Raw genomic sequence first — 72,089 nt, 5'->3', positions numbered from 1 at the left:
GGAGGAAATCTTGGACATCCCTTCCCCACCTCGCCAAAAGGCATTAGATTTAAACTTTTAGAGGAAGTTGTTAAATGACCACCTAAAAATATTTAATTCTCATGAATTTTTAGGGAGGGGGATATTTCAGTGTATTGAAATTGGAAAGGATACATAAGGGTAGCATGGATGGATAGAAGTGAAAGGTTAAAACATGTTATATTGAGGTCTATAATACTAGAATTAGTGAATGAGACGGGGTCGTAGGACTTCATGGTATAGGGGCTAGGGAACCTAAAGGGAAGGCAATGAGAGCAATTGATAGGGGAACCCCCAATAGTTTTGATCAGAGGATTAAGTGCCCCATTCTCATAACCCATAACCGCTATATACCTTATCCACTTAACCCTAAAGCAATAATCCCTTGACCTGTAAACTCATTACTCATAACTCATCAACTCCATTTTCCATTAAACCCTAAGCCATTAGCCCTATAACCCTTAATCCCTAACTTAGAATCCTTGGACCCCCTAAGCCCTAACCCTTATCATCTTCAAACCCTTAGCCTTAACCCCTAACCTATAAACCCCCTAACCCCTTAACCCACTGACACCTAAATCCCATAACTCTTAAGCACTTAACCCCTAAATCCACTGATAGCTAAACCCTTCCTGCTTAACCCTTAACCCTTGAATTCCTTAACAACTAAACCACTAACCTCTAACCCCTAAAACTCCTACACCTCAACTCCTTGTCACTTAACCCCCTAACCCATAACCCTTTACCTTTTGCCATTAACCCCTTAACTCCTAGAACCCCCAAGCCTTTCTCCTAAATCATAGGTGCTCTGACACTAATATTCCTAGTCATATTACATTTTTCTCCACTAAACGCTCCAAATACATCCTCCAAGCACTACTAGGGTCCAAGGAAAAGAGCCACAAGGTCCCCAAATGTGATCTTAGGATTTTCAAGGGTCCATTTCTATTATCTTAGAACAATACCCATCTCCATGTGTGCCAAAATACAGTTCAAGGTTTAGAGGTATGCTTCAACTAAAATCTAATAACAATCCGTATATCACTAAGAAATTATAAAAACCCTATGAAAGCCTTCATTTTTTCATTTGAAGCAATTTTAGATTTTCATCCTAAGGAAATTTTGGAAAAGGTCAAAATAAGGTTTCGAAATGTTTTAAAGTATGTCACAAATAAAGACCATACTTCAAAGGGCCAAGCATCTTAGAATTCAATAACATAATTCAACCTACCTCAAATACTAAATTCACAAATATGAAGGAAAATCACGGAAAATTACTTCAAAGGATCAAAGGTAGATGTTTATCTAGGTCAAAAACATAGTCATCATCTCAAGAAGAAGTTAGAAGGAAATCTGAAGTACAAAGTTTGTCGAAAGTCTAGTAGAATGTTAAAGTATCAAAGGCACTTGTTATTTCACATATTGATGATAATGTTGGAAGTTCAAGTTGTTCCTCAATATTGAAGTTCTATAGTTTGAACTGGAATTGTTCAAGCACAAGTCTCCTTCTTCCTAAACAACATCCATGAATTGAAATTATGACACAAGGCTTGGATCTATTGCTCATATGAATATCTTGTGAATATTTATATTACCTTCTTATGTGGAGATCTATGGCATTGAGTCATGTAAATGACAATGACACCTACACAAAGGATGATGTTTATTCCATAGAAAGAGTTAGTTACAAACTTCTTATGAACAAAATTGAAAGGAATTCTTATGAACGAGATTAAAGAGTTGACTTGAGCCACCATGATAAGAAGTATGAATTTATTGTGTGCATATCTCCTTACAGTAGCCCAAGGAAGTTATATTATGGTATACTAAAAGGAGAAATGGAGAAGATGTAAGGTTCGATAGGAAAGATTGAAAAGGTATGTATAATCTCTTGCTATCATATCTCAAGAGCTAGGCATATATTCAAGTCCATTCTATTTATCTTGCAATTAGTGACTATTAAGTTCAGCTAAATCTTATAAGTGTATTTTGCATGTTAAAATGCATGAGTCTTTGCTCTTGAGGAAAAAGACATAATCAATATGTCAAGTGTTATGTAAGCTAAAGTTTTGATAAACTCCATCTCATACATTGAAGGCCTTCTATGGTATTTCTCAGGGAAAATTTTAGGGCCTGATATTCATAGGCAGGCTAATTTTCTATACTTTTTCCAACAAAAAGAAATCACCAAATTCCACTTTTTCTTAAAATAATTCTCCCAAGTTTTATATTATGAAATTATTTTACCTTAAAAATCACCAAGTTCTTATATAGACTAATATAATATAATTATTATTTTAAATATTTTTACAAAAATATCATCAAGCCTTTTATAGATTTTTATTGGAGATTACTAAGATTCGCTAAGGTTTCTAAAATTTCAAATAGATATCCATCCTTAAAATTTTCCTTGGTATTTCTAGGTTGTAGCTAACAAATTACCATACATGTAGAACATGCAATCTGAAAGGTGACAATTCTTGAAGACTTTGGATAATGAAGCATCTAGGTTTTGTAAACCTTAGCTAAGGTCTGAATAAGAAAAATGCTAAGGGAAAAACCTTAGGGCCAATTGCTTCTATAAAAAGAAGAAAACCTAGTTTTTTCAAGAAGGATATGACACCATGCCAATGCTAAGGATATGACTATAATATCATTGGTGAGTTGCTAAGGTATTTGTGCTAAACATATCAAGAGAAAAATAGTTATTAATCTTTTTTATACTTTCACAATGTTTCAAATTATTGAATTTGTTTTGAGTATATCCATGATTTTCATTCGCGATTTTGCAGGTGACACATTCACTGTTAATGCTACTCTTTCTTACGCAACTGCCTTACGTCATTTCCTTTGCAACATTTGGTGCAATTACTAGTTACAATATAACTTCAAAAAGTTCATATGCAATTATATTACGTCATGTGGACATGGAAATTTTTATTTATGATTGAGAATGACTATTGTAAGGTTGGGATTACAGATGTTTTATAATGATTTTAATTAAAACTAAATAAACATGCCTATTCATTTTTTTTAATTTAGCCAAAAATGTTTTTGTATTAGAGAATATTTTATTTTTGTTGCAAGAATGACAAATGTCAACTCCATGTTGAGCATGAATGGAATTGTACATTTTTTTCATACTAGGTTGTAAAATGTTTCATAATAATCTAAGTCTTAAATTAAAACAAAGAATAAGTCTTATTTAAGTGAACAAAAATCCATTAAATATGTTTCATATGTCAGTGAAAGGGTGCTCCCACTACACTACTAAATATAAATTATACAATATCATCATGATGACTCAATTAAATTATGAGAAGATTAAAATTAAAAGGAATGAGGGTATTACAATGCCCTATCAACACACAAATAGTATTATTTTGCATATGTAAGAATCAATATATAAATGTTTTTTTACTGTGGATCATAATTATCTTTGTGATTTAAAGGTTCTGCTTTTAGTGTTGTTTTGACCACAACTCTTAAAGACGAATCTAGGGCAGGATTTCCCCCTATTATTGTTACTAGTGTAACACCCCACATTGTAAGTAAATAATTAGTCGTTTGATGGTTACCATATCTAATGAATTTACTAGGATGAAACAAACTTATTATAGTTGGAAAGGATGTTTAAGTTTATAAATTAAGTTGTTGATTTTATTTTGGAAATTATATTGGCTGACACCGAGGTAGAATATAAAACATGCCATAGTCTAGGAGGAATCATGATATATATGAAATCTTGGTGGGAGATAAATACTGGGAATAAAAGCGATGCAAGGAGAAAGGAAGGCATTTTTCTTTAGGAAAAAGAGTTAAAAAGCCTAGGCTAAGGGGAAACAGAACCCTCGAAGGCAAGACACTACCTAGGAAAAAATTTGTGAGAACGATAATGTTAAACAAGCATTATCAATGCTTAATAGAGGTTACTGAGGCCTAGAATGTTATCATAGCTCGCAGGGATTCAAAGGAGATTAGTGGTTGCAAGGTCTGGTGTGGCTAGCCATTGATTTATGCATAACAGTATTAGTAAGAAAATCTTGTACTCATCAAGAATCGATTAATTTATAATAATGAAGTATAATGGAAACATTGTATAGATTAGAACTAGTCTAAATTTAGTTCTGTTATGGTCCTTAAATGCATAAATTTTATTTTATAATTGTGTGAATAAATGTTGCAAAACTCGGGTGAAGTACATACACTATTCTTGTTATATGATTATTATTATGAATTAGGAAAGCGAGATGAGTATGAATGATTTATATCCTGAGTTAACCATTCTTTACAGTGTTATGTAGTATGTGGAACAATCATAACATATTGTTTGCACGATGGAAGGTAATCAAAAAGATTAAAAAGGAAATCAATGCATGTCAGACTGAGGTAGTGTTCTGAAAGAAATCAGCCTGTGGTTTTTCTTATCCTTTATTTCTATATGAGTTTTTAATCAAAAGGGAATTTTGTTATAATGAAAACAGAGGGCATGCATAGCAGCACTAATAGATCAAACAAGTAAAACCATATGTTCAGTAGTACAATCAAAACACACACATGGATATAAATAGAGTGCATGCGCAGCAACACAGATGGCTCAACCAAGTGAAACCATATGTGGAATAGTACAATCAAAACACATGCATGGCTGTAATGATAGGATGAATATGCAGAAAATCATTTGTCACATGGTGCAAGTAGAACATATATGCATGATTTTTCTAATAAAAAAACTAAGCAAGTTGTGCTTAATAATAAGGATGAATATGAAAAAACATCTATCTTTAGCGTAGACAGAACATAGGTATAACAATATAGTTCAATGAGTCAACAAAACTATTCTTCGACAAGAACTATGGAGTAGCAGTATTGACTCACTGGAGATAACAACGATACTAAGGGCATGTAAGGTTAAGCCTAAATAGTAAACCATATTAACCCTTATGGATGGATGCAATGACACATATTTATGATAATCTTATACAATCTAATGGAAGTGTATAATCACCTAAAATCATAATAATCCAATACAGAGGATATACATCTAGTATTGTAGGAAACCACGTCAAAGCTTAAGGCTACATGATTATAGGGAACCCGAGTGGAATAAGGTGGGTACACTTCGACAATAGAACTGTGTACGCCAGAGCTACAATGACCTTATTGAAGTATCGACCTGAACTAGACGAAGGAGAAGAGTCATTCTAGTGCAATCAATGTGCATCTAAAGTAAACTAGCAGCAAAGAGTAATACAAATTTGATATATAGAGTCAAGAAAGAGTAATGACTAAGTCCTAAACTATTGTAAAATAAATAAGGAAATTTTGTAAGGACAATAAACTTAATAAGAAAAATAAAAGGAACCCTAGAAATATAATAAATAACACATGCCTGAAAGCTGAGAACGATGATGCAAATCCTCCTACCATCATTCTCAATACTAAAGTAAATGAAGTATATTGAGAAAATCTTGTTAGCTGTTGAAAACAATTAAAAATACAAAATTTCATTTAAACTAAACATATCTCTTACAATTAAAGGAAAAAAATAAATTAGTGATACACCAATAGGATTCCACTATCCTCTTTCTTGTTAAACTTAATAATGGAGGACATAGCCGACTCCGCCAGTGTGACCTCCAAAACATCATACATATGGACAGAGTTGAAGAACAATAAATTAGACACGTGATGTGACTATAGGCTTAAAAAATCCCTGAAATAAGAAGCAACAAATGCAATAAAATAGTTATGTAGAAGGCTTTAGATCTACATCCCAACAGGGGTCAGTAGACACCTGGGAGTCTCAAGTCTATGACCTAGAATGCCTAAGCAAGTGTAAAGTTATTTCTCAGAGCTGATAGGAAACAGAAATGAACAATTACCCATACTCAATGAATTGAGAGCGGGAGTGGTAGAGTTGCAAGTGGCAAACCCCATGGGGGGAATGGGAGGAGAGTCCAAGAAGCCACCAACCTGGAATGAGATAACAAATGACAAATGAGGTGTGCCTAGTTCGGCTAAAAAGGTGCAAACATAACTAGTCATGAAGTTTACCTGATCCATTATTAAAGATACCCCATTACAACAGAGTAAAACACATGCAACTTGGCTAAACACTGATGAAAACAGAAAAGGGAACTAAAAGAGATTTACTTGTCAAAGCGCCAGAGCACAAAGAAGCATCCCACACCTGCACAGAAGACCAATATCATGAGCCAAGGTATAGTTCATGGGAAACCCCATCTCGAAAATACATAAAAACATAAGAGATCCGGTGAGATATTTTACCTGGTTACCGAGGAGCACGCTCATGCCAAGGGAAATCACAACCACTAAAACTTCATGAGTTTTCCATGCACCAAAGACACACAAAATCCCTAATGTTAGATAAATAATAGAGCTCATTGAAAATATAGACAGAAAGTTTTTGAAATGAAGAAAAAAGAGTACAAAAGATCACATGAACACTAGAGCTAAGGCGAAGCCAGTTTCACGGAGTTTGGAGACCTTTCTTCGATGGGTAGGCCAGTGGGTAAAATAATGTGAAAACATTGAATATTAACACCAGAAGTCAGTGTAACTACTACAAAAACCAACATTTAACCTCATACCTCTCTCTATTCCAGTCTCCAAAATAACCGAAATGGAAGACTTAGTAAAGGAGGGAAATTAAAACGCGACTAGGATTAGGATAGTGAAATTAGAAGCATAGATTGACAAGAAGGGTGTCTCCACCCTTGATCCCATCTCGAAACTATAACCCTCAAGATGCATGCCCACCTAATCGATGCATAAATCCAGTTGTTGGGCGCTGAAGGGTGTAACACCTGACGAGAAGGTAGGTACTAGGTGTACTATTCTTGCCAGTTAGTGGAAGGGATGAGTGTGAGATTTCATCTCACCTAAGGAATTAAATATCAACATTCCATCTAAGCAGGGTGATGGTGAGCAAGTGGGTGGGCTAACGCAATGGGTATGAGGCATGAGTGTAGTTAGGGAGATAGTGGGGTTTGGTTAAGGGTCAGAGTAAGGGTTAATCAATTGACTTATACATAACCTACTCATATAAAACAAAATAAAACCAATAACATAATCAAGGATTCCAATATACTACTAACAAAAAATTATATCATGAAACAACCTTGTGCACCATACATGACATGCCTGCATCGATATTAAACACCATTGTTAACCAATGGAAATCTAAATTATGTAAACAATACTTGAATATAGTATTAAACCACAAAAGTGAGTGGAAAGACTTTTATTGTTTTTGGGGGTATGATCTAGGTTCGTTATAAATGGTATAGGAGCCCAGTTTCTACTCTCAAGCTTGTACAAAGAATCTGCGTTAAAAATTGCGTGTGCAGAGAAAGAAAAATATATATATACATACAAAAAAATATACAAAACTAAATCCACAATTATTCTTATCTATTTTGAATTATGATGTAGGAAATTAAATTTTTGAATAACTAAGGAGGGACCTTCGTCACCTAACAAGGGAGGAGCAGAACTATATGTGGAACTTGGGCAAGAGGGAAGTACTACCATATCCTCCCAATTGGCGGAAATGGTAAAAATCCTGAAACTAGAGTTGGATCAACTCCGTAGCAATAATGAGAGGCTTCTAAAAGCCATTGAGGAATAGGAGAAGTTAATCAAAGACTAGATAGAGAAGTCTAGTCAAAAGATTGTAGACACTGAAGGCATGAGGAAGATAGAGTCTGAAAAGTTAGGAAGTGATCTAATCCTAAGTCACCAAAAGTGCACAAGAAGTGAAGGAAAACAGAGTTACAAGGTGAATTTAGAAAGATCAAACCACCAGTATTTGATGGAAAGAAGGAGGAAGCAGAAGCGTGGCTGCTAAGTATGACTAAATAGTTTCAAGTATATGAATATGAAAGTAACCTGAAATCACGATTGGCAATTTATCAATTGCAGTGTAAGGGAAAACTGTGGTGGGAAGGGAGGAAGGGTGTTCAAATGCTTGAAGAAAAAACAATTTCATGGGAGGAATTTTAGAAGCAATTCAAGGCAAGATTTCTCAGTGAAAGGTATTATGATGATAGGGCTAAATAATTCCATTAGATGAAGTTGGGTAAAATTACTATGGATGAATTTGTAAAGAAATTCCCCAAATTGCTGCAGTACTTGTCGTATTTGGAAGAGGAAAAAGCTAAAATTTTGTGTTTTCTGAACTACTTGCTAGCCTCCTACAATGAGATAATTGAGCTTGATAACCCAAGTACCATGGATGAGATGGTCAGAAAGGCTAGGCTATGTTATCAACAATTCAAAATTAAAAATGAAGGTGGAAAATTGTGGAGGACCGAGGAAGGCAGAAAAGTTGGTGGGGGTGTGAAGAAACAAAAACCACTCTACCTGAAGAATTTTGGTAGAGATCATCAAAAAAGTAATGGGTTCAAAGGAGAAGTACCCTTTCTAGCTCAATCCTATACGAGTTTGAGAGTGACAGAGCAGAACAACAAAAAGAATGGTGCTCCCAAGGGACCATTAAAGTGTTGGGGTGCTGAGAGCCACATATGTTAAGCTACTACCCACACAATCCCCATTCCATCCAAAACATCCAGGAAGTTCGTGAGGCCACTATTATTAATGATGTTGCAAGGAACATACCGGTGATTGGCGCAGCCCTGGAAAACCGAGAAGCTAAATATCAGGCTACTAAGTTGGGAATAGAAGGTAGCATCTTAAACTAGTATGTGGCTATTTTGATAGATATGGTAGCTACTCTAAGTTATATTAGCCCCCAAATTGTAGAAAAATGCAATTTGAAAACAGAAAAATTCATAAATGCTTGATTAGTGCAGCTAGCCACAAAAACCAAGAGGAGAGTAACCCAACACATGAAACAATGCATGGTTGATTTTAATGGATACTCCTCAAAGGTAGATTTGAATCTTCTTCCGCTCGGGTCATATGATTTATTAGTAGTAATGGAATAGTTATAACAAAAATCCACTGTTATAAATTATTTAGAAAAAATAGTGGCATGTGTTGGGATGCGTGGGGTCCCTAGAGTGATTAGGGGAAAAGTGAAACTGGTATCCATTCGATAAGTTTTAGCTTTACAGTTGAAAAGAAGTGCGATAAAAGGCTGCCAATTGTGCTTGGTGCAGGTTGAAGTTAGAGTACAATTGACGAAAAAATAAGAGTCAAAGATGATCCCCATCATCAAGGAATACCTGGATGTCTTTTGAAAGGAAATTCCAAGATTACCACCATCTCAAGATATAGAGTTTACTATAAATCTAGTACTCGGATTTGTTCTTGTATCCATGGCCCCATTTCATATGAGTGCCCCTGAATTATTGGAGTTAAAAATTCAGTTACAAGAATTAATGCATAAATGTTACATCAGACCCAACGTCTCTCCTTGGGGATCTCCAGTTCTATTTGTGAAAAAGAAGGATGATACGTACAAAATGTGTATTGACTACTCAGAACTGAACAAATTAATAGTTAAAAATAGATATCCCCTACCAAGAATAGGCGATCTATTGGATCAAGTCATAGGAGACACAATCTTGTCAAAAATTGATCTACGAAGGAGCTACCATGAATTGTGTATTAAGGAGGAGGATATCCAGAAGATGACTTTTAGAACATGGTATGGGAATTATGAGTTCGTGGTGCTACCGTTCAGCCTCACCAATGCACATGAAACTTTCATGTGTCTCATGAACAATGTGCTACACTAGTAATTTGATCGCTTTGTGTTGATTTTCATAGACGCCATTATTTTGTACTCTGAAGACAAGGAAGAACATCAAGAACACTTAAGGTTGGTATTGCAGACATTAAGTGAACATAAAATCTAGGCAAAAGGCAGTAAGTCTGAATTCTTTAAACACATGATAGAGTACTTAGGACATCTCATCTCTGAGGAAGGGTTGGTTGTAGACTCTCACGAAGTTAAAGCCATTCTAGATTGGCCATTACCAAAGGATGTATCTGTAGTTCATTCCTTTATGGGAATTACAGGATACTATCACAGATTTGTAAAGGAATTTTCCAAGTTGGCATACCCCATCACCTCATTGCAAAAAAAGGGAGCGAAGTTTGAGTGGATGGAAAAATGCCAAGTAAGCTTCAATAAACTGATGAAAATGTTGACAAGGGCCTTGAAGGTTTAGGAGGGGTATTTCTACAATACAATGTTGTAGTATCATATTAATCACATAAATTGAAGAAACATGAGCATAATTATGTTGTGTATGAGTTAGAATTGGCTGCAGTAATTCATGCCTTAAGAATTTTGAGGCATTAATTTTTTGGGAAGAGGTTTGTTCTGATGACCAACCACATCAATCTTAAATATTTTTTCAGTCAACTCAACCTGAATGCAAGACACACAAGGTAGTTAACCTTCCTTAGTGAATTTGAATTTGAAATCAAACATATTAAAGGAAAGGAGAACAAGATTGTTGATTCATTAAGTTAGCATGCTCATGCTTCGTATGTACAGGAGTAAGTGTAAGGATGGATTTTGTGGACCAGGTAAGATTAGCTGGGCAACAGGACCCACAATATCAAGAGTTGTAGATTAAAATACAAGAAGGGAAAAAATTGGGTATGGGATTAATCTAGAAGGGTTCATAACCTACAAAGGTAGAGAGGTCATTTCCAATGTTACCCCTTTACAACTGATAATTTTTTATGAGCAGCATAAGAAGCAATATGATGGCCACCCGAGTACCAGAAAATGATAACTACTTTATGAAAATAGTTTTTCTTGGACGGAAAGAAAAAAGAGGTAGCAGACTACTTAGAAAAATTCATACAATTCTGGGAAGTGAAAGTAGAGCATCAACATCTAGCAGGCCTGTTGAATTCATTACCCATTTTGGAATGGAAGTGGGAAGTGATTTTTATGGATTTCATAACTGGACTACCAAGGAATCAGTACCAACACGATTCCATTATTGTGGTAGTATATGTACTAACAATGGAAAAAAAAATTATCCTCGTGCAATTTGCCCTTGGAACAACACAAATTGCAAATATTTTCATGAAAGATATCTTCATACTACATGGTATACCAAAAATGATCATATCAGATCGGGATGCAAAGTTCACCTCAAATTTATGGAAATCATTATTCAGAAATTTTGGTACTAAATTAAACTTCAGTACTATGTACCATCAATAGACAGATGGGAAAACTGAAAGAGAGAATCAAATCTTGGAAGAAATGCTTCAAATGTATGTAATGGACAAACCTGCAAAATGAGAATACTTTCTACATCTAGCTGAGTTCGCCTATAACAATAGTTATCGGGCTTCCATCAAAATGAGCCCCTTTGAAGCTCTTTATGGAAGAAAATTCCATACCCCTCTAACTGGGATTCAACCAGAGGATAGATTAGTCCTTGGACTTGAGGTCATGGGTGAAATGGAAGAAGAGGTGTAGAAAATTCAAAAGAACATTAAAAATGCTCAAGACCGTCAAAAGCGCTATGCAAATAACCAAAGGACTCCTAACAAATTTTAAAATTGCGGAGCATGTGTATTTGAGAATCAGAACTCACAAAAGTACTTTGAGTAATGGCATTTGTGCTAAACTGGGACCACGGTTCTATGGGTCATTTTAAATACTGGATCGAATAGGTCAAGTAGCATATCAATTAGCTCTACCTACCCATGTTAAAGTACATAATGTATTTCATGTGTCATTATTAAAAAATATGTGCATGAAAACTCTCATATAATTGATTGTCATCTCTTATAGGTGGAGCCTGAAGGAGGCTTCTTTCCCAAACCACTCTTCCTTTTGGAGTGGAGCAAAACCATACTTCAGAATCAGGTCATTGCTCAAATTAAAGTGCACTGGAGGCAACCTAGGAAAAAGAAGATGTCATGAAGTGTATCCATAATTTTTTTTCTTATGAATAATAACACCAAGGAAAGTGTTAAGTTTGAAGGGGGGAATGATGTAACACCCCACATCATAAGTAAATAATTAGTTGCTTGACGGCTACCATCTCTAGTGACCTTACTAGGATGAAGCAAACTTATTATAGTTAGAAAGGATGTTTAAGTTTATAAATAAAGTTGTTGATTTTATTCTAGAAATTATATTGGCTAACACCAGAGTAGAGGATGAAACTTGCCAGAATCTGAGAAGAATTGGATTCACCTTGATTTTCTTAAAATTAAATAATATATATATATATATATATATATATATATATATATATATATATATATATATATATATATATATGTATGTATGACATCTCGGTGGGAGATAAATACTTGGAATAAAAGCATTGCAAGGAGAAAGCAAATCTTTTGCTTGTAGGAAAAAGAGTTAAAAATCCTAGGCTAAGGGGAAGCAGAATCCCCGAAGGTAGGACGCTGCCAAGGAAAAACATTGTGTGGAAAATAATGTTAAATAAGCATTATCAAGGCTCAATATAGGTTATTAAGGTCTGGCAAGTTATCATAGCTCAGGGGGAATAAGAGGTGATTCATGGTTGAGAGGTCTTTTGTGGATAGCCATTGATTCCTACATAAGGGTACTGGTCAGAAAATCCTGTAACCATCAAGAATCACGATTAATTTATAATAAAGAAGTATACTGGAAACATTGTATAGATTAGAACTATTTTGGATTTAGTTTTGTTCTGGTCCTTAAATGTGTAAATTTTATTTTATAACTGTGTGAAGAAATGTTGTAGAAACTTGGGTGAAGTAAATATGTTATTCTTGTTATATGAATACTACTATGAATTAGGAAAGTGAGATGAGTATGAATAGTTTATATCCTAAGTTATCCATTCTTTACAACAATATATAGTATGTGGAACAATCATAGCATATTGTTTGTAAGATGGAAAGTAATCAAAAGGATTAAAAAGGAAATTAATGCTTGTCAGACTTAAGTAGTATTCCGAAAGAATTTATCTAGTGGTTTTTCTTATCCTTTATGTCTACGTGAGTTTTTAATCAAAAGGAAATTTTGTTACAATGCTAATAGAGTGCATGCATAATAGCATTGATAGATCAAACAAGTAAAACCATATGTCAGTTAGTACAATCAGAACACATGCATGGCTATCAACATAGTGCATGCATAGCAACATGGATGGGTCAACCAAGGGAAACCATATGTCAAATAGTACAATGAAAACACATGCATGGATGTAATGATAGGATGAATATGTAGAAAACCATCTGTCACATGGTGCAAGTAGAACACATACGCATGACCCTGCTAATAAACAAATAAGAAAGTTATGCTTAATAATAAGGATGAACATGTAAAATCATCTATCTTTAATGCAGACAGAACATAGGTATAACAATCAAATTCAACGAGTCAGTAAAACTATTCATTGACAAGAACTATGGAGTAGCAGTATCGACTCATTGGAGATAACAACATTACTAAGGGCATGTAAGGTTAAGCGTAAATAGGGAACCATATTAACGATTATGGATGCATGCAAAGACAAAGATTTATGACAAGCTTCTATAAATTAATGGTAGTATATAATCACCTAAAATCATAATAATCGAACACATAGGATATGTACTTCTAGTCTCGTAAGAAACCACATCAAATATTAAGGGCACATGCTTGTAGGGAACGAGAGTAGAATAGGGTGGGTACACTTTGACAATAGAACTTTGTATGCTAGAGATAAAATGACCCTAGAGAAGTATTGACCATAACTAAATGAAGGAGAAGGGTCATTCTAGTGCACTCAGCGTGAATTGAAAGTAAACTAGTAGCAGAGAATAATACAAATTTGATATATAGATTCAAAAAAGAGTAATGATTAAGTCAAAAACCACTGTAATAGAAATAAGGAAATTTTGTAAGGACAATAGACTTAACTAAAAAATAAGAGGAACCCTGGAAATATAATAACTAGTACATGCCTCAAAGCTGAGAATGAGGATGCAAATCCTCCTACCACTAGTCTCAATACTAAAGTACATGAAGTATACTAAGAAAATCTTGTCAGCCTTTAGAAACAATTAAAAATACAAAACTACATTTAAACTGAACATATCGCTTTACCATTAAAGGAAAAAAATAAATCAGTGATATACCAATAGGATTCCACAGTCCTATTTCTTGCGAAAATTAATAACGAAGAACATAACTGACTTGGCTAGTGCAACCTCCAAAACATAATACATATGGACAGAGTCGCAGACCAATAAATTAGACACATACTGGGACTATAGGCTAAACAAATCCCTGCAATAAGAAGCAATAAATGTAATAAAATAGTTATGTATAAGGCTTTAGATGTACACCCCAACAAGGGTCAGTAGATACCTAGGAGTCTCAGGTCTACAACCTAGAATGCGTAAGAAAGTGTTAAGGTATTTCTCCGAGCTGATGGGAAACCAAAATGAAAAATCACTCATACTCAATGAATTGAGAGTGAGAGTGGTAGAGTTGCAAGCGACAAACCCCATGGGGGGAATGGAAGGAGAGTCCAAGAAGCCACCAACCTAGAATGAGATGACAAATGAAAAATGAGGTGTGCATAGTTCAACTGAAAAGGTGCGAACAAACCCATCCACTAGTGAAGCTTGCCTGAGCCATCATTAAAAATACCCAATTACAACAAAATAAAATGCATGCAACTTGAAAAACACTGACAAAAATGGAAAAGGGAACTAAAAGAGATTTACCTGTTGAAGCGCCAGAGCATAGAGAAGCATTCCACCCTTGCACAGAAGACCAATATCATGAGACAAGGTATAGGTCAAGGGAAACCCCAAATCGGAAATACAGAACAACACAAGAGATCTGGTGAGATATCTTACCTGGGTACCGAGGAGCACCCTCGTGCTAAGGGAAATGACAAACACTAAAACTTCTTGATTTTTCCCTGCACCAAAGCCACACAAAATCATTAATGTTAGATCAATAATAGAGCTCATCGAAAATATAGATAGATAGTCTATGAAGTGAAGAAAATAGAGTACCAGAGATCACATGAACACTGGAGCCAAGCCGAAGCCAGTTTCACTAGGGTTTGGAGCCCTTTTTTTGATGGGCAGGCCAATGGGCACAATAATGTGAGAACACCGAATATTAACACTAGGATTTGTTGTAACTACTATGATGGCCAAGATTTAACCTCATACCTCTCTCTATTCCAGTCTCCAAAAGAACCAAAATGGAAACCTTAGTAGAGGAGGGAAACCAAAATGTGACTAGGGTTAGGCTAATGAAATCAGAACTATAGATCGGCAAGAAGGGGATCTCCACCGTTGATCCCATCTTGAAACCATAACCCTCAAGATGCGTGCCCACCTAATCGATACATGAATCTAGTTGTTGGGCACTAAAGGTTTTCACACCTGACGAAAAGGTAGGTACCAGGCGTACCATCCTTGCCAGCTGGTGGAATGAATGGGTGTGAGCTACCATGTCACCTAAGGAATTAAAGATCAGTGTGTCATCTAAACAGGGTGATTGTGAGCAAGTGGATGGGATGGTGCAATGGGTATAGGAAGAGGGGTGAGGGTAGCTAGGAAGATAGTGGGGTTTATTTAAGGGTCAGAGTAAGGGTTAATCACTCGAATTATACAAGACGTAATCATATAAAACAAAAGAAAAGACACAATGTAATCAAGCGTTCCACTATACTAAAAAAAATTTATATCATGAAACAAACTTCTGCACCATACATGACATGTTTGCATCGATATTAAAAACCATTACTAACCAAGGGAAATCTAACATATGTAAACAATAGTTGAATATAGTATTAAACCACAAAAGTGAGTGGAAAGAAAAAAAATATGGGGGTATTATTTAGGTTCGTTACAACTAGGATACCCATGTTGTGGCAACAAATATTTAGAGTCCCCATAGCGTTGGTTCATGGGAGGCACCCTTAAAAGGAATTTTTTTGGTTTTTTTTTTTTTTTTAAATATAGTAATTTCATATTCAATCTAGACCATTCATCATTAACTCATAGACGCGATGTTGGATTATATGTTAGGGTTTTTTTCCTAGAAAACAATCCCTTTTACGATGAAATTTTATTCTAACTATATATATTATTTCAATTATAATTAAGAGAATCAATATATATGTGTCTCCTTTATATTGTTTCATTTTATATTTATTTTAACAATCATTATAATTTTATTACATTATGATTTTATTCTTAACCAATATACTAACAAATATACCAAAGTACATAATAGCTCTTCAGTATCAAATTTCATTATAATTTTATTCTAACAAATATGCCAAAGTACCTCATGATTCTTAGTATCACAGAGTCTAAAAATATATCAACCTCAACAATCACAAAGAGAAAGAAAAAAGGAAAAGAAAAAAAACTTTGAAGTCTTATCATCAAAAAATAACTCATGGTCTTTAAAAGGAAAAAGATATGATATAGTAATTGATATGTAACAAAAGGTATTCATAAAACCATCATTATATAATATTTATATTTAAGATGTGTAATATTGGTAAGTAATATATTTTATTAAAAAAGATATTATTCATATGTATGCATACACTAAATAATAAAAATATACATATTTTTATAATAAATAAATATTATTTAATAAAAATTAAATCATCCAATAAAAAAACTCATTTCACTATAATCACAATCTATAATAAAAAATGAAATAACAACATATAACTAAATTTGTAATTAGCTCTTATTTAAAGAAATAATATCAAATTTTAAAAGAAAATCTCAAAACACGTATGGAGCCACTCATAACCTTGATAATGAAAATTAATGAGAACGCTACATTTAAAACACATCATGTCCTTGAGAATAAAGATAACTTGAAGGGTATGTCATGACGCAATTTGTAGTTAACAAAAGGGTGAGTAACAACCGATTATATGAAAGCACTCACAACGATTTGGTTGGGTTATATCTTTTAAATGAGAAGTATATCATGGTTATTGTAATGAAAGGATTATATGGAAGAAGTCACAACGATTTGGTTGGGATATAATTTTTTAAATGAGAGGTATATCATAGTAATTGTAATGAAAGTATTATATGAAAGTATTTACAATGATTTGGTTAGGTTATAATTTTATAAATAAGATGTATATAAAGAAATCTGTTTATATATAAATGATATAAAATAATATAAAATAAGTGATATAAAGTATTGATAGAAATTTTTTTGGAAAATTATTTTATAAAATATTGTAATTTTATAGTAAATTTAGACTATTTATCATTAAACTATTTATTATTAAATTATAGATTTGATGTTGAATTATCTCTAGAATTTTGTTTCTTAAAAAGAAAAAATCTTTTATGAGGCAATTTTATTTCAGTGATATATTATTAAAATAAAATTATAATTGAGAAAACCACATATATTGATATCTCCTTTATATTATTTTATTTTAATATTCATTATAATTTTATTCTATTATAATTTTATTCCTAACCAATATACTAAAATACCATAAGGAATCCAAAAATATATTAACCTCAACTTCAACAAGGAAAAAGGTTAATTAATTTCAAAGTTTTATCATCAAAGCATAACTATCTCTTTTAAGGAGAGAAAGAATATGATATAATTTTATTCCTAATCAATATTCTAAAATACCATCGAAGAATCCAAAGATATATTAACCTCAACTTCAACAAGGAAAAAAATTAATTAATTTCAGTCTTATCATCAAAGCATGACTATCTCCATTAAGGAGGGAAAGGATCTGATAAGGTGATTATTATAAAGAGAAAGAATATGATAAGGTGATTATTATGTAACAAATGATAGTCATAAAAAAATCACTATATAATATTTATATTTAAGATGTGCAATATTGATAAATGATATATTTTATTAAAAAAACTTGTTATTTATTTGTATTTATATATAATAGGAATACAATAATTATTTTTATAATAAATAATTATTATTTAATAAAAACAAAATCATCTCATAAAATAAATTCATTTCATTATAACAACGACAACAAAGTATAATTACATTTATAATTACCTTTTATTTAAATAAATATTATCAAATTTTAAAAGACCATGTCAAAACACTTATGGAGCCACTCATAACCTTTAAAACAAAAAATAATGAGAACGCTACATTTAAAACACAACAATAAGGTGAAGGGTATGTCATCACCCAATTTGAAGTAGTTCACACAGGATAAGTAACAACCGTTTATATGAAATCACTCACAACAATTTTATTAGGCTACGATCTTTTAAATGAGAGGTATATCATGGTTATTGTAATGAAAGAAAGATATTTCCATATAATTGATGTAAAATATTGATACAAAAGGTATCTGTGCTAATTGACATCTAATGTGCTAATTGACATCTAATGTATTTGTGTTAGTTGTTTTGAAAGCATATTTTATAGTTTAGAATATGTTAATTAGTATTTTTTAAATCATAATAAAATATAAATATATTACAATAAAAGATAATAATAAATATATATGTTTTATTAGTTTTAGTTATTTTTGATAGATTATTTTTTATAAATACATTATAAATACAATATTTTAATATCGTATAAAATAATATAATTTTATAATAAAAGTGATTTGTAAGTCAAATAAATTTAATTCCTCACACCAAATCTAAATATTAGAACTAGATTAATATTTAAAATGAATTTGTACTTATATACAAATTACCATTCTAAATGTAATGAAAAATTAACCTTCTAAATAAGTTAATGAAATTTTAGGAACAAGGAAACCCAAATAAATTGACATTTAAACTGTTTTTAAATGTCCATAATAGAAATTATAAAATCTTCTTTATAGTTAAACATTATGTCATAGTTGGTGAATTCTTAACTGAAAGAAACATATGTTTAAAGGAATTACACCGAGTCAAAGAAGTGGGAGATAGCTAGAGTTTCTGTTTTTAATAGAACGTAGATTAGGAGTAAATACAATGTTTACTTGCCGATGGATTATTAATTGAAGAAACAAAATATCTAAAGTTGCAATGTTCCTACTCAAATATGAATAGGTTTGAAAATAGTTTTCTTAAATAATCAGAATTTTAATATATATGATATTATTTTTAAAAAATTAATATATATATATATATATATAATATGGAGTGGCTATGATAATATTGTTAAGTATTTCTGATTTATTTTATAAATTTTATATCATAAAATTATTCAGGCCATGGATTTTAAATTTCTTAATAAAAATTTAATCTGTATGGTTATGATTTTATAAAAAATATATAAAACAGCACCATGTGACAAATAATTTTCTATACATCTGTCACAAACTTATTCACCGAAATACCTGCTATATTTTATTGATCAAGAAATAAGTCGTTTCCATGCTCGCTGGTGAATGAACTCCCTTTACAATTACGTCGACTGGTGAATGGATAGAAAGGTATCCACCATTGTTTAACATAGATTATCTAAGTCTTACATTCACAACAAGAAAGTATCTAAATCAATGACACTCCATTAGCGTTGCTTCTCACTTGAAAACTACCCTTCAGAAGTTTAAGGCTAAATGACATTAGAGAGTTAAAAATCCGACGATCATGCCTTTCAACAAAAAAATAATCATATCCATTTTACCGTACAAAATTCAATTTACATACCATCTACATAGAAAATTCCTCAACCAAAAACGACCATACACATCTTTCCCCAACATAAAATAAATATATCCATCTTACTGTACAATACTCAAATACCAATATGCACATGGCAATGGAGCACCAAGTGCTTCAATTTACAACATACGCATAGGAATGGGGCACCAAGTTCGTTGACTTTGGTAAACAAGGGTTACGGCTTTGTCAATGAAGACACGTTGTATATCGTCAAGGTCAAGAATCCTTATCCTGGGCCGAAAGGAGTTTGCTGACTCTACTGACCTAACCTACTCTAAACATGGCATCACATTCGAGTGAAACACACTGTTCCACAATTCTCACATATTCCGAACCTTTAAATCCTCTTCATCGGAATTTGGAATTTTGAGTGCAAGAATACCAAGAGAGGAGGAAACCCTAAAACATATTCCTTTTCTCCGTTTCCTTCTGGTAGCCCTTGGGAGAGGATGGGCTTTCAATCCGACGGCATGATCTGATCGAGAGCGATAATCAATCCCATAACCAAAGCTTGGTCGTCGCCAGGACTCACTATCAGATTGAACACATCTCCTCCCAGTGTTATCTCTGGTCTCACCTGCTTTGGCTTCACCTGAAAGCAAAACACGAAATACTTTGAGAACCTGGCCTGAACACACCCCAATGAGTTACTCTGAGCATACATATGGATTGTAACATACATACCTCTGCAACGACCTCGTTAAAGCTATTCATAATGGTGAAGCAACGCTTGGCATAACATCCTTCAACATGGTAATCTGGCGTCTTCTTCATTTTGCTCTTAGCTGAAGAAGTACACATGTACACTTCTGCTAAGCTCTTTCTGGTTATTAGCAGAGATGGCGCCCTTCTAATGACGAACAATGATTTCTGGGCATCCCGGAACTCTCCTAAGAATCCTCGCCATTCATTCCGTAGACTCAGCCTCTGCTTCACATACAACAAGACATTCAGTGTGCTTTCAAACGTTGCAAAGATAGCAGAGTTTTTGTTCTTCAAAAGAGAAAACAACGAAAATCAATTTGAAAGATATTATATATGTTTGCATACCTACCGCCGGAACGTGAGGATCGCCACTCCTGCAGCGTCCATGAGAACGACTTGGTTCTTGGGATCTGAAGGATAGTTGTCCACTCTGAACACAAGGTTGCCGCTGGAGTCGAAAACAGTACAGCCATTGCAGCTGAAAACAAGAGACTTTTTCCACACTGTGAGCGCTGTGGCAGACGCCCGGCGAATTCTGGTTCGTGTGGATGAATCTTGGGACTCATGTTTCCTGAGAATACGAGGCAGCGAGGAGCAAATCAAAGGAAAAATAGTACGGAATGAATAATGTGTATGAAACACGTAGTCAACTAAAGTGAACGCTAAGGCTAATAACTGGGTGCTGATTCCCCTCTGCTTGATCCCTTCTTATACTCGGATTGCCATTGCATTTGAAATGCCCCTCTCTCATGTTCACTAAAAATAAAATATATGACTAGCTCCTGTGATATATTTAAATGATAATAACCATAGCGATAAAGCCACCGAAGTCGGAACTTTATTGGTGGTCGTCTATTCAACTTTCTATTTAGACTATAATAAGGTTGAGAATATCAGTCACCCCTCCTTACTACCTAGGGTGGGGCAAATTGCACCTAGTGGACCGTATGTGTACAAAACATTACTTGGAGGTCGGTGTTAAAGTGGAATTAATAAGAACGAAGGTAGTTTCAAACACAGTTTATGTAAAGAAATGTGTCATCGACATCAACGAACGGGGTTCTTAATTTCAATTTCTTACTTTATAACTGTCCCATGGTAGAGACCAGATTGTCATTCTACTGCTAACTCATGTCTTCTCATCTTAACTTACAAAATTTGGTTCCTTAAAATACTTTCAGAAGTTTTTAGAGCACAATTTACCAAATTAGAATTTATTGATAAAATTATTTGACGAATAAATTTCAGCATTTTTTATACTCTAATAGGAAAGAAAATAATATAATTATCCGATCTAAATCACTAATTATCCCATCTAAATTACTCACCTAGAATAAATATTGCGAATAATATTCAACATAACTTATTGAAAGTTGCCCAATACAATATTCAATGTTCAATACATTTTCAATACCCGGTGCCATCATTAGCCGCCAAAAATAAAAACGGATGCTCTAGGAAAATCAACTAGATTCTTAACATTATCACTTATATCACACAGCCTTTCACAAATATAATCATCACACATACAACTCATATAATCATCACACATTCAAATGTGGCGATAACTCTAATAGTAATCATTGTTATGGATGTATTTGTTTGTATGAAATTTATGTGAATGTGCTCATATTATTAATATTTCTTAATTAATTAATATTCATCATCATATAAAAATCGCATAGCAGGTCAACCTTAGAATTTCCTTTTTTGATTGTGTAATTTACCTAACTAAAAAATATTTGATTTTTATATTTCTCTAATTGTGACATACATATTATCATTATGATACAAATATTTTATACATATAAGATATTTTGATTTTTATATTTCTCAGTGAGTGTGACATACATATTATCTTTATGATACAAATATCCTATACATATATGAGGTTTTGATTTTTATATTTCTCAGTGAGTGTGACATACATATTATCCTTATGATACAAATATCTTATACATATATGAGGTTTGAAAGGTAGAGATATCTAAGCCCATGTTTTAAAAAAAACATTGATAACCTCGATTCTTTACTTTAAACTAAATAGTTTTGTAATAGAAAATATTCTCAACTATGGATATTTACCGCATTTTACTGTTGATATTATTAACTTGTAATTTAATTAGGCTTTCTCATAATACCATGGGCCAATACCATGGCTTACCAATACCACATGCCCAAAAAAACATAACTTATTTCACAATAAAAATATTTTAGAACAATATGAAAATATCCGTAACCATGGATATTCAACCCCACTTTATCATGGATATTATTGACTCGTAAATAGATTTTCTTACAACACCATGGGCCAATACTATGGCTTATCAATACCATATGCCCAAAGAACATAACTTATTTTGCAATCAAAATATTTTATAACAATATGACAAGATTCTTAGTCATGGATATTCACCCCCACTTTGTCATTGATATTATCAACGTGTGGATAGGCTTCATTATAATACCATGGGTTATCAATGCCACATGCATAATACCATGGCTTATCAATGCCACATGCCAAAAAATCATAACTTATTTCACATTCAAAATATTTTTTAACAATATGACAAGAACCATGCATATTCACCCCAACTTTACCATGGATATTATTAACTTCTAAATAGGCTTTGTTACAATACCATGAGCCAATACCATGACTTATCAATACCACATGCCCAAAGACCATAACTTATTCCACAATAAAAATATTTTATTTTAGTTTATTTTTATAGCATTTTTAAAAGAAAATAAAAAGAAAAAAATGTTATAATTACTTTTGAGATATATCTAAATCCTCTATCCTCACGACTATTAGAAATATTCCCATATAAATTAAATTAACGTTGTAATAAAATTGAAAATGAGGATACTTTCATATTTAAAGATGTAGAATTTATATAATATAAATAATATTAGTGAGAACCAAAATAGATCCATCTTAAATAAGGATCCATGTGATGACAACAAGAAAAGTGAAGGGGCGAGAGGGGTAGTCTAGAGGGAGGAAGATAGTAACAAATCCGGAGTGAAAGAGAGAGAGAGAGAGAGAGAGAGAGAGAGAGTTGGAGGGGCAGAGAGGGGGGAAATAACAAAGGAAATATGGGGAGAGAGTGAGGGAGAGAGGATAGGGGGCAGAGATAGGGAGACACAAAGATGGAGGGGATAGAGAGAGATGGGGGCAGAGACAGAGGGAGGTGGGAGAGAAAGGGAGAGAGGGAATGAAGAAGAAAGCCATAGAGGGAGAAAGGTAGAGACAGAGAGAAGGTGGAGAGAGAGAGGGTGTGACAAGGGAGGAATGGAGAGAGAGTGAGGGAGTGACAAGGGAGGAATGGAGAGAGAGTGAGGGAGGGAGAGAGAGAGATACGGAGAGAAGCGGAAGAGAGAGAGGTAGAGAGGAAAAGGGAGAGAGAGAGGGGCAGAGAGGAAAAGGGAGGGAAGGAGGGAGAGAGAGAGAGAGAGAGATATGCAAAAGAGAGTGTGTATGTTTAGGGATGAGATAGAGAGAGCGAATAAGAAAGAGACACACAGATACAAATATAGATATTATATAGTTTTATATAACTAGTGTATATCCATCTCAACCCTGGAGGGAATGAGGGAGAGAGAGAGAGAGAGAGAGAGAGAGAGATATGGAAAGAGAGTGTGTATGTTTAGGGATGAGATAGAGAGAGAAAATAAGAAAGAGACACATAGATACAACTATAGATATTATATAGTTTCATATAACCAATGTATATCCATCTCGATCTATCAAGCACTGAGAGAGATCAAATCTCTTAAGGTGGAAACCATTCCTCACATTTTACACTCAAAAAATTAGTTTACACTTGGAAAGATTGAATCCTTTTGATGCTTGATAAATCGAGATTAAAATTAATCTAAACTGATTTAAAAATAATTACAATATTATTTAGAAAAACTCTACTCTGCCATTTTTAATATCTAAATACTATTAGAATATTTACTATTTGACGTTTTATAATTAAAAAAAATATATATTTATTAAAAAATAGGCTTTCCATCTAGAAAGGAAAATTACCACCGGTGTAACACTTATTATATGAAAAACATGTGACTTGATAGAGAAACAAAATTTACTAATTTTCTTTTATTATGGCCATCGCAATGAAAACAAATTTTCGAATTACTTCAAATATTTTTAGTCAAGAAAGGCGGCGCTCTTTTACCAATAATGTGGCCCATCGTTTTTCACCTCTACGTAAAGGAATGGAACCTTTTTGTATTCGAGTGACAAGGATTTTTTTCTTTTGGTTTGTCCATGGTAACAATATAATAAATTGTTCTTTTCTCATTCATGAACCGAAACTTCTCAAATATAAAGTCTAAAAATACATGGATCTTATATATACTATGTATCATCATTTTCGGCCTATTAAGCTATAAACATCAAAATTATTTGAGATGAAACATTTTTAAAGAAATAAAGTCCATTGATTTGCTTCTATTATGGATCATGGCGATGAACACAAACTTTCGAATTAATTTCAATATTTTTAGTCACGCAGCTGTTGTATCTATAACGTGGCACATTATTTTTCTCCTCTCCATGAACAAGAATGCAACATTTTTTTATTCGAGTGACAAGTATTGTTTCCTTTTGGTGTGTCCATGGCAATAATATAAAAAAATGCTTAGATTATATATACTATGTATCCTCATTTTCGGCCTATTAAGCTAAAAATATGAAAACTATTTAATATCAGAAAATTTTAAAGAAATAAAGTCTAATGATTTTGTTTAGTATGGGCCATGGCTATGAACCCTAACTTTCGAATTACTTCCAATATTTTGACACATCAATTTTGTCCTGTGCATGACAAGAATGCAACATTTTTTTTGGTCCGATGACAAGTATGGTTTACTTTTGGTGTGTCCATGCTAATAATATAATAAATTGTCCATTGCTTCTTCGTGGATGGAAACTTTTCCAATTATAAAATATAAAAATATGTACAATATATATACAATGTATCCTCATTTTCGGCCTATTGAGTTATAAATAAATTAAACGAAAGGAAATGTACATAACCCACAAGACCTGTAGGGAACAAAAACATATAACTCATACTCTTTCATTAGTCAATAAAATGTTCTCAAATTAGTAGGTATAAAAATATTTGGATTATATATAATATGCTTCCTCATTATCGGCCTATTAATTTATAAATAAATGACAATATAGGAAATTTCCATAACTAAGTGGACATGCATGGAACTAAAAAAACATATAGCTCATACTCTATCACACTTCTTTTGCGATCCAAAATTTCATTCACCCAATTCGGTCGTCTTAGTTGTGCTTACCGTTTGAAAATTCCTTTTATATCGTTGGATATATCTGGGCAACCATGAGCCCTGAAAAATATAAACAATAAGTCACACAAAGTATACCACAATATATGACACAATGAATACCATACCTCCCATAGATTAATATATCAATATATCAGCAATTGACTATATAGACCCAACCCTTCAATGTATAGTATTATATTGAAGTATTATAAGGTTAGCAAGGCCATCCACGTGCTAAAGTTTATCATGGAGCTGCCACTCACCTTTGAGTTTGAATATAACAAGATTGGGTATAAAACCACGACTCTGCCAGAACCCATCTCTAGAAAGGGGTCCACAAGGCATGATATTTCCTTACGGATGACCTCTTCATAACGTGGGGTACTCATTTGCAGGATGCATCGTCCCACCGGTTTCCGTCGTGCTCATTAAACAAATGTGATAACTACATGTTATTTTCTCCATTATTACTATCCCACAATGCGACAATTTTGTCACGAGTTGTGGTCAAAACGGAAAAATAGAGTGTGCAAAAAGTTTTCAAATGCTATGGCAGCATTGTCCTCATTGTTAAAAAAACAGTGACATGCTTTAAGATAGGCTTAAAAGAAAAAAATAATAATGTTTAGTTCGAAAAAATAATAATTAAATAAATATTCAGCTCTACAATAATATTTATTAAAATTTAAGATAATTTAAATTTCAAATTATTAAATTTTAATAAAGATCAAAATTTTTAATATGATATTAAAAATCCTTACATATATAAAGGATTAAGATGATTACAGGGTAATAAATTTGATGGATTTTGGTGTTGAATCTATATATACAATAAAAATCCAGTTTAAATAACATAAATGAAGATTTCACCTCAAAATTTTCCAACTTATTTCGGCAAATCCAAAAAATCACACTAAAGAAAACTCTATATATATATATATATATATCTGTGTGTGTGTGTGTGTGTCTGTTAAATTGTTTGTCTAACTCCTACTATGCGTCCATTGTTCATTAACATTATCTATTGAGCCAAGAAGCTCATTCTATAACCCAATATGAGGGCAATGTGTAATTCCTTCCGTGTTCAAGGTGAAGTTGACACGTGCCCTTTTTAAAATAAAAATAAAATATTCTTTGAATTAAAAAATAATGTTGACTATAATGAAAACAAAAAACAAATATACATATTTGGTTAGTTTTACTTAAAAATATTATAAAACATAGTCTCACTCTAGTTGTGCTCTTGTTTTATTGATTGCCCTTTATACATATATCACATTAAAATAATGATTTTGAAACCATATTTAAATTTAATGAATAAGCACATAGAAATTTAATATTATCAATATAATAAGATTCTTAACCATGAATATTCACCCATTTTACCATAGATGTTATTAACTTTTAAAGAGGTGTTCTTACAATACCATGGGCCAATAGCCTAGCTTATCAATACCACATACCCGAAAATGATAACTTATTTAATATATATATATATATATATATATATATATATATATATATTTCATTTCATTAAAAAAAAATTAAAACATAATACTTACAATAAAAATATCACAAGATTCATAACCATAGATATTCACCCTCATTTTATATGGATATTATTAACTTGTAAATAAGTTTTGTTACAATACCATGGCCCAATACCATGGCTTATTAATACCAAGTGCCCAAAAACCATAAATTATTTTAAAATCAAAACATTTAATAAAAGTCCAATATGTAGAGATGTTGTAATGTCAAAATGTTGACCCACTCAAAATAAAATAAAATTAAAATTAAAATTAAAAAGTTTAATAATGATAATTATAATAAAACATTTTAGATTGGTTAAATTACATAAAAATAATATAAAATATAAAGTATAAAATCAATAATTATAATTATATTTATAATTATTAATAAAGCCATTGTAGATATGAAAACCTCTTTTAAATTCAAATGAGATTTGATAGATAGATCTAGGCTGGTTGATATTACAAGATATGGTAAAAATATTTCGCTCTCACTCATAGTTATAAATAAAATATTTCAGTGTCCATGTCAAGTGAGAAGAAATAATTAAAAGTAAAAAAATTCAATACCTTCCTTATAACTATAATAACATGAAGGCATGTAATTAATTTAATATTTAATATAACATAATATGTGACATTTAAAAAGTATTAGCAATAATTGAAAAGTTCAATGTTTATCATAATAAAGTATTTCAATATATAAAACTATAAAATTAAGTTATTTTGAAACGTATTTAAAAATATATTAATAAAAAACTAATAATATGGACAATGTAATTCATAAATGAAATATTTCAATGCTTAAGTTAGCTAAATTATTTTAATGTCAAATTTACTATTGTATATGGTTTTAAATAAGAATAATACTAATAGTAATAAAATGTCTATATATCATAAAAATTAATTGAAAATTGAAAATTCTTATTTCTATAACATTTCAAGTATAGTTATTTACTATTTTAGGCATTTATTAAAGGTTAATTTTGAATCAATCAAATATTTGTTGGAATTGCATGTTTAAGCTATTTTATTCCATGTATTCAAGAGATTTTCAAGGGATTAAATCTATTTATACATTCAAAAATGCAATTTAGAAAATAAAAAATTATATATATATATATGTGTAAAGAGAAATTCTAACCGTTATTTATCAAGTTACTAAAAAAAATGTAATATTCAGAAATGCAATTTTTCTTAGATTTTTCACTGTAAAACAAATATATGCTTCAACGATTTAATCCCTCTAAAATCTTTCTATATCTTTTATTAATATGAATCTAAGCTAATTGATAGTACAACCTAATATAAAGTAGAAAACCTCATATAAAGTAGATAATGTATTGAAAAGGATCCAATCAATTAATTAAATAAAGAAATAAGATGATGGCATGATCAGCTAGAACACACATATTAAGTGGAGTAAGGACGAGTTTCATATGCTTCCTGAATACGGGAATTTATTATTTTCCTGAAAGCACCTATAGTAATGTGTATTTAGATGTTCGATTCTCTAATTAAATTAGATTTTCGAGAGTTTTCTAGCTTATTTGCATAATTAAGCCGTTTAAAGAAAAAATTATATCAAAATTTACAAATGTTTTGAGAGGCATTTTTCATAACATATAAAATTTATTATAAAATTACATTTTAGATTATAAAATATATCAAATAGTGATAGGAATGTTAGTGATAGGAATGTTTGTTGAAATGTTTGGTTTGATAATTTGTTTATTTTCAAATTTTTCTCCTATATTCAACTGAAAAAAGATTTCACAATTTACAAAAATTCTGAAGAAGCACCACTTGCTATATTAAAGTAATCTAAATAGTTTAATGGAAAAAAGATTTCATAATTGGCAACGATTTTGAAGAAGCAACACTTTCCTAACTTATGGAACCTATTATAAAATTACATTTTAAATTATAAAATACATTTACAATTATTGAAATATGTATGAACCTTTGTCTTAGTTTTCATATATATCCATGGAATAGATCCACCTTGGTCGCAACATCACCCATAGATATACCACGTTCATGTACGTAGCTCTAATTTCAGCCAATTAATGCACTTATATTACCACTATCATTAACTATAATAGGACTATTCTGATACTTACAATAGCCGAGGCATCGATTTCCATGAGAGAGGCTTTTATTTTATTGAGGCGACCAAGTTGCCATTAGATTGTGCTTCAAATTATTACGCCTTGTTTTTGTTTTCAATTAGTAACGTTCTTGAAGTTTCACCCTTGTGGTATTATGGTTTTCATATTAGTTTGACTGATATTGATTAAGCTGGAAATTATGGTTTTCATATTAGTTTGACTGATATTGATTAAGCTGGAAATTATGAAATTTTTAATAATTAAAGTGGGTGAGGAATTATTATTAATTATAAGGAAATTTCATAATTATCATAATAATCAAAATATTTCAAACTGATATGTAAATTACGTTTAGTTGTTTCCTTAAATATTTTTATTATTTATAGACACGCGATTTTTGTTTGTGTGAAAGAAACTATAGAAATTCTCGGTTTTCTAATTGATTTAGATTTTTTAGAGTTTTATTATGTATTTAAATAATTGAATGGTTTAACGGGAAAAAATATTTTACAAATTGGAAAGGTTTTGATGAGGTAGTGCTTTCGTAGTTTATAGAATTTATTATAATGATATTGTAGATTTATTAATTCTGTATCTATCAAGTACTGGGAAAGATTAAATATTTTGATGTGCAAATCTTTTTAATAGTAAAACAGATTTGTTCCCTCTTCACTCTTTGTATATCTAGAATTAAGAGATTTGTTGTCTCTTGATTCTTTGTATATGTAGAGTTAAGAGTCGACAAGGATCTATTTTTTTCATTTGTAAACTAACAATCCTTCTTAATAATATATCTATAATGTTTTCAGAGAGATCAACGTTTTGAGATGCATACTTTTCATTCAAATTTCCATTCTCAAAAAGGTTTACACCTTAAGATATTTTATTCTTGAAAATTTTCATTGCTATAGCTTTAGGATGGATTTATAATGTTTATAATCAATTTTTAATGTCAAATTTCATTTAATGGAATTTCAAGTGATCTTATAAGAGATTTTTTATTTTTTATGTTAGTTAATTTATGTTTGTATATTAGGAGATTTAACTATTGTTTTAAATATTATTATATTGTGAAGGTATAAGACCATTAGAGGTAGCTTAAGTGGTTGGGACTCATGATGGTAATTAAAGTCTTGGTTAATTTTGATCAGTATGGTTTGCACACTATCATGTAACACTAGGGACTTATTCTTGGCAACAACAATATGTGATCCTTGGTGGCAACAACAATTGTATTTTTAGTTACTTGATTTCCCCTAGAGATAAAATGAAATTGTTGAGCAGGTTTAATGGTTAAGAACATGCATTTTCTCATAAGAAGTCATATGTTTAAATCTATAAGGATGTAGAACAAATACATCTCTGTAAATTTCAATAGTAAAATTGTTATGTTGAAACAATTGCCTTGACCCACAAACAAGGTGCTTCATACACCGATTTATTTTCTCTCTTATCTACCTCCTTAAAATAAGATAATCAAAATTATTAATTTAAAATATCTAACCATGATTTATTGTTTATATAAAAACTTAATATCTCTACATAGAATGGGATAATATGTATTACTCTTAACTTTAATTTATTTTTTGGTTAAGTTTTCTTAGTTTTGGCTGGAGGGCTTGAGAAAATGAGACCCATGGACATCTAAACCATCAAAATCACTCAGGGATCGCACCCAACCTAGGCCACACCAACCCTTAATATGGCTGGGTTAAGTTTTCTTAGTTTTGGCTGCAGGGCTTGAGAAAATGAGACCCATGGACATCTAAACCATCAAAATCACTCAGGGATCACACCCAACCTAAGCCACACCAACCCTTAATATGGCTATATTTTTTCCCAGAAAATTTCGAAATAAAGTAACTTAAAAATACACCCCATCACCATCTATTCTTCACTACATAGACTACTCTTAACTTTAAAATTATAAATTATAAAATAACTAACCATTTTTTCAATTTTCTTCGAATTATCTTATAAATAATATAAATTCAAATTACAAAACCCTAAAAAAATACTTAAAGAAATTTTATGTTCATAAAACCGTAAATTTACGTTTGACCATTCATATAAATATTAAAATAAGATTTCCACTTTAAATTAATCCTTTTCTTTTCACTTTAATTCAATTTAACCCTATAATGCAAGTTCAAACTTCATGATACCTCTAAAGATTAACTTCATATAAAATATTATTGTAATAAATAAGATTAAGGTGAGATTCCTTTCCATGATAATGACTTTAATGTCATTAATTTTTTCTAACATGATAATATTGCACTTAAATATGTATATTTAATGAATTTTAGTTTTACGTTAAAACTGTAAAGTCGTAGTGTTAAAATAACAATAACTTTAATTTAAAGGAACCAAAGAAATTGACTATTCCAATTAGGGTTGTTTCAATGTAGCATATATCTTCCAAGTATGCATATAACACGTGTATTTCGATTTTATAATGAGTATAGCACAACAGAAAACCTTCCTTAATCTCTATGTTACCATGGATTTCCCGTAACCCGTCCAATTTAATTTTAAAATCAACAATAAATTTCTCATACAATGTCGTTATTGTAATTCTCATCCTTGAAACATTTAAATATTCTAATCTCTTTCTCCGGTTTTTCGTAAGAAATGTATGATATTTTTTTTTCATGTTCATAAAGCAATAACAAGATAACAATTATATGGCATGTGTATTAAATTTAATTTTTTTTGAATTAAGATAATATTATTTCACAATTAACAGATATCATAAAAAATATTAGTATTTATAAAAAACCTTAGTCTCAATTTATGTTTAAGGGAACTAAATCTATTAATCATTAACTAGAGTTCAAGAAATGCAAAATCAAAATATTTGATACTTCGAAATTACTAAAAAAAACATATAATAAATTGTATAATGAAACAAATTAGATTCTAGAAGGCATAGCATGTCCTCAAGAGTTTGAAGAGGTAACTAGGACTTGAACATTTGTACTAACTAGAACAAGAGGTTTTAAGTCACAATGAAGATGACTTTCAAGGAGAGATAAAATCCACACTAGAATATATGAGTGTTGATATCATTTCATCCACTTGATTTCACTCAAAGAAGAGATGATATCATTGTCGTCTTCATGCTTCTCCTTCAAGGCCTTTTCTAGAAGAGTTTTCATCTACCAATGTAAGGTGATGGAATTCAAGTACTTCTCTATCTTACCTTAGTATACAGAGGGTTAAAAATCCAATTAGCTAGCTCATCTTGGGTTTCAAAATTTAAATCAAGTTGTTAACCATTGGTGGTGAGGGCTTCGAGTTGATGAATTTCGTCACATGAATTTCAAGGGGGGTGGAAGAATGGAAGATGGTTGGAGCTTCCTCGACATGAGTTTGGCAATGCTACCAGTCATGAGGACCTCTATGTCGAACCCCTCAGTTGTTGAACATTCGTTGTCGAGGCATGTTACACCAGAAGTGAGACATCCAAGCAAAATATCTTGGCCACAAAAACTCATAACTTTGAAGAATGAGGTTCGGGAAACTAGAGAGAAGCTTAAATAAAGGGGTTTTCATAAATCAGGGAAAACATGACCAATATGTAGAGGAAAAATGTAAAGGCATAGTAGATGAAAGTCTCTTGTTAACGACTAGTTCTTTCCAAGTGTCATTGTAATTGAGGTCATGACCTGATCTAGTTAAACTTGAAACAAAGAAAACAATCATCCACTAGCGAGAAACAAAACCAAAGAATGAAATTATTGAGATAGAAGAGTAGAATAATACCTTGAATATTGTAGCCCACTAAATCTAGACCAACAAGGTCATTCACATAGAAGGATAGCCAACACCACTAACTCCTGCAACATCTATCTCCATTGTACCCATCATAGTTTCAAGATTTGTAACCCCTTCATAACCAAATATTATTTCTCTTGACCATTTCTTAGCTTTCAATGCCTTTAATGAGGATATCCAACCCTAGGAGTGAAGTTGTATTTCATGTAAGCATAGGTTAATTAAAATCTAGAAAAGAACAACATCATCCATTCTCTATAAAAATCGCATTTATTATGCCATAGCTCTAAAGGTTTCGCACCACATGCAAGCCTCCCTCTATCAGGTGCCTAAGGGAGTCGTCCCACCTAAATTGACGTAGAATCCTAGGAATACTAAAACATTTAGAGAGCAACGTCTCCCCTTGTAGAATAGTCAATAAATGTAATGTTTGACATGGGATTGAAGATTATTGTATGTGGTTCGCATGTGTTTGGTATGGCGAAAGTGTCTGATGCCACCCCGCTCCCAATATTAAATTTTTTGGGATGTGACAGGGTGGAAGTCTCCCCTCCACCTTGCCCCCCTCCACCTGCAACGTGGCATTGACCAATGCCCAAATAATGGGCCTATTTTCATCATCTAGAATGAGTTGTAGTAGCTCCTTCAAGTTGGAAGACACCCCTTCCAACTAAGTTTCTATCAGAAAAATGTGACGATATTTAGACCCCAAGTTGACCAAGAAATTTATGCCTTTTTTCTCATTCAATGATAATGTAAAGTTGTGAAACAATTGATAGAATGGAGAAGTTTTTGAATGCAAGAGATAATGTGTTCTACTCATTAACTCGTAGACAATTTTTCTATAGGTGTCCCATTGATGATTTCCCAACAGTTTAGATAGCCAATTCGGAATCACCATCAACCTACAATATTGAATATTCTTCATTGATCGCAAATACCAGGCCTTTTTCTAAGGAAAGGAGCTCTGCTACATTATTACCTTTGAAGCCACAATTTTTAGCATACAACTTCAGGCTTTAATCTTCTGAGTCATGAGAATCCCCTCCATAACTTTCTTGACTAGGATTTCTTTCAGAAGCACCATAAAAATTTAACTTCAAAAAACCCATTGGGGGGGTAAGTGTAGATTTAAGGAGAGGTATTTTATGGAGACATGATCTTGTCAAGAAGAGATAAGATCATTGAAGGAGAGAGCTCATGTTATGATAAAATCGTAGATTCATTTTTATTTATTTCCCAGTCCTGTTGGCTCCATGCTTTAGAGAGGGTGGATAATTGAAGGAGAGAGCTCATGTCTTGATAAAATCATAGATTCATTATGATATTCTTTCCAGTCTTGTTGGCTCCATGCATTAGAGAGGATGGTCTCACAAATATTTTACTTAATAATTTTACATATTGTACCTTCTTCATTTTATTTTGTTTAAACATCCTATTGTTTCTTTCTTTCAATCTCACCCAGATGAAAAATATAGAAACAAGAACCCATGTTCAATTCACAATAGGGTCAGTAAGTATGATATTTGTCCATTTCTCCAATGTTTTAACTATGTTGTAATTATGGTTCGAGTATCCAAAAATGATAAAGCACCACATCTAAAGATGGTCAGTGAAAGGATAGGAATTTAAGAGGTGTACTATAGCCACTTCCTAAATTTAGCATGCACAACAAAGGGCCCTACAATCCTTTTTTTCTAACTTGAACCCATGAAAGGATATTTGTCTCCATATCAATGATAGAAATTGTAAAACCTTAAGTTGTTGGCCATTCATTCAAATTCTTCCAAAAAGGATTCTCATGGATGCCCTTGTGATCATTTAGTAGAGAGTAGGGTTCCTTAAGAGTGAACATCCACTTTGTTTGATATCCCCACCAATGTTTTTCATGGTCCTAATCAATGGTAGCTTTCCTCTTTGTAGATCCTAAGCTAAAATGACCTAAGCAGTCAATTCTAGGGGAATCAATGAATCCTGAATTATTTTCCATCCTCTCCACAACATATAATCATGCATTTTTTTCAAAAAATATTCTATTTTAGTGCACAAATGGTTTGATGTGAATACATGTATTTATATATGTTCCTCGTGATCCTCCAACTATGTCATTTGTTTCCAAGCATCTTTCTAAAATAGTTTAGTACATAGATTCCTAATCTCCTAGAAAACATGATCTTGAAATATAATATGATTTGCCTATGTAAATATCCATATAGAGGAGCATAAAGGTCACTTTGTATCACTTAATGAGTTTAGAGGTGTGGCAATATTTCCTATCCCAAATTTGTTTCAAAAGATCATGCCCTCCCTGAATCTACCACCATCATTTTTTAGCTCCCAATGCCTTTTTCACAATCTTTGGGTCCTACATACATAAACCCAAAAAAGTCATGGAGATTCAAAGCTTTTCCTAGGTAATTAATGACCATTTTTCCTTCTTTACTCATTCCATAGAAAATATATGTAGAGGAAAGTGATGGATTTGAATATACATTTGGGAGTAGTTAGGGCTAAGATTTAGTCAATTGGGAAGGCTTGAAGGAAAAACTTAAGAAGGACCATCCTATCCACCAAAGTAAGAGACCAATGCCCAACTATCTAGCTTGTTAGATATATTTTGAAGAATTCCTTGCCAGTAGGCTAATCTCGAAGAGTTGTCTACCCATTAATCTCCTAAGTATTTAGTAGGAAGTTTACCTATGTGGATGTCCATCAGGCATGCTAGGTGTCTCTGAACAATCGCGTTATTGTTAAAGAAATATATATTTTCATTTTACCTTTTTATCACTATACTTGAAGTGTCCATGACATCATTGAGGATAGTTTTCAAAAATCTTGTCTCCCCCACAGTGGGAATGCCAAAGAGCATACTATATTAAAAAAATTGTTAATTGGTGGTAGGTAAATCATTACAATAAATGTAGACACTCTTAATAGTATCCTCATGTCCAACATAATTAATATATCTTTCCGATCCCTCAGCTTCTAAGATAAATAAAGATGGTAAGATAGGGTCACCCTGAAGAAGACCTCTAGAGTGATTAAAAGTCATGATTGGAGAACCATTGAAAAGAATAAAGAAGAATGGAGTTGAGATTAGGGACATTATTAGAGTGAAAGACTGAGATGAGAACCCAATGCCCTGAAGAGTTTGAATCATGTAATCCCAATTTGAACAATCATAATATTTATAGAGGTCTAGTTTCATAAGCATGTGAACCAGCTTGGATATCCTTAGGGAGTGTATAATCTCATGATCCGCCACAATCTTGTTAATGATTTTGCCACAAACAACAAAGCCTATCTAATGTAGAAAGGTGACATTGCTCAATAAAGGTTTAAAGAAGCTCACAATGATCGATGATTACAGAGGGAAATTGATTGAAAAACACTTAGGGTTACCTACTCTACTAGATTTTGGAAATAAAGTCTTAAAAGTAACAATGATACTTGGCCATACATTTTGTGATTAGTGGGATTCTTTGACTAGGGCATTCACTTTAGAGGCTATGAATGACCATCAAGCCTAAAAGAAGTTTGTTGTGTAATCAAATATAATATCCCTCATATATTCTCCTCATTTCTTATAATAAAATAAAAATAAAACGTTTGTTTTTTTCATTCTATTTTTATCATATATATACACATACAGAAATACTTGGAGTCTTATAATTACACTACATATTTTTTATAAAAAAAAATAAGGAAATGATAGGAGACTTTCATTTATATGTAGTTCAAAAACTCTTTTACTCTTTTTCTTTTTGTTTTCTGGCCAGAAATTCTATCTAATTTTAATTAAGCATATTCTTATGTTAGACTTCTGGTTCAAAATATTATTATATATACATTTTTCCTACCACGCTTGTCGTATAGGTCTATTCTCTCTTCCCTTTTTCTTACTTAAAATATGGTCTATTGACCTTGCAGGAAAAATATGCTTTAAGAGAGACTCACTCTCTATATATATAAGGCGCGATAACCATTGCTGGATCTTACATGTATTTCAGAGTTCTGAATAACATAAATATCATTATTTAATTCACTCATGGTGCATCATAATACTGTTGCAGCTCACCAAAGGTTTTATCGACCCACCACAAGGTCCTTCAAGATGTAAATGTTCTACATATATATAACATTGATATGCTACTTCATATGTAAACCTTATTCATTAGTTGATAAAGGTATTTCAATTGTTAGGAAGCTTCTAGTTATTTGGTGTGTACAACGTGGAAGCCTGCAGTGATGTGGCGATACGTCAACTCCATGGCCATGTGATTGTCATGTTGATGGATGTGTGACCACCTGCCACACTGCCTTATGAAGTGCGTTATAAATGAAAATCCAAATGTCTTAGCTTGAAGATCGATTTTGGAGGTGAATTGGGGTTAGTTTGGAGTAACTACACATGGCCTCTCAGCCATTCCAATTCCATCTACACTTTCGCAGTTTGAGACAGAGGTCTCCAACGTATTTTTTGTTCCTTTTTTAACCATGACTACAAGGTCATCTCCCTTATTTGAAGGTCAACTCTGTGCATCTTGAATATTCTGGGATCTAATGGCATTCGTAGGAAACTCCGCTTGCAGCTATACGCAAAGAATACATTTCTTCAGCTTAGGGTTTTCAATTGTATGAGTGACTTGTAATGGCCTATTATAGACAGTACTCTTGTTCTTATATACCCTTCTGCAGTTTTCTTCCACGCTAGTTCTTTTAGATTAATCTCCTAACTCAGTGTATAATTCTTGGTTTTTCTTTTCAAGTGAACCCTGGGTCAAAGGGTCTCCCATGGCATGACCATTTCTTACTGCAAACGACAAGCAGGAGGTGCCCACCATTACGAGTATTGTGTAACAAAGTTTCAATCAAACCCTATCTCTGTCCATTTTCAACCCTAGCTCAAATTTTTATTTAATTGTAATTTCTAAAAATTGTCATTCTTTGTATTTTGGAGTAGGGTTGCAACACACTCTTCCCCTCAACGAAAATCTAAGTTTTTGTTTGAATTCTTTATTTTCCTTCCAAGAAAATTTTTCTCTAGACCCTTTCTAGGAATTCTGCTTGCTTTTATTGAGGATAATGCTTAAAATAAAGCTATGTAATTACTCACAAATTAGCCAGCAAATTTTGTGTTCTAAGTTATCAGAATTAAGGCAGCAAATTGATAGATGTAGTCAGTGATCATTCAACAAATTATCAGGGACAATAGATTAGTCAAATAATGGATAATGACATTAGAAATATGTGGGGTATATAATAATGTATTCATTGCTCCTATGAAGATATGAAATTCCAATGAGAGTTCAGCTCATGGATTGAGAATCAGACTTCTCTTATTTTTGTTCATTAGTTTTCTCTATGTTTTCATATGCATGCTCTTGCTAGATTAACATGGTTTCAGAGCTAGGTTAAGAGAGTTGATTTATATGTAAAGTTTGTGTTGTTGGCAGGAGGTTTCAAAAGTTTGTGAAATCCATTTGCAAGAGTTTTCATCATTTTGTGAAGCCTGTGGAATATTGGTGGGAGTGCTCAACAGTTAGCAACAATGGCCAATAATATTAGTATTTCTCAGCCCCAAAGACCAATGTTTAAAGGTGAGAACTTTGGTTTTTGGAGTATTAAGATGAAAACATTGTTTCTCTAACAAGATTTGTAGCATTTCATGGAGAATGGATATACAAAACCAGATGCTCAGACACTTGCCTGCTGGACTCAAGACCAAAGAAACTAGATAAAGGAAAATCGTAAGAAAGATTCAAAGGCTCTCTTCCTAATCCAACAAGCAGTGCATGATTCAATTTTTCCCAGACTAGTTGGAGTAACAAAATCAAAGGAGGCATGGGATGCTTTGCAGCAAGCATATCAAGGAAGTGATAAGGTAAAAATTGTTAAGTTGCAGTCATTAAGAAGAGAATTTGAAACCTTGTGCATGCAAAACAATGAATTTATTCAAGATTTTCTCACTAGAGTTACGAGTATAGTGAATGAAATTAGGTCTTATGGAGAAGATTTAAAAGATCAACAAATTGTTGAGAAGATTTTAAGAAGTTTCCCTGCAAAATTTGATGGGGTTGTTGTTGCTATTAAGGAGTCTAAGGATCTAACTCAGTTGTGTGTGAATGAGCTAATGGGGTCTCTTCAATCTCATGGGAAAAGAATCAATAGATCTTCTGAAAATCTATTGAGCAAGCTTTTGAAATAGGAGGAAATATTTTCAAAGACGAAAGTGGTTCTTCTCATGAGGAAAGCTAGAACACTTTTGGAAGAGGAAGAGGAAGAGGACAAACATACAAAGGAGGCAGAGGTCGAGGAAGATTTTTTCTACATACGAAAAAGGAAGAGGCAATGATGACAAAGATGGAGGTAAAATATTTAATAAATCCGAAGTTCAATGTTTTTATTGTAAAATATTTGGCCATTATGAAAGAAATTGTTGGAAAAAACAAGGACATCAAGTTAATTTTTCTGAAGAAAATGAAGAGGTTGGAACTTTATTCTTGGCTTCTGATTCAATTAATAATGTTTCCAATGAGGTGTGGCTTATGGAAAATGTTTGCAAAAATAACATGACAGGAAACAAAGATTGCTTTGTATAGATAGATGAATATACCAAATCTAATGTATTATTGGGAGTTGACAAGCCAGTTGAAGCTAAAGGTAAGGGAACAATTGTTGTAAAGACAAAATAAGGAAAACCAAAGCACATTAATGATGTTTTATATGTTCTTGGTCTAGCACATAATTTGTTGAGTGTGGGGAAGCTCCTTGAAAAGGGACATCTAATTGTTTTCAAGGACAATCAATGCATAATCTATGATAAAAATGATGACAGTAAAATTATTGCTAAGACTAATATGCTACAAAACGGAGTTTTTGCTTTCAATCTCCCTTGTGAAGCAAGTACAACATTAAATGTTTCACTTGACGATATTTCCTAGCTATGGAACATAAGGAATGGACATTTGAATATGAAAGGCTTGAAATTGTTATATAACAAGAAAATGGTCAAAGGGTTACCACCTATTGGTTCTACTGATAAAGTTTGTGAAGGGTGTATTCTTGGTAAGCAACAAACAGATTCATTTCCAGTAGCAAGTTAACCATTGGAACTAGTGCATGCAAATATATGTGGTCCTATGTAAACCTTGTCTCTCAAAAAAAAAAGTATTTCATTATTTTTGTGGATGATTTTAGTAGAAGAACATGGGTATATTTCATTAAAGAAATATCTGATGCATTTGTCATTCTTCAACAATTTAAATCTCTTGCGGAAAAGCAAAGTGGTTATTGTCTAAAAGCATTTCGCATAGATAGAGAGGGAGAATTCACTTATAATAAGTTTGATTCTTATTGTAAAATGAATGGCATTCAAAGGCAATTGATAACTAGTTATACTCCACAACAGAATGGCATTGTTGAATGTAAGAATAGAACAATTATTGAGATGGCTAGGAGCATGATGAAAGTTAAAAACCTTCCAAACATTTTTTGGCCTGAGGCTGTAGGTACATATGTTTATTTTCTTAATAGATTCCCAACAAGAAGTGTGCAAAATATTACCCCTTACGAAGCATGGTGTGGAAGAAAACCCAATATTTCTCATTTAAGAGTCTTTGGATGCATTATCTATGCTCATGTTCATACTGAAAAGAGAATAAAGCTTGATGATAAAAGCGCGAAACAAATTTTTATTGGATATTGTGAAGAAACCAAAGGTTATAGATTGTACAATCCAAAAACTGAAAAATTAATGATTAGTCGTGATGTCTTATTTGATGAGAAAGAAGAATGGAAGTGGAATCGTGATGTGCAACAACAAACTCCAAGTATTGTTGTACAAGAAGATGAATATTTTGTTTATGCAAATCCATTGAGTAATCAAAATACTTTAGAGGCCACATCCACACCATCATATTCTGTTACTTCATGTCATGTTTCAAGTCCAAGTCGTCCTCCAAAAAGGAAAAAAATCTTTAAATGAAATTTATGGTTATACTAATTTAGCTTTGGTGTCTCAGATTGAAGAAGAACCAAGATGTTTTGAAGATGCGGTAAAAGAATTAGTTTGGTGCAAAGCAATTCATGAAAAGATGGCAACAATTAAAAAGAATGCAACATGGGAGCTTGTGGATCCTCCTAGTGAGAAAGAAGTCATTGGGGTCAAATGGTTGTATAAAACCAAGTATGCAGTTGATGGATCAATACAAAGGCACAAAGCAAGGTTAGTAGCAAAGGGATATGCTCAACAACCAGGCATTGACTATAGTGAAACATATGCTCCTGTTGCAAGATTTGATACAATCATAACTGTTTTGGCATTGGTAGCACAATATAAATGGTTAGTTTATCAATTTGATGTTAAATCAGCCTTTCTAAATGGTAAGTTGAAAGAAGATGTATATGTTCACCAACCCTAAGGATATGAAGTAGCAGAAAATGAACACAAAGTCTACAAAGTGAAAAAGGCTCTTTATGGGTTTAAACAAGCTCCAAGAGCATAGTACAGCAAAATTGACACTTATTTTTTGAAAAAGGGGTTTAATAGAAGTGAAAATTAACACACATTATATATCAATTCAAATGGTAATAATATAATAATTGTGTTCTTATATATAGATGAATTGATATACACATCTTCAAGTAATTTTTTAGTGGAAGAGTTCATGGAGGCGATGTTGACTAAATTTGAGATGACTGATTTGGGTTTGCTCCATTATTTTATTGGCATAGAAGTGACACAGATGAATGATGGAATTTTTATTTCACAATAAAGTACGTTTCGAATCTTCTTAAAAATTGGAAAATGGGAAATTGTAAACCCATGAGCACACCCATGAATACAAATGAAAAATTTTCTCTAGAAGATGGAGCTGAAAAGGTAGATGCTCAATCCTATAGGAATCTAGTAGGAAGTCTTTTGTATCTTACTACCACTAGCCCTAATATTATGCATGCAGTAGGCTTGATTTCCAGATTCATGGAAAGTCTAAGTAAGATTCATTTTGGAGCAACAAAAATAATTTTGAGGTATATCTGTGGAACAAGAAATTATGGAATTTGGTATACTTCATCAAATAATTTTGGGTTGGTTGGTTACACAGATAGTGACTGGGTTGGATCTTTTGATGATAGAAAAAGCACTTCAGGTTATGTATTCAGCCTTGGGTCAGGTGAAGTATTATGGTGTTCAAAGAAGCAACCAACTATTTCATTGTCTTCTATAGAAGTAGAGTATATTGCAGCAACAACAACAACATGTGAAGCAATTTGGTTGAAGAAAGTATTGTTAGATCTAAAACAAGAACCAAAATATGCCACAACTATTTACTGTGATAACTTGTCTACCATTTCCTTAACTAAATATCCAGTGTTTCATAATCGCACCAATCACATTGATATCAAACATCATTTCATAAGAGACTGTGTGGCAAAAGGAGAAATTCAAATAATGTTTTGTACAACAAATGAACAGCTTGCAAATATATTTATCAAAGCACTACCTAAAGGGAAGTTCAAATACTTAAGGATATGCTTGGAATCACCTCATTAAGCATTAAGTGGGAGTGTTGAGGATAATGCTTAAAAAAAGCTATGTAATTGCTGACAAATTAGCCAACAAATTTTGTGTTCTGAGTTATCAGAATTAGGGCAGCAAATTTATAGATGTAGTCAATGATCATTCAGCAAATTATTAGGGACAGTAAATTAGTCAGATAATGGATAATGAAATTAGAAATATGTGGGATATATAATAATGTATTCATTTCTCCTTGAAGTTATGAGACTCCAATCAGAGTTCAACTCATGGATTGAGAATTAGACTTCTGTTATTTTTTTTCATTAGTTTTATTTATGTTTTCATATGCATGCTCTTGCTAGATTTAACAATTTTCCTCCTCACTTCACAATTTTGTCATCTCAAGACTGAGTATCCGTTGCATGGTTGTCTCTTTTCTTGGATTTTCCATGATTGCTCCTCACGACTTTGTGGCTTATCTAGGCTCTTCTGTAATTTCTATACTCATCCATGGTACTCAACCATGGTGGCCAAGAACCTTCCAAGGTTATTCTTGATGATTAGGGTTTGAACAAGAAAAGAAGAACTGTCCAACTAAGTTCTCTATCCTTCATGAGATCTTAAGAAGTTTTTTTTTCCATAATGTATAACACTAGTCGACCCTAGCAGCTGCAGTTTTTACCAATGATAGATCTATATTTTATAAATACTTAGATTTCTCTTTGGATTTCCATACAAAACTTTTGGTGCAATGTTTTTTGTAATTTCATTTAAACTGGTCTTGAACCATAATTACCTATAGAAGTCTCTATCGTAAAGCTATTACTCTTTCGCAGCATATATCGAAAGGAATTTTTGTAAAATGAAACCACTAGTTGCAATTGATGAAACCATATGGGTATTATTTTCTTCAAGTTTTCCTTCGTTGTTGAATATATATATATATATATATAGGTGTTTTGTTACATGGTTGTGATCTATGGACACTTTATTCAATGCTTTATTTGATGAACTCAATGTGTTTTCTAAATCATTTGAATAAATAATTTTTTAGGTTACATTACCTTCACTATCAAAATAAAGGCATAGTGTTTAACATAGTCTTGTTATTTCCTTACATATTTACATCTTGTATTTTCCAAAAGGATGACTTATCATTTCTCTCATATCTATTACTTCGGATGTTCTCTACCACTTTCTTATCACTAGGTATGGTTATATGTATAAATGGGTAAAAATATATATGTATACCATATTTATTTTATAGAGTCTTTAAACCCAAATTCTTGGCAGAACCTCTCTTAATTTTTTTTGTGTCTTAATTTTTTTTCGGAGTTCACGACTATTATTGTTTAAATCTAACACCGCCCCCTCCCCCACCCACCCACACACACACACACATAAATATATTCTTAGGACGTAAGAGTAGTAATAACAATAAAGAATGGTCTGATAATATTAATATATATATATATATATATATATATATATATATATATATATATATATATATATATATATATATATATATATATATATATATATATATATATATATAGATAGATATATATATTAGATTGTTCTTTATTGCTATTAATACTCTTACCTCCTAAATCTTACCTCCTAAGATGGATCCAAACCACACCAACAAGTTCGATTGGGTAACTCCTCTAACATCACATATTTGATATAGTGTTTACATGCATTCTCATATCTTTTATTTCCACCCCCAAATTCTCAGTTTAAGAATTTCTAATATAGGATTTTTATCAAGAATTTCCAATATAGGATTTTTATCTTTCCCATCTATGAACAACTTTTGACAAAATAATAAATTGCAACGTAGTTGCAATCTGTTATTGCAAATTAGAAATACATGCACCAATACTAGGACATATAAATATATAAATTGACAGAGTCATAGCATTATAGTTAGATATCTAGGCACATATTCAAATTTCATGACCTACATTTTCAATATAATATTTTTTGTTTTTGTTTTCATCTTCAAACTTTTCAAACATAGCCAATCAATAGTAAATTAAAAGTAATTGGGAACTTATCTAAAGTTCTTTCAAGGAATGAATTAAGGGCTTCTTGACCTACTTTCTCAATATAAATATTCTTTTTTCTTTTCTTCTTCAAAATTTTCAAACATAGCCAATCAAAAGTAAATTAAAAGTAAATCAACACTTATCTAAAGTTGTTTTGGGGAATGTATTCAGGGCTTCTTGACCTACTTTCTCAATATAAATCTTTTTCTTTTCTTTTCTTCTTCAAACTTTTGAAACATAGCCAATCAACAGTGAATTAAAAGTAACTGAGCACTTATCTAAAGTTCTATCAGGGAATGTATTAAGGGCTTTCATGATCCTCCAAATTTTAATTTGGATTTTACATCCAGCTACTCCTGAACTCTAATTTGGTGTTATAAAATTGGCAAAAATAGTTAAAAAAAGCTACACTACAACATTTGTTTGTGGTATCGGAGATAATAATAGAAATTCATCACAACTAGAAAGATATGGGTGGTCAGTCCACCTGGGCTAGCTCAAGTGGTGATGGTCGTGGAATGAAGTCTCACCGAATGGATCTCTTGGGTTTGAATATTGTGCTACCCTCGCCCCATAGCGGGGTGAATAATGGACATGTAAACTCGAAAATGAAAGAGTCCTATTAAGCTCACAAAGAAAAAAGAAGTTATGGGTGGTTAGAGGTTTTAATGGATGTTTTTTTTTTTTGTTTTGGGCTTAATGGAAAAAATGCACCAATGCGCTAACACTATAAAAGCACCCATGCTATCAATCTAAATAAAAACACCGGTGTTAAGCACTGGTGAATTGAATGAAAAAAACACCCGTGCTTGAAAAGTATACCTCCATAGTGTTTATGTGTTAAACAAATGCCCCAAGAAGTACTTTTCAGGATCCGCACCAGTGGAAGCAAAAAAAAATTGTAGACCTAGTGCTTTTACAGTGTTGATGCTTATGTATTTTACAAATGCACCAATGCACTACTGGTCTAAAACAAATGGTGTTGTTAATCTCAGTACTGCACCAGGGGTGGAGAAATTATTTTGGAGCAGCAAGGTGTTGGTTTTATGAAAACACTAATACTTTAAGAATTACAGTGCACTGGGGCTTTAAATTCAAACAATGATGGCGCTTGAAGAGTATAATGCCTTGGTGGTCATTTGCTTCCAAACTCCCTAGTGTTATAATTTTCATGAAAGACAATGTGATGTGAAAAAAAATCTTGCCCGACCAGTCATGTGTGTATTTGTTTTATAGCTACACTAAGACTTTTTATTATTATACCATTTTTTATAGACAATACCATTTTTTATTATTATAAATATCGTTGCTGAAAAAATTGTAATAAGAGTGGTGCACATTAATATACGATGTCTCGGTATCTATTTTCTCTTTTTTAGAAACATCGACCCATGGTAGTGCACTTATTGTGAATTTTAAAATCCATTATTCATCAAAAAGTCAACATATATCTTATAGCAATATTCATATAATTTTGTTTTTTACTAGTGCATTTGTATATGATGTTTGGATTAATTTTTTATATCATCATATTTCCCATGTCTTCATTATAATATTTAATCATCCATATATTTAATTAGTGTTGTAACATTTTACAATGACATTGGACAATGCAATAGAATAAATTAAAATATATATTATTATATATGGATAAGAGGCTCTTTTTCATACAAAATGAGATAGTTATTGATAACCCCTCATCTTTCAACTGGGGAACTATGTCCATTACATTCACTACAACAAAAAATGTCATTGGTTCGGGTCATGCCTATGATGGACCTTTAAGGTTTGTCACCAATGTTTCATATTGTGATGGTCCTTAAAAAAATGTTGTTGTAAGTGCATATAGTGACAGTCCTTTAAGGTTTGTCACTAAGGTGATTTTCAATGACACTTTTGGTGAGGGTTGTGAAAGGCCCATCAATAATTATCTCTTTAGTGACACTTCTAGTGATGATTTTTTATTATTCATCACCAATTCTATTTTTTGTTACTTTTGGTGACGGTCAAAAAAAAATTGTCATCATTTTTCAATCTAATGATTTTTTGATGACAATATGTGAGTATTGCTATATTTATTTGTCAAAAGGTAATGATTTAAGGCCATCATTGTGGAGTATTTTTCATTATGTTTCCAAGGCCACAGTGGTTAGATTCAATCATTTTGTTAAAAATTATTTAATGTGTATCATTTCCCTCAAGTAATGAGAATATAGCTTTCCTATTAGTCAACACATGATTCATCTCTCTTACCTTTTAGATGAAGTTCAACTATTGTTTGTTCGAAGCATATTATTCAATAAATTATCAATTTAGGTCAAGTCTATTAATGAGATAGACCTAACACTCCTCAACATTCTTAGCATACATTGACATGTTGTGGCACACACTAACATTTCTTGGCATCTCACATGTCTTGGAACATCTTTGTACCTAGAACATATTTCCATGACTAGGATGGGAAAATACATATTGGCATGCCGTAGTACAACATAGCACTCCCCTAGCATTTGTTTTTATGCCCTAGAACACCTTCGCATGCATTGCCATACACTAACACTCGAAACACATTGGAACATGGCATGTATTGGAACCTATTGTTAGTGTTCCTAGCATGCCCCTTTTGAAAAGGGTAAAGTCCTGACTTATTAGCCCTTTTCTGTGTTAATTTCCTTATATTTTAGCTTAGTTATTCCTTTTGTTTCCTTTACACTCTTTGACACATGTTGGCACACCCTAGAAACCTACACATCCTGGCATGCCTTAGCACTTAGCATGTCTTGGGATGCCTTAGAACTATGTGGCACATGTTAGCACACCCTAGAACTCCCCAGCCCACTCTGACGCTTCTTGATATGCCCTAGTATTCCCTAAGATGCCTTATGACCTAGAATACCTTGTTACTCCTTCCTTGACATGTCTAGCACTTGTGGACACTCCCATTCATTTTTACATAGTACTCCCTTCTGTTTCTATAACTCTCCTTAACACTCCTTGGTATGCATCGGCGCTCTCTGGCACACCTTAGAACTCTTTAACATGCCCTCTCACTTCATAGCATCTATAACACTCCCTGACACACATTAGCACTTGGTATGTGCTGGGATGTCTTAGAATTTTCGAATGCGTTGAGATTTCTTGGTATGCTTTGGAATGTGTTGGCATGGTTTGGCATGGTTAAATATTAAATTTATTTGACATGAATTATTGGAAAGTTGGAGAGAAGTAACCGAGGAAGATTTGGCACCTAGAATGCACTAACACTTGGCACCTGGAATGTATTGGCTATAAAAAAAATGCCTTTAGGGGTGGTCTCAATTGCGTGATATTTCCAAAACCAACTCTAAAAATGTTTTTAGGGATTTAGGCACAGTTTTTTAAAATCCTCCCGAAAGTCATGAAAAATTGAACTTTTTGGGGGAGTTTTCTAGAAACCATCTATATAAGTGTTTTCTCATGGCTTTTGGAGCAGTTTTTTAAATTATTGCCCCTAAATATATTTTACATGGCAGTTTTTGTACACCACCCCCCCCACCATAGAAAGTCATGACAATTGAACTTTGGTGTTGGGAGGGGGGGGTTCTAAAATTGCCTCTAAAAGTGTTTTCTCATGAATTTCTTTTTTAGGGTGACATGTTTAATTGATTTCTCCTAAATATATTTTTAATGGTGCTTTTTAAATACCACCCCCCAAAAGTTATGAAAATTGAATCTTTTTTTTGTGGTGAGGGGTTTCTAACAACCACCTCTAAAAGTATTTTGTCATGAATTTCTTTTTGGGGTGGGCGAGGGTTAAATGACTACCCCCTAATACATTTTTTATGTTGTTTTCTGACAATCCCGCTAAAATTCATGAGAATTTAATATTTGGAGACAATTTTTGAAACCCCCCAAAAAAGATCATGAGAATTGAACATTTGGAGCTAATAATTTAAAAATCACCTCCAAAAGTTCAAATATCATGACTTTTGAGGGTGTGGGGTGTCTAAAAACACATCCAAAAGTTCAATTCTTGTGACTTTCAAGGGGGTTTGTTTGACAACCCATAAGCCCTTAACCCATAACCACTAAATTCCCTATCCCCTTAACCCCCAAGTCATAATCTCTAAACCCCTACACTCATAACTCATAACCCATTAACACCTTGATCTTTAAACCCTAAGCTACTAACCCCTTAACGCATAACCCCTGGCTTATAATTCTTGGACCACCCTTCAAATTCATGACATTGTAACTTTTGCAGGCAATCTTGGATAACCACCCCACCCCCCCCACCCACACAAAGCCATTATAATTAAACTTTTAGAGGGAGTTGTTAAATGACCACCTCAAAATATTCAATTCTGATGAATTTTTAGGGAGGGGGATATTTTGGTGTATTGAAATCGGAATGGATAAATAAGGATAGAATGGATGGGTAGAAGTAAGAGGTTCATGCATGGTATATTGGGGTCTATAATACTAGCATTAGTGAATGAGAGGGGGTCGTAGGACCTCATGGCATAGGGGCTAGGGAACCTAAAGGGAAGGAATTGAGAGAAATTGATAAGGGAACCCCCAATAGTTGTGATAAGGGGATTAGGGGCCCCATTCTCATAACCCATATGTCATTAACTCATAACCACTATATACCTTATCCCCTTAACCCTAAAGCCATAATCCCTTAACCACTATACTCATAACTCATAACCCATTAAATCATTTATCCCTTAAAACCTAAGCCATTAACCCTAGAACCCTTAATGCCTAACTTAGAATCCTTGGACCCCCTAATCCCTAACCCTTACCATCTTAACACCCTCACCCTTAACCCTTAACATCTAAACCCCCTAACCCTGTAACCCACTAACACCTAAATCCCATAACTCTTAAGCACTTAAACCCTAAATACCCTAACCCATAAACCCTTCATGGTTAACCCTTAACGCTTGAATCCATTAACAACTAAACCATTAACCTCTAACCCCAAAACATCCTACACCTCAACTCCTTTTCCCTTAAGTCCCTAACCCATAAAACTCGTAAGCCATAACCCTTTACCCTTTACCCTTAACCCCTTAATTCCTATAACCCCCAAGCCTTTCTCCTAAGTCATAGGTGCTTTGACACTAATACTCCTATTCATATTACGTTTTTGTTCACTAAACACTCCAAATACATCCTCCAAGCACTACTAAGGTCCACGGAAAGGAGCCAAAAGGTCCCCAAATATCATCTTAGTATTTTCAAGAGTCCATTTCTATTATCTTATAACAATACCCATCTCCATGTGTGCCAAAATAAAGTTCAAGTTTTAGAAGTATGCTTCGACTATAATCTAGTAATAATCCTTAGATCACTAAGAAATTATAACAACCCTATGACAACCTTCATCATTTCATTTGAACCAATTTTAGTTTTTCATCCTAAGGAAATTTTGGAAAAGGTCAAAGAAGGTTTGGAAATGTTTTAAAGTATGTCACAAATAAAGACCATACTTCAAAGGGCAAAACGTCTCAGAATTCAATAACAGAATTCAAGCTACCTCAAATACTAAATTCACAGATTTGAAGGAAAATCCCGGTAAATTACTTCAAAGGGTCAAAGGTAGATGTTCATCAAGGTCAAAAAATAGTCATCATCTCAAGGAGAAGTCAAAAGGAAATACGAAATACAAAGTTCGTCTAAAGTCTAGTAGAACGTTAAAGTATCAAAGACACTTGTAATTTCACATATTGATGATAATGTTGCAAGTTCAAGTTGTTCCTCAAGATTGAAGGTCTATAATTTGAACTGGCATTGTTCAAGCACAAGTCTCCTTCTTCCTAAACAACATCCATGAATTCAAATTAGGACACAAGGCTTGGACCTATTGCTCATGTGAATATCTTCTGAATATTTATATAAATTTCTTATGTGGATATCTATGGCATTGAGTCATGTAAATGACAATGACACCTACGTAAAGGATGATGTTTAGGTCATAGAAAGAGTTAGTTACAAACTTCTTAGGAACAAAATTGAAAGGAATTCTTATGAACGCGATTAAACAGTTGACTTGAGCCACCATGATGTGAAGTATGAATTTATTATGTGCATATCTCCTTACAATATCCCAGGGAAGTTATATTATGGTACACCCAAAGGAAAAATGGAGAAGAATTAAGGTTGGATAGGCAAGATTGAAGAGGTATGTATAATCTCTTGCTATCATATCTCAAGAACTAGGCATATATTCAAGTCCATTCCAATTTATCTTGCAATTAATGAATATTAAGTTCATGTAAATCTTATAAGTGTATTTTGCATGTTAAAATGCATGAGTCTTTGGTCTTGAGGACAAAGACATAATCAATATGTCAAGTGTTATGTAGGCTAAATTGTTTATAAACTCCATCTCATACATAGAAGGCTTTCTATGGTATTACTCAGGGAAAATTTTAGGGGCTAATATTCACAGGTTGGCTAATTTTATGTACTTTTTCCCAAAACAAATTGCCAATTTCCATTTTTTCTTAAAATAATTTCCCAAGTTGTATAGTATGGAATTATTTTACCTTAAAAATCACGTAGATATAGGCTAATATAATATAATTAGCAATTTAAATATTTTTACAAAAATGTCTTTAAGCCTTTTACAATTTTTTATTAGAGATTACTAAGATTCCCTAAGGTTTCTAAACTTTCAAATAGATATCCATCCTTAAAATTTTCCTTGGTATTTCTAGTTTGTAGCTAACAATTTAGCATAGATGTAGAACATGCAATTTGAAAGGTGACAATTCTTGAAGACTTTGGATATTGAAGCATCTAGGTTTTGTAAACCTTAGCGAAGGTCTGAATAAGAAAAAATCCTAGGGACAATTGTTTTTATAGAAAGAAGAAAACCTAGTTTTTTCAAGAAGGATATGACACCTTGCCGATGCTAAGGATATGACTATAAGATCATTGGCAAGTTGCTAAGGTCTTTGTGCTAAACATATGAAGATAAAAATAGTCATTAATCTTTTGTATTCTTTCACAATGTTTCAAATTATTGAATTGGTTTTGGGTATATCCATGATTTTTACTCCAAATGTTGCAGGTGACACATTCACTGTTAATGCTACTATTTCTTACGCAACTTACCTACGATATTTCCTTTGCAACATTTGGTGCAATTACTAGTTATGTTATCACTTAAAAAAGTTCATATGTAATTATATTATGTCATGTGGACATGAAAATTTTTATTTATGATTGAGAATGACTATTGTAAGGTTGGGATTATGGATGTTTTATAATGATTTTAATTAAAACTAAATAAACATGCCTAGTCATTTTTTTAATTTAGCCGAAAATATTTTTGTATTAGAGAATATTTATTTTTGTTTCAAGAATGACACATGTCAACTCCATGTTGAGCATGAATGGAATCACTCATTTTTGTCATACTAGGTTGTAAAATGTTTTATAATAATCTAAGTCTTAAATTAAAACAAAGAATAAGTCTTCCTTAAATGAATAAAATCCCATTAAATATGTTTCATATGTCAATGAAACGGTGTTCCCACTACACTATTAAACATAAATTATACAATATCATCATGATGACTCAATTAAATTATGAGCAGATTAAAATTAAAAGGAATGAGTGTACTACGGTGCCCTATCAACACACAAATAGTATTATTTTGGGTATGTAAGAATCAATATATAAATATTTTTTTATTGTGGATCATAATTATCTTCGTGATTTAAAGTTTCTTCTTTTAGTGATGTTTTGACCCCAACTGTTAACGATGAATCTAGGGTAGGATTTCTCCCCTATTACTGTTACTAGTGTAACACCCCACATTGTAAGTAAATAATTAATCGTTTGATGGTTACCATATCTAGTGAATTTACTAGGATGAAACAAACTTATTATTGTTGCAAAGGATTTTTAAGTTTATAAATAAATCTATTGATTTTATTTTCGAAATTATATTCACTAACACTAGAGTAGAGGATAAAACTTGCCATAATCTAGGAAGAATCTTGATATATATGACATCTCGGTGGGAGATAGAGACCGGAAATAAAAGAGATGCAAGAAGAAATGAAGGCTTTTGCTTTTAGGAAAAAGAGTTAAAAATCCTAGGCTAAGGGGAAACAGAATCCCCGAAGGGAGGACACTGGCAAGGAAAAAATCTGTGAGAATGATAATGTTAAATAAACATTATCAAAGCTCAGTAGAGGGTATTGAGGCCTAGAAAGTTATCACAGCTTAGGGGGAATCAAAGGTGATTCATGAATGGGAGGTCTAATGGAGCTAACCATTGATTTATGCATAAGAGTATTGGTAAGAAAATCCTATACCCATCAAGAATCTCGATTAATTTATAATAATGAAGTATAATGGAAACATTGTATAGATTAGAAATAGTGTAGATTTAGTTTTGTTATGGTCTTTAAATGCGTAAATTTTATTTTATAATTGTTTGAATAAATGTTGCAAATCTCGGTTGAAGTAAATACACTATTCTTGTTATATGATTATTATTATGAATTAGGAAAGTGAGATGAGTATGAATGGTTTATATCCTGAGTTAACCATTCTTTACAACGTTATGTAGTATGTGGAACAATCATAACATATTGTTTGCAGGATGGAAGGTAATCAAAAGGATAAGAAAGGAAATTAATGCATGTCATACTGAAGTATTATTCTGAAAGAATTTAGCTGGTGGTTTTTCTTATCCTTTATGTCTATATGAGCTTTTAATCAAAAGGAAATTTTGTTACAATGCAAACAGAGGGCATGCATGGCAGCACTGCTAGATCAAACAAGTAAAACCATATGTCGAGTAGTACAATCAGAACACATGCATGGCTATAAATAGAGCGTATGCATTGCAACACGGATGGATCAACCAAGTGAAACCATATGTGGAATACTACAATCAGAAAACATGCATGGTTGTAATGATAGGATGAATATGTAGAAAATCATTTGTTACATGGTGCAAGTAGAACACATATGCACGATCTTGCTAATAAACAAATAATCAAGTTGTTTTTAATAATAAGGATGAATATTTAAAATCATCTATCTTTGGTGCAGACAGAACACAGGTATAACAATACAATTCAATGAGTTAGCAAAACTATTCTTCGACAAGAACTATGGAGTAGCAATATCGACTCACTGGACATAACAACGATACTAAGGCCATGTAAGGTTAAGCCTAAATAGGAAACCATATTAACCATTATGGTACAATGATACTAAGGGCATGTAAGGTTAAGCCTAAATAGGAAACCATATTAACCATTATGGAAACTATTCTTCGACAAGAACTATGGAGTAGCAGTATCGACTCACTGGACATAACAATGATACTAAGGGCATGTAAGGTTAAGCCTAAATAGGAAACCATATTAACCATTATGGATGCATGTAATGACACATATTTATGATAAGCTTCTACAATTTAATGGAAGTATATAATCACCTAAAATCATAATAATCCAATACAGAGGATATGTACAATTAGTCTTGTACGAAACCATGTTAAATATCAATGCTACATGCTTATACGAATTCAGAGTGGAATAAGGTGGGTACACTTCAACAATATAGCTATGTATGTGAGAGCTACAATGACCCTAGAAAAGTATTGACCTGAACTAGACGACGGAGAAGGCCATTCTAGTGCACTCAATGTGCATTGAAAGTAAACTAACAACATAGAGTAATACAAATTTGATATATAGACTAAAAAAAGAGTAATGACTAAGTCCAAAACTACCGTAATAGAAGTAAGGCAATTTTGTAAGGACAATATACTTAACTGGAAAAATAAAAGGAACCTTGGAAATATAATAACTAGTACATGCCTCAAAACTGAGAACAACGATGAAAATCCTCCTACCATCATTCTCAATACTAAAGTGCACGAATTATACCAAGATAATCTTTTCAACCTTTGAAAACATTAAAAATACAAAACTGCATTTAAAATCAACATATCCCTTTACAATTAAAGGAAAAAAATAAATCATTGATACACCAGTAGGATTCCACAGCCTTATTTCTTGCCAAACTTAATAACGAAGGACATAACGACTCGGCCAGTGTGACCTCCAAAACATCATACATATGGACAGAGTCGCAGACCAATAATTAGACACATACTGGGACTATAGGCTAAACAAAGCCCTGAAATAATAAGCAACAAATGCAATAAAATAGTAATGTATAAGGCTTTAGATCTATGTCCCAGCAAATGTCAGTAGACACCTAGGAGTCTCCGGTCTGTGACCTAGAATGCCTAGGCAAGTGTGAACGTATTTCTCATAGCTCACAAGAAACCAAAACGAACAATCACCCATACTCAATGAATTAAGAGCGATAGTGGTAGAGTTGCAAGCGGCAAACCCCATGGGGGGAATGGTAGGAGAGTCCAAGAAGCCACCAACCTGGAATGAGATAAAAAACGACAAATGAGGTGTGCCTAGCTCAACTAAAAAGCTGCGAACAAACCTAGTTGCCAGTGAAGCTTACCTAAGCCATCATTAAAAATACCCCATTACAACAAAGTAAAATGCATGCAACTTGGCTAAACAATGATGAAAATGGAGAAGGGAACTAAAAGATATTTACTTGTCGAAGTGCCAGAGCATAGAGAAGCATCCCCCCCTGCATAGAAGACCAATATCATGAGCCAAGGTATAGGTCAGGGGAAATCCAAACTCAGAAATACAGAACAACACAAGAGATCTGGTGTGATATCTTACATGGGTACTGAGGAGCACCCTCATGCCAAGGGAAATGACAACCACTAAAAATTATTTAGTTTTCCCTGCACCAAAGCTTGACAAAATCCTTAATGTTAGATCAATAACAGAGCTCATTGAAAATATAGACAAAGAGTTTCTGAAATGAAGAAAAAGGAGTACCAGGGATCACATGAACACTGAAGCCAAGCCGAAGCCTGTTTCGTCAGAGTTTCAAGAACTTTCTTCGTTGGGCAGGCCAGTGGGAACAATAATGTGAGATCATCGAATATTAACACCAAAAGTCATTGTAACTACTACGATGACCAACATTTAACCTCATACCTCTTCCTGTTCCAATCTCCAAAACAACCAAAATGGAAACCTTAGTAGAGGAGGGAAATCAAAATGCGACTAGGGTTAGGTTAGTGAAATCAGAACTGTAGATCAGCAAGGAGGCAATCTCCACCCTTAATCCCATATTGAAACCATAACCCTCAAGATGCATGCCCACCTAATAGATGCATGAATCTAGTTGTTGGGCACTGAAGGGTTTCACAGCTGACAAAAAGGTAGGTACCAGTTGTACTATCCTTACTAGTGGGCAGAAGGGATGAGCGCAAGAAGCCATCTCACCTAAGGAATTAAATACCAACGTGCCATCTAAGCAGGGTGATGGTGAGGAAGTGGGTGGGCTAACGCAATGGGTACGGGAAGAGGGGTGACGGTAGTTAGGGAGATAGTGGGGTTTGGTTAAGGGTTGGAGTAAGGGTTAATCACTTGACTTATACATAATGTACTCATATAAAATAAAATAAAACCCATAACCTAATCAAGGATTCCAATATTCTACTCACAAAAAATTATATGACGAAACAACCTTGTGCACCATACATGACATGTCTGCATCAATATTAAAAACCATTGTCAACCAAGGGAAATCTAAATTATGTAAACAATACTTGAATATAGTATTAAACCACAAAAATGAGTGGAAAGAATTTTTGTTTTTTTGGGGGTATGATTCAGGTTCGTTATAAATGGTATAAGAGCCCAGTTTCTACTCTCAATCATGTACAGGGAATGTGCGTTAGAAATTGTGTGCGAAGGGAAATAAAAAGAAATATATACATACAAATAAAATATACAAAACTAAAGCCACAATTGTTCCTATCTATTTTGAATTGTGATTTAGCAAATTAAATTTTTGAATAGCTAAGGAAGGACCTTCGTTGCCTAACACAGGAGGAGCAGAACTATATGTGAAACTGGGGGAAGAGGGAAGTACTACCATATCCTCCCAATTGGCGGAAATGGTAAAAACCCTGCAACTGGAGTTGGATCAACTTTGTAGCAATAATGAGAGGCTTCTAAAAGCCAGTGAAGAATAGGAGAAGTTAATCAGAGACTGGAAAAGAAGTCTACTTAAAAGAGTGTAGACACTGAAGGCATGAGGAAGATAGAGTCTAACAAGTCAGGAAGTGGAGGGGAATCTGATCTTGAGTCACCAAAAGTGCATAAGAAGTGAAGGAAAGCAGAGTTACAAGGTGAATTTAGAAAGATCAAACCACCAGCATTTGATGGAGAGAAGGAGGAGGACGCAGAAGCATGGAAGCTAAGTATGACTAAATAATTTCAATTATATGAATATGAAAGTAACCTGAAAGCACGATTGGTAATTTATCAGTTGTAGGGTAAGGTAAAATTGTGGTGGGAAGAGAGGAAGAGTGTTCAAATGCTTGAAGAAAAAACAATTTCATGGGAGGAATTTCAGAAGCAATTCAAGGCAAGATTTCTGAGTGAAAGGTATTATGACGATAGGTCTAAATAATTCCATGAGATGAAGTTGGGGCAAATGACTATGGATGAATTTGTAAACAAATTCACCAACTTGTTGCGGTACGTCTCGTATTTGAAAGAGGAAAAAGATAAAATTTAGTTTTTTATTAACTAGTTTCCAACCTCCTACGATGAGAGAATTGAGCTTGATAACCCAAGTACCATGGATGAGGTGGTCAAAAAGGCTAGGCTATGTTATCAAAAATTCAAAATTAAAAATGAAGGTGGAAACCTATGGAGGACTGAGGAAGGAAGCAAAGTTGGTGGGGGTGTGAAGAAAAAAAACCACTCCACCTGAAGAATTTTGGTAGGGATCATCAATAAAGGAAGGGGTTAAAAGGAGAAGTACCCTTGCCACCTCAATCCTATACAGGTTTGAGAGAGAGAGAGAGAGCAGAACAACAAAAAGAATGGTGCTGCCAAGGAACCATTAAAGTGTTGGGGGTGCGGAGAGCCACATATGTTAAGCCACTACCCACACAATCCCTGGTCTGTCCAAAACATCCAGGCAATTCGTGAGGCCACTACTATTAATGATGTTTCAAGTAACATACCGAGGATTAGTGTAGCCCTAGAAAAATGACAAGCTAAACATCAAGATACTATGTTGGAAATAGAAGGTATCATCTTAAACTAGTATGTGGCTATTTTGATCGATCTGGCAGCCACTCTAAGTTATATTAGCCCCAAAATTGTAGAAAAATGCAATATAAAAACATAAAAATTCATAAATGCTTGATTAGTGCAGCTAGCCACAAGAACCAAGCGAAGAGTAACCCAACACATGAAACAATTCACAATTGATTTTAATGGATACTCCTCAAAGGTAGATTTGAATCCTCTTCCACTCAGGTCATATGATTTATTAGTAGCAATTAACTAGTTAGAACAACAATTCATTGTTATAAATTATTTAGAAAAAATAGTGGCATGTGTTGGGATGGGTGGGGTCCCTAAAGTGATCAGGGGAAAAGAGAAATTTGTAACTGTTTGATAAATTTTAGCTTTACAGCTGAAAAGAAGTGCCAGAAGAGGTTGTCAATTGTGCTTGGCATAGGTTGAAGTTAGAGCCCGGCTGAGTGAAAAATAGGAATCAGAGATGATCCCCATCATCAATAAATAACTGGATGCTTTTCCAAAGGAAATTCTAATATTACCACCATCTCGAGATATAGATTTTACTATAAATCTAGTACCTAGATTTGTTCTTCTATCCAAGGCTCCATATCATATGAGTGCCCTTAAATTATTGTAGTTAAAAATTCAGTTACAAGAATTACTGCATAAAGGTTACATCAGACCCAACGTCTCTCCCTAGGGGGCTCCAATTCTATTTATGAAAAAGCAGGATGATACATATATAATGTGTATTAATTACTGGGAACTAAACAAATTAATAGTTAAAAATAGATACCCCCTACCAAGAATAGATGATCTACTGGATCAAGTCATAGCACCCACAATATTTTCAAAAATTGATCTAAGGATGGGCTACCATGAATTGCATATTAAGGAGGAGGATATCTAGAGTATGAATTTTAGAGCACGGTATGGGAATTATGAGATTGTGGTGCTACCGTTCAGCCTCACCAATGCACATGCAACTTTCACGTGTCTCATGAACAACGTGCTACACCAGTACTTGGATCGCTTTGCGTTGATTTTCATAGATGTCATTCTTGTGTAATCTAAAGACAAGGAAGAACATCAAGAACACTTAAGGTTGGTATGGCAGACATTAAGAGAACATAAACTGTAGGAAAGAGGTAGTAAGTGTGAATTATTTAAACCTAGGATACAATAATTAGGACATCTCATCTCTGAGGAAGGGTTGACAGTAGACCCTCAGAAAGTTAAAGCCATTCTATAATGGCCATTACCAAAGGATGTATCTGCATTTCACTCCTTTATGGGAATTACAAGATATTATCATAGATTTGTAAAGGAATTTTCCAAATTGGCATACCCCATCACCTCATTGGAGAAAAAACGAGCGATGTTTAAGTGGACGGAAAAATGTGAGGAAAGCTTCAATAAGATGAAGGAAATGTTGACAAGGGCTCCTGTCCTACAGATAGCAGATCCATATAAAGAGTTTTTAGTATGCACAGATGCCTGCCTTGAAGTTTTAGGAGATGTATTTCTACAGGACAATGTTTTAGTATCATCTGAATCCCATAAATTGAACAAACATGAGCAGAATTATGTTGTGAATGACTTAGAATTAGTTGCAGTAATTCATGCCTTAAGAATGTGGAGGCATTATTTTGTTGGGAAGAAGTTTGTTCTCATGACTGACCATGTCAGCCTTAAATATGTTTTTAGTTAGCTCGACCTGAATGCAAGACACGTAAGGTGGTTAGCCTTCCTTACTGACATTGAATTTGAAATCAAACATATTAAAGGAAAGGAGAACAATATTTTTGATGCATTAAGTCGGCATTCTCATACTTTAATCATATATACAAGAGTAAGTGTAAGGACAAATTTTGTGGACCAGATAAGATTATTTGGGTAGCATGACCCACAATATCAAGAGTTGCAGAATAAAATACAACAAGGGAAAAAGATTGGTAATGGGATTAATCCTCAAGGATTGACCCCCTACCAAGGTAGATGGGTCATTTCCAACGTTACCCCTCTAAAACAGATTATTTTTTACGAGTAGCATAAGGAGCCATATGATGGCCACCCCGGGTACCAAAAAATGATAACTTCTTTAAAAAATAATTTTTCTGGGTCAGAACCAAAAAAGAGGTAGCAGACTACTTAGAAAAACTCATGTAATTATAGCAACTGAAAGTAGAGCATCAACATTTGGCAGGCCTATTGAATTGATTACCCATTCTAAAATGGAAGTGGGAAGTGATTTTTATGGGTTTCATAACTGGACTACCAAGGACTCGATACTAGCACGATTCCATTATTGTGGTAGTAGATGTACTAACAATGGAAACACATTTTATCTCTGTGCAATATACCTTTGGAACAACACAAATTGCAAATATCTTCATGAAAGATATATTTAGACTACATGGTATACGAAAAAAGATCATATCATATCGAGATACAAAGTTCACCTCAAATTTCTGGAAATCATTATTTGAAAATTTTGGTACTAAACTAAACTTCAATACTACGTACCATCAGTAGACGGATGGGAAAACTGAAAGAGCGAATCAAATATGGGAAGATTTGCTTCGAATGTATGTAATGGACAAACCCGCAAAATGGCAATACTTTTTGCATCTAGCCAAGTTCGCCTATAACAATAGTTATTAGGATTCCATCAAAATAAGCCCCTTTGAAGCTCTTTCTGGAAGAAAATTCCATAGCCCTCTCAACGGGAGTCAACCAGAGGATAGATTGGTCCTTGGACCTGAGGTCTTGGGTGAAATGGAAGAAGCAGTGTAGAAAATTCAATAGAACATTAAAAATGCTCAAGGCCGTCAAAATCGTTATGTAGATAAGCAAAGGACTCCTAACAAATTTCAAATTGGGGAGCATTTGCATTTTAGAATCAAAACTCACAAAAGTACTTTGAGTATTGGCAGCTGCGCTAAACTCGCACCACGGTCAAGTGGGTTGTTTGAAGCACTAGACTGAATAGGTCGAGTAACTTATCAATTAGCTCTACCTACTCATGTTAAAGTACATAATGTATTTAATTTGTCATTATTAAAAAAATATGTGCATGACAACTCTCATATAACTGATTGGCATCTCCTATGGGTGGAGCCTGAAGGAGACTTCTTTCCTGAACCAATCTTCATTTTGGAGCAGAGGGAAACCGTACTTCGGAATTGGTTCATTTGTCAGATTAAAGTGTAGTGGGGGCACTTTACTGCAGAGGGGGCAACCTGGGAAAAAGAAGATGTCATGAAGGCAAGGTATCCATAATTTTTTTCTTATGAATAATAACACCAAGGACAATGTTAAGTTTGAAGGGGGGAATGATGTAACACCCCCCATTGTAAGTAAATAATTAGTTGCTTGATGGTTACCATCTCTAGTGACTTTACTAGGATGAAGAAAACTTATTATAGTTAGAAAGGATGTTTAAGTTTATAAATAAGGTTGTTGATTTTATTCTAGAAATTATCTTGGCTGACACCAGAGTAGAGGATTAAACTTGCCAGAATATGAGAAGAATAAAATTCACTTTGATTTTCCTAAAATGAAATAATATATATATGGATATATATTACATCTCGGTGGGAGATAAAGATGGGGAATAAAAAGAGTTGCAAGGAGAAAAGGAAGCTTTTTCTTGTAGGAAAAATAGTTAAAAATCCTAGGCTAAGGGGAAACAAAACCCCCGAAGGTAGGACATTGCCAAGGAAAAAAAATGTGAGGATGATAATGTTAAATAAAAATTATCAAGGCTTCGTACAGGTTACTAAGGTCTGGAAAGTTATCATAGCTCAAGGGGAATCAAAAGTGATTCATGGTTGGGAGGTCTGGTGTGGATAGCCATTGATTTCTGCATAAGGGTACTGGTCAGAAAATCCTGTACCCATCAAGAATCCTGATTAATTTATAATAACTATGTATACCCAAAACATTGTATAGATTAGAACTAGTGTAGATTTAGTTTTGTTCTAGTCCTTAAATGCCTAAATTTTATTTTATAACTGTGTGAAGAAATGTTGTAGAAACTCAGGTGAGGTAAATACATTATTCTTGTTATATGAATACTATTATGAATTACGAAAGCGAGATGAGTATGAGTGATTTATATCCTACGCTAACCATTCTTTACAGCGAGATATGGTATATGGAACAATCATAACATACTATTTTCAAGATGGAAAGTAATCAAAAGGATTAAAAAGGAAATTAATGCATGTCACACTTAAGTAATATTCCAAAAGAATTTATCTAGTGGTTTTTGTTATGCTTTATGTTTATATGAGTTTTTAATCAAAAGGAAATTTTGTTACAATGCAAACAGAGGGCATGCATAGTAGCATTGATAGATCAAACAAGTAAAAACATATGTCAAGTAGTATAATCAAAACACATGCATGGCTATAAATAGAGTGCATGCATAGAAACATGGATCGGTCAACCAAGTAAAACCATATGTCGAATAGTACAATTAGAACACATGCATGGATATAATGATAGGATGAATATGTAGAAAATCATTTGTCACATGGTGCAAGTAGAACACATATGCATGACCCTGCTAATAAACAAATAAGAAATTTATGCTTAATAATAAGGATGCATATGTAAAATCCTCTATCCTTAGTGCAGACATAACATAGGTAAAACAATAAAATTCAACGAGTCAACAAAACTATTCTTCGACAAGAACTATGGAGTACCAATATCGACTCACTGAAGATAACAACATTACTAAGGGCATGTAAGGTTAAGCATAAATAGGAACCCATATTAACCATTATGGATGCATGCAACCACAAAGATTTATGATAAGCTTCTACAATTTAATGGTAGTATATAATCATCTGAAATCATAATAATCCAATACACAGGATATGTACTTCTAGTCTCGTAGGAAACCATATCAAATATTAAAGTCACATGCTTGTAGGGAACCAGAGTATAATAGGGTGGGTACACTTTGACAACAAAACTTTGTATGCTAGAGATACAATGACCCTAGAGAAGTATCGACCAAAACTAAATGAAGGAGAAGGGCCATTCTAGTGCACTCAGTGCGCATTAAAAGTAAACTAGCAGCAAAGTGCAATACAAATTTAATATATAGATTCGGGAAAGAGTAAAGACTAAGTCCAAAACCACTGTAATAAAAATAAGGCAATTTTGTAAGGATAGTAGACTTAACTGGAAAAATAAAAGGAACCCTGGGAATATAATAACTAGTACATGCCTCAAAACTTAGAATGGGGATGCAAATACTTCTACCATCATTCTCAATACTAAAGTACATGAAGTATAATGAGAAAATCTTGTTAGCCTTTGAAAACAATTAAAAATACAAAATTGCATTTAAACTAAACATATCTCTTTACCATTTAAGGAAAAAAATAAATCAGTGATACACCAATATGATTCCACAGTCTTGTTTTTTGCCAAACTTAATAACGGAGGACATAACCGACTCGGCCAGTGTGACCTCCAAAACATCATACATATGGATAGAGTCGTAGACTAATAAATTAGACACATACTGGGACTATAGGTTAAACAAAGCCCTAAAATAAGAAGTAGCAAATGCAATCAAACAGTTATGTATAAGGCTTTATTTCTATACCCTAACAAGCGTTGGTAGACACCTAGGAGTCTCGGGTTTGTGACCTAGAATGCCTAAGCAAGCGTGAAGGTATTTATTTGAGCTGAAGAGAAACCAAAATGAATAATCACTCATACTCAATGAATTGAGAGTGAGAGGGATAGAGTTGCAAGTAGTAAACCCCATGGGGGGGGGAATGGCAGGAGAGTCCAAGAAGCCACCAACTTAGAATGAGATGACAAATGACAAATGAGGTGTGTCTAGTTTGGCTGAAAATGTTTGAACAAGCCCAGTCACCAGTGAAGCTTACCTGAACCATCATTAAAAATACCCAATTATAACAAAGTAAAATGCATGCAACTTGGCTAAACAACGAGGAAAATAGAGAAGGGAACTAAAAGGGACTTACCCATCGAAGTGCAAGAGGACAAAGAAGCATCCCACACCTGCAAAAAAGACCAATATCATGAGACAATGTATAGATCAGTGGAAACCCCAACTCAGAAATATGGAACAGCATAAGAGATCTGGTGGGATATCTTACCTACATACCGAGGAGCACCCTTGTGCCAAGGGAAATGACAACCACTAAAACTTCTTTAGTTTTCCCTGCACCAAAGCCACATAAAATCGTTAATGTTAGATCAATAATAGAGATCATCGAAAATAAAGATAAATAGTTTCTAAAATGAAAAAAATAGAGTACTATAGATCACATGAACACTGGAGCCAAGCCGAAGCCAGTTTTGCTGGAGTTTGGAGCCCTTTCTTTGAAGGGCATGCTAGTGGGCACAATAATGGGAGAACACCAAATATTAACACCAGAAGTCATTGTAACTACTATGGCAGCCAAGATTTAACCTCATACCTCTCTCTGTTCTAGTCTCCAAAAGAACCGAAGTGGAAACCTTAGTAGAGGAGGGAAATCAAAACGCGACTAGGGTTAGGCTAGTGAAATCATAACCATAGATCAGTAAGGAGGGGATCTCCACCCCTCATCCCATCTCGAAACCATAACGCTCAATATGCGTGTCCACCTAATTGATACATGAATCTAGTTGTTGGGCACTGAAGGGTTTCACACATGATGAATAGGTAGGTACCAGGTGTACTATCCTTGCCAGCTGGTGGAATGAATGGGCGTGAGCTACCATCTCACCTAAGGAATTAAAGATCAGTTTGTCATCTAATCAGGGTGATGGTGAGCAAGTGGATGGGCTAGTACAGTGGGTATGGGAAGAGGGGTGAGGGTAGCTAGGGAGATAGTGGGGTTCAGTTAAGGGGCGGAGTAAGGATTAATCACTCAAATTATACAAGATGTACTCATATAAAAGAAAAGAAAAACCACAATGTAATTAAGCATTCCACTATACTAACAGTAATTTATATCATGAAACAATCTTTTGCACCATACATGGGATGCCTACATCGATATTAAAAACCATTGCTAACCAAGGGAAATCTAACTTATGTAAATAATAGTTGAATATAGTATGAAACCACAAAAGTGAGTGGAAAGAAAAAAAAATGGGGTATTATTTAGGTTCGTTACAACTAGGATGCCCTTGTTATGGCAACAAATATTTGGAGTCCCCATACTGTTGGTTCATGGGAGGCACCCTTAAAAATATTTATTTTGGAATTTTTTTTTTAAATATTGTAATTTCGTAGTCAATCTAGACCATTCATCATTAACACATAGACGTGATGTAGTCAATCCCTTTTATGATGAAATTTTATTCTAACTATATATATTAATTCAATTATAATTAAGAGAATCAATATATATATGTGTCTCCTTTATATTCTTTCATTTTATATTTTATTTTAACATTCATTATAATTTTATTACATTATGATTTTATTCCTAACCAATATACTAACAAATATACTAAAGTACATAATAGTTCTTAAGTATCAAATTGCATTATAATTTTATTCTAACAAATATGCTAAAGTACCTAATAATTCTTAGTATCAAAGAGTCTAAAGATATATCTACCTCATCAACCAGAGAGAGAAAGAAAGAAAGAAAAGAAAAGAAAACTTCGAAGTCTTATCATCAAAAAATAACTCATTGCCTTTAAAAAGGAAAAGATATGATATAGTAATTGATATATAACAAAGCATATTCATAAAACCATCACTATATAATATTTATATTTAAGATGTGCAATATTAGTAAGTCATATACTCTATTAGGAAAAAATATTATTCACTTGTATGTATACACTTAATAATGAAAATATATACATTTTTATAATAAATAATTATTTTTTAATAAAAGTTAAATCATCCAATAAAAAAACTCATTTCACTTTAATCCCAATCTATAATAAAAAATGAAATAACAACATATAACTAAATTTGTAATTACCTCTTATTTAAAGAAATAATATCAAATTTTAAAAAACAATCTCAAAACACTAATGAAGCCACTCATAACCTTGATAATGAAAATTAATGAGAACGCTACATTTAAAACACATCATGTCATTGAGAATAAAGATAACGTCATGTCCTTGAGAATAAAGATAACGTGAGGGGTATGTCATGAGGAAATTTGAAGTAGTTAACAAAAGGGTGAGTAACAACCGATTATATGAAAGCACTCACAACGATTTGGTTAGGTTATAATCTTTTAAATGAGAAGTATATCATGGTTATTGTAATGAAAGGATTATAGGAAAGCAGTCACAACGATTTGGTTAGATTATAATTTTTTAAATGAGAGGTATATCATGGTAATTGTAATGAAAGGATGCACTCACAATGATTTGGTTAATTATTTTATAAATCAGAGGTATAAAGAGAAAGTTATTTCTATAGAAGTGATAGAAAATAACATTACAATTATCTTATAAACTTATTTTATAAGTTTATAGTAAATTTAAATTATTTATCATTAAACTATTTATCATTAAATTATAGATTTGATGTTGAATTATATGCTAGAATTTTGTCTCTTAAAAAGAAAAGCTCTGTTATGAAGATATTTTATTTCAGTTACATATTATTAAAATAGAATTATAACTGAGAAAATATCTTTTTTTATATTATTTTATTTTAATATTCGTTATAATTTTATTCCTAACCAATATACTAAAATACCATAAAGAATCCAAAAATATATTAACCTCAATTTTAACAAGGAATTTTTTTTCTAATTAATTTCAAAGTCTTATCATCAAGCATAACTATCTCCTTTAAAGAGAGAAAGAATATGATATAATTTTATTCCTAACCAATATAGTAAAATACCATCAAAAAAATCCAAAGATATATTAACCTCAGCTTCAACAAGGAAAAAAAATTAATTAATTTCAGTCTTATCATCAAAGCATAACTATCTCGTTTAAGGAGGGAAAGGATACGATAAGGTGATTTTTATGTAACAAATGATAGTAATAAAAAGATCACTATATATATTTATATTCAAGATGTGCAATATTGATAGGTCATATATTTTATTGAAAAATTTTGTTATTTATCTATATTTATATATAAATATGAATAAAATACGTATTTTTATAATAAATAATTATTAATTAATAAAAATTAAATCATCTTATAAAATAAATTCATTTCACTATAACCACACTAACAAAATATAATTACATTTATAATTACTTCTTATTTAAAGAAATACTATCAAATTTTAAAAGACCATGTCAAAACAATAAAATATAATTACCCCTTATTTAAAAAAAATACTATCAAATTTTAAAAGACCATGTCAAAACACTTATGGAGCCACTCATAATCTTTATAACGAAAAATAATGAGAACGCTACATTTAAAACACAACATTAAAGATAAGGTGAAGGGTATGTCATCAGCCAATTTCAAGTAGTTCATACAGGATAAGTAACAACCGTTTATATGAAAGCACTCACAACAGTTTTGTTAGATTATAATTTTTTAAATGAGAGGTATATCATGGTTATTGTAATGAAAGAAAGATATTTCTATATAATTGTTACAATATATTGATACATAAGATACATAAGGTATTTGTGCTAATTGATACTTAATGTATTTGTGTTAGTTGTTTTGAAAGCATATTTTATAGTTTAAAATGTGTTAGTTATTTTGAGAAGCATAATTTATAGTTTAAAATGAAGGTGATGTGTAGTTATGTTTGAAATTATGTTAATTAATATTTTTGTTAAATAATAAAATATAAATGTATTATAATAAAAGATAATAATATATATATATGTTTTATTAATTTTAGTTATTTCATTATGTTTGATAGATTATTTTATATTATAATTTAATATGAAAAAAATATAAAAATAATTTTTTTATTTTTAAATTAAATTATAAATACAATACTTTAATATCAATATAAAATAATATAATTTTATAATAAAAATGATTTATAGGTCAAATAAATTTAATTCCTCACACCAAATTTGAATATTAGATTTAGATTAATAATTAAAAAAATTCATACTTATATACAATTTACCATTTTAAATGATGTAATGAGAATTAACCTTCTAAATAAGTTAATGAAATTTTTGGAATAGGGAAGGCCAAATGAATTGGCATTTAAACTGGTTTTAAATGTCCATGATAGAAATTATAAAATTTTCGTTATAGTCAAACATTGTGTCATAGTTGGTGAATTCTTAACTGAAAGAAACATATGTTTAAAAGAATTACACCGATTCAAAGAAGGTCGAGATAGCTGGAGTTTCTGTTTTTAATAGAATGTAGATTAAGAGTAAATACCATGTTTACTTGCAGATGGATGGTTAATTGAAGAAACAAAATATCTAAAATTTCAATGTTCCTACTCAAATATGGATATGGTTGAAAATAATTTTTTTAAATAATAAGAATTTTAATATATATGTAATATAATATAAAATGAAGTAGCTATGATAATATTGTTAAGTACTTTTGAAATGATTTTTTTTATAAATTTTATATCATAAAATTATTCAGACCCTGCATTTTATATTTCCTAATAATAAATTTAATCTATAGGGTTATGATTTTATAAAAAGTATATAAAACACCAGCCATGATATTACATGTTTAAGTGTCTTCCAAAAGCATATTCTTTTATATAAATTTTGTATCATAGAATTATTCAAATTACGTATTATTATCTATTAAGATATTTTAATCAGAAAGTTAAGTTAAAGTAAGTTGTCACAAACTTATTCCCCGAAATACCTGCTATATTTTATTGATCAAGAAATAAAAGTCGTTTTCATACATTTTGAGGGTTTATAAATTATTTCACATTTGCTCGCTGGTGAATGGACTCCCTTTACAATTACGTCGACTGGTGAATAGATAGAAAGGTATCCACCAGTGCTTAACATAGATTATCTAAGTTGTACATTCACAACAAGAAAGTATCTAATTCAATGACACTCCATTAGCGTTGCTTCTCACTTGAAAACTACCCTTCAGAAGTTTAAGGCTAAATGACAGTAAGAGAGTTAAAAATTCCGACAATCATGCCTTTCAACAAAAAAATAATCATATCCATTTTACCTTAGAAAATTCAATTTACATACCATCTACATAGAAAATTCCTCAACCGAAAATGACCATACACATCTTTCCCCAACATAAAATAAATATATCCATCTTACTGTAGAATACTCAAATACCAGTATGCACATGGCAATGGAGCACCAAGTGCTTCAATTTACAACATACACATGGGAATGGGGCACCAAGTTCGTTGACTTCGGCAAACAAGGGTTACGGCTTTGTCAATGAAGACACGTTGTATATCGTCAAGGTCAAGAATCCTTATCCTAGGCCGAAAGGAGTTTGCTGACTCTACTGACCTAACCTACTCTAAACATGGCGTCACATTCGAGTGAAACACACTGTTCCACAATTCTCACATATTCCGAACTGGGATTCTGTACCTTTAAATCCTCTTCATCGGAATTTGGAATTTCGAATGCCAAGAATACCAAGAGAGGAGGAAACCCTAAAACATATTCCTTCTCTCCGTTTCCTTCTGGTACCCCTTGGAGAGGATGGGCTTTCAATCCGACGGCATGATCTGATCGAGAGCGATAATCAATCCCATAACCAAAGCTTGGTCGTCGCCAGGACTCACCATCAGATTGAACACATCTCCTCCCAGTGTTACCTCTGGTCTCACGTGCTTTGGCTTCACCTGAAAGAAAAACACCAAATATTTTCAGAACTTGGCATGAACACACCCCAATGAATAACTCTGAGCATACATATAGATTGTAACATACATACCTCTGCAACGACCTCTTTAAAGCTATTCATAACGGTGAAGCAACGCTTGGCATAACATCCTTCAACATGGTAATCTGGCGTCTTCTTCATTTTGTTCTTAGCCGAAGAAGTACACATGTACACTTCTGCTAAGTTCTTTCTGGTTATTAGCAGAGATGGCGCCCTTCGAATGACGAACAACGGTTTCTGGCCATCCCGGAACTCTCCTAAGAATCCTCGCCATTCATTCTGTAGACTCATCCTCTGTTTCACATACAATAATACAATTCAGTGTGCTTTCAAACGTTGCAGAGATTTTGTTCTGCAAAAGAGAAAACAACGAAGATCAATTTGAAAGATATTATATATGTTTGCATACCTTCCGCCGCAACGTGAGGATCGCCACTCCTGCAGCGTCCATGAGAACGACTTGATCCTGGGGATCTGAAGGATAGTTGTCCACTCTAAACACAAGGTTGCCGCTGGAGTCGAAAACAGTACAGCCATTGCAGCTGAAAACAAGAGACTTTTTCCACACTGTGAGCGCTGTGGCAGACGCCTTGGAGACCTTATCGTCGATCCAATCATGCCCGGCGAACTCTGGTTCGTGTGGATGAATCTTGGGACTCATGCTTCCTGAGAATATGACGCAGAAGGAGCAAAAAGACAGATATCAAGTGTAGGAAGAAGAGTAAGGAATGAATAATGTGTATGAAACACGTAGTCAACTACTGCTGATTCCCCCTCTGCTTGATCCCTTATTATACTCGGATTGCCGTTGCATTTGAAATTCCCATCTCTCACGTTCACTAGAAATAAAATATATTACTAGCTCCTATGATATATTTAAAAGATGATAACCATAGCGATAAAGCCACCGAAGTCTGAACTTTATTGGTGGTAGTCTATTCAACTTTATATTTACGTTATAATAAGGTTGTGAATAGGAGTCACCACTCCATACAACCTAGGGTGGGGCAAGTTGCAGCTAGTGGTCCGTATGTGTACAAAACATTACTTGGCGGTCGCTGTTAAGGTGGAATTAATATGTTAACTGTGATGATAAGAACGAAGGTCGTTTCAGACACAGTTTATGAAAAGAAATGTGTCATCGACATCAACGAATGGGGTTCTTAATTTCAATTTCTTACTTTATCACTCTCCCATGATAGAGACTAGAAATGTGTGATCAACATCAACAAATAGTGCTCTGAATTTCAGTTTCTTGCATTATTGGTCTCCCATGATAGAGACCATATTGTCATTGTAATGCTTACTCATGTCTTCTCATCTTAACTTAGAAAATTTCATAATTCCTTGCATTATATCCATCCCACGATTGACAGGAGCTTGTCATGTACCGCTGACTCAGGTCTTCTCATCGTAAATTTAAATTTAACAGAGGACGGTTTTGGAGAAAAGCAACCAATAAAGGAATAATTGATGGTGCTCTTACTTGGACCACACAAACAGCAACAAAACCATCTTACCGATTATCTTATTCATTCTCACATTTAGTAAAGATTAATTTAAATTCTCATGCTCACCGTGTTATGTTATGGGAATACGCTTTAATTGCAGCCTCTCAAATATAAATAGCGAATATTTTATTATGTTTTATCTTATCATTGAAATTAATTCAATTTTTTTAAGGAGATAATATAAAATATTATTTACATATAAATATATTTGAAAAAAATTATTTAATATTTGATATATTATTTAAAATAAGTATAAATTTCTCTTCTTTTGAATGGACGGTGTGTCTATATGTTTTAATATTTCTGGATATTTCCATCCAGATTAAATTGTTTTTTTTAAGGATTGGTGTCAAAATGTATGTGTTAATAGTTATCTGAAAAATTATTAAATATTTTATATATTTATTATAATCTAATTTAAAATTAAAATAAATTTTAAAATAATAATGTATTTACATGTTTATTTTAAGTTAATTTAAATTTCCCCAGATGCGGGTGTTAGATGAACATTTAATGCACCTCAGCCGCCAGACAAGCAGGTGGTTGATCCATATGCCAACCTGCGCCTTTCCCTGTGGGAATTTAAGGCAGGTTACTGCTCTTCGGCTGGTGCCATCAACCAGTTGTGAAAACTGAGAAATTCACTGCAAATTTAGAAATGGGGACCAAAGCCCCCTGCATTTACCCATTCGGCCTCTCAGTTGCTCTTGCCACCCCTCTGCCGCAGAGCCGAGCCTTCGCACTGCTACGGGAAGATGTTGCAGACTCCTCTGCTGCGTTGACCTGGGTAATGGTCACCACTTTTCTCAGTCCTTTCTCTGCAACCTACATTTTGAGGTCTCGACCCCTCTCTCCGAGCCCGATTTGAATTACCCTATTCCTCTCAACATCCCCTCCGCCATTCTTGCCCCGCCTCCTG

The 72,089-nt window shown here is 32.9% G+C and overlaps 2 protein-coding genes across 2 annotated transcripts; both read right to left on the bottom strand.

Annotated features, from left to right (window-relative positions):
* Window positions 1-19,651: 19,651 nt before the first annotated feature.
* LOC149158687 (uncharacterized) lies at window positions 19,652-64,290 on the bottom strand. The gene is made up of 5 exons (XM_089434067.1): window positions 64,175-64,290; window positions 63,868-63,904; window positions 20,705-21,048; window positions 20,335-20,577; window positions 19,652-20,242 (listed from the first exon to the last, which is right to left on the bottom strand). Exons 1-4 carry the CDS (start codon window positions 64,288-64,290, stop codon window positions 20,571-20,573), a joined length of 504 nt encoding a protein of 167 aa, XP_089290193.1. The 3' UTR covers window positions 19,652-20,242; window positions 20,335-20,570.
* A 4,680-nt stretch (window positions 64,291-68,970) lies between these two features.
* On the bottom strand, window positions 68,971-70,469 carry LOC149158686 (protein LURP-one-related 8-like). Its single transcript, XM_089433363.1, has 3 exons — window positions 70,069-70,469; window positions 69,711-69,953; window positions 68,971-69,618 (listed from the first exon to the last, which is right to left on the bottom strand). Exons 1-3 carry the CDS (start codon window positions 70,318-70,320, stop codon window positions 69,484-69,486), a joined length of 630 nt encoding a protein of 209 aa, XP_089289489.1. The 5' UTR covers window positions 70,321-70,469; the 3' UTR covers window positions 68,971-69,483.
* Between the last annotated feature and the right edge of the window lie 1,620 nt (window positions 70,470-72,089).

This window comes from Pinus tabuliformis, chromosome 5_2 (genome assembly GCF_031772625.1).
Source record: "Pinus tabuliformis cultivar Carrire ecotype Pingquan chromosome 5_2, CPIR1, whole genome shotgun sequence".
Lineage (NCBI taxonomy): Eukaryota > Viridiplantae > Streptophyta > Pinopsida > Pinales > Pinaceae > Pinus > Pinus tabuliformis.
This window is presented reverse-complemented; position numbering and strand designations above follow the sequence as displayed.

What these genes read in the sequence shown, in the direction of transcription:
- LOC149158687 (XM_089434067.1), bottom strand. Translation starts at nt 64,290, where the DNA reads ATGACTTCTGGTGTTAATATTTGGTGTTCTCCCATTATTGTGCCCACT. An exon ending in GGCTTGGCTCCAGTGTTCAT is followed by an intron (nt 63,905 to 64,174) that starts GTGATCTATAGT and finishes TCTTTTTTGCAG; the next exon opens with GTGTGGGATGCTTCTTTGTC. An exon ending in GTCCTCTTGCACTTCGATGG is followed by an intron (nt 21,049 to 63,867) that starts GTAAGTCCCTTT and finishes GGGATCAAGCAG; the next exon opens with AGGGGAATCAGCACCCAGTT.
- LOC149158686 (XM_089433363.1), bottom strand. Translation starts at nt 70,320, where the DNA reads ATGAGTCCCAAGATTCATCCACACGAACCAGAGTTCGCCGGGCATGAT. An exon ending in TCCTCACGTTGCGGCGGAAG is followed by an intron (nt 69,954 to 70,068) that starts GTATGCAAACAT and finishes TATGTGAAACAG; the next exon opens with AGGATGAGTCTACAGAATGA. An exon ending in TTAAAGAGGTCGTTGCAGAG is followed by an intron (nt 69,619 to 69,710) that starts GTATGTATGTTA and finishes TTTTTCTTTCAG; the next exon opens with GTGAAGCCAAAGCACGTGAG.